The 72,089-nt window shown below is 36.4% G+C and overlaps 3 protein-coding genes across 3 annotated transcripts; all 3 read right to left on the bottom strand.

Moving 5' to 3' along the window:
• Positions 1–24,984: 24,984 nt before the first annotated feature.
• LOC145795635 (uncharacterized) lies at positions 24,985–55,378 on the bottom strand (the record flags this gene model as incomplete). Its single annotated transcript, XM_082880480.1, has 3 exons — positions 24,985–25,191; positions 53,982–54,288; positions 55,134–55,378. Coding segments are annotated over 2 exons (552 nt in total), but the record flags the coding sequence as incomplete, so codon positions are not given.
• On the bottom strand, positions 47,491–53,880 carry LOC114309702 (uncharacterized). Its single transcript, XM_082877539.1, has 3 exons — positions 53,582–53,880; positions 49,621–49,999; positions 47,491–48,348 (listed from the first exon to the last, which is right to left on the bottom strand). The coding sequence occupies exons 2-3, from the start codon at positions 49,711–49,713 to the stop codon at positions 47,716–47,718; spliced, it is 726 nt and encodes a 241-aa protein (XP_082733665.1). The 5' UTR covers positions 49,714–49,999; positions 53,582–53,880; the 3' UTR covers positions 47,491–47,715.
• A 3,242-nt stretch (positions 55,379–58,620) lies between the features above and the next one.
• LOC114281704 (uncharacterized) lies at positions 58,621–60,169 on the bottom strand. The gene is made up of 2 exons (XM_028224256.2): positions 59,780–60,169; positions 58,621–59,155 (listed from the first exon to the last, which is right to left on the bottom strand). The coding sequence occupies exons 1-2, from the start codon at positions 60,055–60,057 to the stop codon at positions 58,843–58,845; spliced, it is 591 nt and encodes a 196-aa protein (XP_028080057.2). The 5' UTR covers positions 60,058–60,169; the 3' UTR covers positions 58,621–58,842.
• Between the last annotated feature and the right edge of the window lie 11,920 nt (positions 60,170–72,089).

The following is a 72,089-nucleotide window of genomic DNA, read 5'->3' as shown; positions in this document are numbered from 1 at the left end:
ACATCCTGAAAAATATGAAATTCCCTTGGTTCCTTTCTGGTTTTGCTCTCATGCATAAATTCTTTTCATATTAGTTTTTTAGGAAACATTCAGAGAGTATAGAACATAGGTTCTAGGTCGTCGTACAGATTATTTGGAGTGCTACTACAATCTGTGTAAATCATTGTATCTTGGAAGATAGACGTTATTTCCATAAGTACCGAAACGGGGCGAATCTGTCTTAAGGACAGAGTGTCACACACTCGACTTGATCTTTTTGTACTTATTCGATTCGGGAAATAAATTCTGTAAGTAATTTTTTTATTTGATTTGATTTGATTTCAAGTTATTTATTTTACGCAGGAGATTGTTTTAACAAGTCGTCAGCGTCGAAGGGATCAAACGACCTCAGAGTGATTTTTGGAAATTCATTACCATGATCAACTTTTGATTTGGAGGCTGTTCCTTTCATTTTTTATTTTTTTTTTTGGTAGTGCTTTCGTTTTAGGCTTTGTTGGCAATAAAAACATGGGGATGAAAATTTATTAAAGAGTAAGTGTATATAGGAGGTGGATTTTCTCCGATTCATATGTTCAAGTTACATGGTCCGTTATAAAGCATAACATATATATTATTCACACATAAAATTATATCGATTCAATAATTGCATCGTATTCAATTTATCGCGTTTGTTATGAAAATAAATTATATTTTTAAAAATAAATTATTCATTTGTTATCACAAAAACGATAAATTAAATAGGGTACGATAATCAGTTCAAATTTAAATGATCAAAACAGAACCTATGGTAGGTTTTACAGTGTCCACCTCCTATACATAAACATAAAATTTATACATAATTTTTTATTCAGAATGAGATGGCTTGACATAAATGTTTATAATCAACAAGTTTGGTATATTTGTATTGTTCTCGGTTGCTACTAATTGTTGAAACAATCTTTTGTGTATAATAAAATAAATGAAACAAAATAAAAATAAATTACTTACCGAATTTATTTTACTGAACATAAATAAAATTTAAAAGATCAAGTTGAGTGTGTGACACTCTGTCCTTAAGATAGATTTGCCCCGCTACGGTGCTTTCGATTAAATGGCTTCTATCTCCTAAGATACAATGATCTTCACAAATTGTAGTAGTACTCCAAACAATTTGTACTGCAAACAAAAACCTGTGTTCTTACTCTCTGAATTTTTTCCCTAAACATAATATGAAGATTTTAACATGCAAGAGAGCAAAACTAGAAGGAAAAATGAAGAATTTCGGATTGGAAATCTGCTAGAATGGTCCAGGTATATATAGGGCCGAAAAGGTGTGAATTCAAACTTCAACAACTTTGAATTTTGAATGAACATGTGTTGTTACTATTCAAACAGATAACTGTTGGAATGTTTGATCTCTCCGAACTGTATGAAACTGTTTGAACTGGGCTGATTCAAATCTGTATAACTACAACAGTTTTGAGCAATTAATTTGTTAGATATTTCAGACTGAAAGAGGCAAAATATGAACAGAAAATTAAATTCAATTTTGGCACAAAATTTGAATTTAATTTCATTAAGAATTTCTGGAAAAAATTCAAATAAATTTTGTCCAAAAAATTCATATTAGAACTGACCTATAATCCATCACCGGGCACGACACTGCTCGGCCGGTCGGACAGCGGCGACGCATGCGCTTGTGTGGTGGTTTGAGCCAAGGTTTCATTTGTCTATAACTCTTCCCTTCTACAAACTTGGGGTGCCCCTTGGGGCCCAACCCAAGTGTTGCCACTTAGAACTTATACACACACATAAGTTCTCTTAAGTTACCAATATGGGATAACCATTTCAAGGAAACCCACATTTTACTTTTTTAAATGTCCATTCGACGAACCCGAAAACGATGTTAAGTTCCCATTCACTCATAAATGGTTTTGACGAACCGTCTTCACCATGTAACTTGCCATGTGACAAGGAGCACCTCACCTCTTCGGACCCACCCCAAAAGACGTTTGGGGCCCACTCAAAATTGGGCTTAAAGCTGGCCCAAAATAAGCCTATAAAAAACCAATATTTCAACAATCCCTTACATGAATGGAATTTAACGGAGAAAAATGCAACAACATGATCTAATTACAGAGAGTACAGAAATTGGAAATATTTTGCAAAGAATAAGTAGCTTTTGGCTTTGAACTTTCCCTTGTGAGACACTATCGGATTTACTAGCTAACTAGTGAACATGATGTCTTGAACTGTTCAGCCATTTGTGTAAACCAAGACAATAACACTCACATAGTATATCACCAGACACAGTTTAGTTCTCAACATCACGTTCATTTTGGCCCTGAACAACCTGTTCTTTCATGAGTGCTCTAGAGAATTGTAGCCCTTCACAAATCTCATAGAACCGGCCCAGTTCACACTCATATAGGTGATTCTTATGAAGAGTATCTTGCCATACTCCACTAGGTTTTCCTAGATATAAGAATCATTAAAAGTATTACTTAACCTAAACTGCTGCAGACATCACTATTTCATCATAGAAATGGGTAGGAGTTTGACTCCCAAGTGATCTTTCTGAGTCATACACAACTCGGTTGTCCCTTTGAACCTAGATCTTGGGATCTCCAGTCAACTAGGTTAGGTTGCCGTTGTAGTAACTCTTATTTAACAGGCTTAAGCCCCATTCCTCTCGATGAGTTTTCAACTAATTCTCTTACTAACCCTTTGGTTAGTGGATCTGCTATGTTGTCTTTAGACTTCACATATTCAATGGAAATAATTCCATTAGAGAGTAGTTGTCTTACGGTGTTATATTGCCGATGAATGTGTCACGACTTACCGTTATACATATGACTCTGTACTCTACCTATTGTTGATTGACTATCGCAACATATGCATATAGTAGGCACCGATTTTGGCCACATTGGAATATCTTCAAAGAAGTGGCAAAGCCATTCTGCTTCTTCCTTAGCTTTATCTAAAGCTATGAATTCTGATTCCATTGTAGACCTAGCAATGCAAGTCTGTTTAGAAGATTTTCAAGATACAGCCGCACCACCAAGAGTAAAGATATACCCACTGGTGGATTTTGAGTCTGGAGTACCCGATATCCAATTTGCATCACAGTATCCTTCAAGTACTGCTGGATATCTAGTATAATTAAGCCCAATGTTACGAGTAAATCTGAGGTATCTTAGAACCCGTATAATTGCTTTCCAGTGTTTTACTCCTGGATTACTAGTATATCTACTTAATTAACTTACTGCATAAGCTATGTCCGGTCGAGTGCAGTTCATCAAGTACATTAAGCTTCCAATAATTTGGGCATACTCTAATTGAGAAATACTTTCCTGTACATTCTTAGAAATAAACAAATTAACATCCACAGGTGTTCTAGTAAGATAATCATCATCTTTGCTGAGTTTGTAAAGTATTTTCTCAATGTAATGATATTGTGACAATGCATAACCTTCTGATGTTTTGGTAATTTTCATACCAAGAATTACATCAGCAATGCCCATGTTATTCATGTCAAAATGTTTATTCAACATTTTCTTGGTAGTTTTAATCATGTCATTATTACTACCTATGATGAGCATATCATTTACATAAAGACATACTATAACATAGCCGTTGTTTGTGTTTTTAATAGAAACACATTTGTCACATTCATTAATTTTGAATCCATTTGACATCATTGCTTTGTCAAATTTCTCATGCCATTGCTTTGGCGCTTGTTTTAAACCATACAATGATTTAACTAATTTACACACTTTCTTTTCTTTTCCTGGAACAAAAAATCCTTCTTGTCACACCCCAAACCTGCCCCTAGAAGTTTGGGCATGACCAACTCGCTAACAGTTGCCAAAACTCAATAATTATACAGTATGGGGCTTGAACGGAAGCAATCATCAACTTGAAATAATATCCATTGAGCTAACGTCTACATGCCAGGATCACAGAATAACTCATAACCTGAATCTATACATAATAAAGCACACTCATAAGTGATAGCTATATACATGCATATACATACAGTCCCAACCCCACAACTCGAGAATAATCAAGAGATTAATAGTGGAGGTTATACATACTCAACAATACTTGGCAAAAGTCCAGGCCAAAGCTAGGAGTCAGGATAGGGCTTCACAAAAATAAAGAAGTCTCATCTAGTTGCTTAGGCTCCACGGGTTGACAAAAGAAAATGTGCCAAAGCTGGACTAAAACTGGCCACCAGGTTTATTACCTACAAGGATAGACATAACACGGAGTGATCATGGCTCAGTGAATAATAATATGTAAGAAATTTCAAGTGAACCTTCATGAATTACAATGCACATAAACGTACAGATTACATATTTGATCTTGTTCTGTAAATATTTCCAAAACGGCCTTAGGCCCTATAGTTCAAAACGACCTTAGGCCCAATATCAAATAGAACGACCTTAGGCCCAACATATTATATAGAACGGCCTTGGGCCCACATATCAATAACTGTTTACATATCGGAGGGTAGGTAGGACATCGACATGTACACTACCTCCCTTGGCTGTAGGCCTTGAATCATAATCAATCCAAATCAGATTAGGGTTAGTGAGATATCAGCGTGTCATCACCTCCCTCAGTTCTAGAGTTGTCCACATTCAGTGGCTGATGAATGAATGGCCTCGGGCCCATCGTTAACAAAGCAGAATAATCTCAAGTTCTTAAGGATCTCATCGTTCAATATCGCACATAAATTTCCACTCGTTCGACATGAAACGACATAATTAACTTACAGAGAACAGAACGTTAATAAGAGCTATCAACAATAAATGAAGTGTGTCATTACAGTACTATTACTCACAGTGCTATGACGGAGCTACAGTCCTTTTCGATATGTGACTTACACATACATAAAATTCACCAATTAGCCCATTTTCCCTTTTTAATTCAAATTTGATTCGTTAACTCTTTGTAAATTAACAAGCATTTTAAAAGCTTCAAACACATATTTTAGCAGTGCAAGAGGGTGAAACAGAGGAAAGGAACACACAGGATTTTTCTCTATGGGCTTCACGTGCGGAGGCCCTTCGCCGCAAGTGTAGGAAGGTAGGCCTCAAGTGCGCCCCGCATGTCCATATTTAGCAGTAGCCAAACTTTGAATTCCCCTGTTTTCCGCACGTGCGGCTATGAGCCCCGCACGTGTGGTGGTGTTTTCCGCATGTGCGGTCATGACCCCTGCACGTGCGGTCGAAGCCCCTGTTTTGGGCAGTCCGAATCAAAGCACAAATTCAACAAAACAATCACATTAAAAAGTAGAAGAAGGGAGACATTAATGTAACTTTAGGATATAACAGCACCACAAACATGATTCATAAGCTCAATTAGGTTTTTAATCCCTTCAACCTCATAAACACAACTTAATTCCTTTGTGATCATGGTTATCATTGATATATAAACAACATATGCATAATCATGAGAAGTCAACATGAGAAATCAAAGAATGATATATAACCCTTCCATATAACTCCAAATGATTCCAAACAACCAAATGACAAGAACATCTCTCCAACTCAATAATTAACAGATACATATCCTCAATTACAAACCCAAATTCACAAGAATGCCAAGAAATTCCTACCCAAATCCAAGAAAGAAGTTATTCAAAGTAAATTATACATACCTTGGGTTCAAACCTCCTCAATCCTCTCCAATTCCCCAATCTTCTTCCTTGATGAGGTTATCTCTACCTTCTCTCCCCCTCTACACTCTCTTCTTCTCTCAGAAGATATTTCTAAGTGATACACAAGAGACCACTAAAATATTTAAAAGTGTTACCTAAGGGTTAGACACATATTAATCAATTTAATCATTCCGAATCGAATTTTGACAAAAAATCATATTACGATCTAAAAATCTTGCCGATCACAATTATAAGGTCAATTTCAGATTATTAAGCTTCTACGGCTTTCAATTACCGATCTAAACGTCACAATTGTAACAGATTTTTTCTCATAATTGACAGATATAAATCCATAACTATACAATTCACACAATTAAACAAATTTTCACATGGAATTTCGTATTAAGCCGGTAAGTGCACACAATAAGAGGCTGAAAGCATACCAGAAGACATGTAGGAGGATTGGGTTATTACACTTCTGGTTGTTCCATGTAAATTTCTTCATCTAACTCACCATTTAAGAAAGCGGTTTTCACATCCATTTGATGAATTTCTAGATTGTATAGAGAAGCAATGGCAATTAGCATTCTAATGGATGTTATTCTACTAACCGTTGAGTATGTATCAAAGTAATCAAGACCTTCTTTTTGTCTAAAAACCTTTGACCATAAGTCTTGCATTGTATTTGTCAATTGATCCATCCGCTTTCATTTTTCTTTTGAAAATCCACTTGTATGCAAGAGGTTTACAACCTGGTGGCAAATCCACCAATTTCCAAGTGTGATTTTGCAAGATGGATTCAACTTCGCTGTTTACAACTTCTTTCCGTAAAGAAGCCTCAGGACTGGACATAGCCTTTTTAAAAGTTAAAGGCTCATTTTCTAACAAAAATGTTAGGAAATCTAGACCAAAAGATTTTGAGGTTCTAGCACGTTTACTACGCCTAGGTTCCTCTTCATCAATTTGATCTATCTCTTACTCTTGTTCTTGATCTTGACTAGTAATAGTATCATAAGATTTTTTATTATTGCTAGTCTCTTGTCCTGTCTTATTTGGAACTACATGTTCAAAGAACGATGCAATTCGAGATTCAATATTAGTATTTATATGCATTTCGGAATGTTTTGATTTATGAATCAAAAACTGATATGCACTACTATTCTTGGCATAACCAATGAAAAAGCAATCAATGGTTTTAGGACCTATCTTAGTCTATTTAGGACTAGGAATAGCTAGTTTAGCCAAACACCCCTACACTTTTAAGTATTTGTAGGATGACACTCTCCCATGCCACATTTCATAAGGTGTTTGATTTACTTTCTTTCGAGGTACTTTATTAAGCATATAATTAGCAGAAAGTATTGCTTCCCCCCACAAGTTTTGAGGTAATCTAGAACTTATTAACATGTCATTCATCATTTCTTTTAAAGTCCTATTATTCCTTTCAGCAATTCCATTTTGCTGAGGTGAGTAATGAGCGGTGGTTTGATGAATTATTTCATGTTCTTTACAAAATTCACCAAAAGGTGATTCATATTCATCACCTCTATCATTTGTAAGTTTCTTAATTTTCTTACCAAGTTGATTTTCAACTTCATTCTTATATTGAATGAAAGTTTCTAAAGTTTCATTCTTGGTTCGAATTAAATAAACATAACTATATCTAGTAAAGTGATAAAATATTTTTTCCCATCTCTAGTTTGAATTGATTTAAAATCACAAATGTCACTATGAATTAATTCAAGTGGTTCCGCACTTTTTTCAATTGTATGAAAAAGAGTTTTGGATAATTTTGCCTCAACGCAAATTTCACATTTATGATTTAAATCAATGTCAAATTTAGGTAAACATTCCATATTAATTAATCTATGCAAAGATCCTTAATTAACATGTTCAAGTCTATCATGCCATAAATTTGAAGACTCAAGCAAGTAAGAAGAAGATAAATTTTTATTAATAACAGAAAGTACAATAGTCATTATATTCATTTTGAAAAGGCCATCAGACATGTAACCTTTTTGTACATACATCTCGTTTTTGGTAAGTACAAACTTGTCACTTTCAAAAACTATCCTAAACCCATTTTTACTCAATAAAGATCCAGAAACAAGATTCTTGCGAATGTCCAGTACATGCAGCACATTATTGAAAGTGAGTTCATTTCCATATGTCATCTTCAAAATAATATTTCCTTGTCCTTCAACTTTAGAAGTCGAAGAGTTGCCCATAAAAAGTTGTTCATCATTGTCCACTACTGAATAAGATGTAAACATCTTTTTGTCGACACAGATGTGGCGAGTAGGACCGGTGTCTACCCACCATTCTTTAGGATTTCTGACAAGGTTTGCCTCGGAAACAACTGCAGAAAGATTTATGACATCTACACCATTGAAAATTTTATTTACTTCGGTCATATTGGCTTGAGTAACTTTCTTGCTTGATCTTCCTTTGCCTTTATGTTTGTAACGGCAATCTTTGACCTGATGTCCCTCTTTGTCACAAATGTAACACTTGCAATTAAACTTGTACTTCTTAGTTTCCCCTCCTTTAGATAGCATTTTCTTTTTCCATCTTTCAAAATCAGTTCCTAAGAACTTCTCTGGTTTTTTCACCATGATTGACTGGTACAGTCACAACAGAAGGAAGGGTTGGCACAATTGCAGCCACCATATCAGTACTGGTTTGAACATTAATTTGACCAGTTTCTATAGTCATGAATTTTAAATTATAAAATAAAATTATAATTAGAATTTTATACTACACAGAAAATTAAACCATAAACACATAATTTTAAAATTTTTAAAAATAAAAGAAAGGGCATTATAACTTTTATTTCCAATAAATTTGAAAATAAAATAAAATTTTATTTAAACAAATTAATTCTACATAGAAAAATTAAACTAAAACCACATAATTAAATTCTGTAAAATAAAAGAAACATGAAATGTAACTTTTATTTTCAATTAATTTGAAAATAAAATAAAATTTTATTTAACCAAATTAATTTCACACAGAAAATTAAATTTCTGTAACACTTCAATAATTAAAATACCGAAACAGAATTTTAATTAAAGAACACTCAAAAAACAAAATTAAATTCTGTAAAAAATAAAAGAAACAAGAATTGTAACTTTTATTTTCAATTAATTTGAAAATAAAATAAATTTTATTTAAACAAATTAATTCTACACAGAAAATTAAATTTCTGTAACACTTCAATAATTAAAATATTGAAATAGAATTTTCATTAATGAACACTCAGAAATTATTTCTGTAAACCAAAATTAATTTCTGACAAACTTTACAGATAAATATTTTGAATTATTAATGACACTAGTATATTACTACTAGTTGCCAAAGAAAATAGACAATATATTACTACTATTTGTCAAACAGTATATAACTACTATTTGTTTTTCTAACCAGAATATTATTTTGTAAAACCACAGAAAATAATTTCTGTAAGAAGAAGAAAGAGAAAAGGAAACAAACAAAAAATTCTATATGAACATAATTATTCGAATTTGTCTTAAAATTGTTGGAACAATCTTCTGTGTATAATAAAATAAATGAAACAAATCAAACAAAATAAAAATAAATTACTTACCGAACCAAAGTAAAATTTAAAAGATCAAATCAAGTGTGTGACACTCTATCCTAAAGATAGATTCGCCCCACTACGGTGCTTATGGTTAAATGACGTTTATCTCTCAGGATATAAGGATCTTCACAAATTGTAGTAGCACTCCAAACAATTTGTAATGCGAACAAAAACCTGTGTTCTTACTCTCTAAATTTTTTCCCTAAAAATAATATGAAGATTATAACATGCAAGAGAGCAAAACTAGAAAGAAAAATGAAGAATTTCGGATTGGAAATCTGCTTGAATGGTCCAGGTATATATAGGGCCGAAAAAGTGTGAATTCAAACTTCAACAGGTCTGAATTTTGAATGAACAGGTGCTGTTACTATTCAAACAGATAATTGTTGGAATGTTTGATCTGTTCGAACTGTATGAAACTGTTTGAACTGGGCAGATTCAAATCTGTATAACTGCAGCAGTTAATCTGTTAGATATTTCGGTCTGAAAGAGGTAAAACATGGACAGAAAATTAAATTCAATTTTGGCACAAAATTTGAATTTAATTTCATTAAGAATTTCTAAAAAAAATTCAAATGAATTTTGTCCCAAAAATTAATATTAGAACCAACCCACGCTCGGCAAGGCTCAGCCGGTCGGACGGTGGCGTGCGCATGTGTGGTGGTTTGAGCCAAGGTTTCATTTGCCTATAACTCCTCTCTTCTATAAACTTGGGGTGTCCTTTGGGGCCCAACCTAAGTGTTGCCACTTAGAACTTAAATACATACCTATGTTCTCTTAAGTTTCTAATGTGGGATAACCATTTCAAGGAAATCCACATTTTACTTCTTTAAATGTCCATTCTACGAACCTGAAAACTGCGTCAAGTTCCCATTCACTCATAAATGGTTTTGACGAACCGTATTCATCGTATAACTTGCCATACGACAAGGAACATGCCACCTCTTTGGACCCACCCCAAAAGACGTTTGGGGCCCACTCAAAATTGGGTTCAAAATTGGCCCAAAATAAGCTTATAAAAAACTAATATTCCAACACTAATAACTAATATCATGTGACAAATTGGAAAAACAAATATTTATAAATATTTTATTTTAAAATAAAATACTTGTAAAAGGGAGTATATTTATGAAAATGGTATTATCATATTACTTTTATGTATTTTTTTTTTTGTATAAATAGAATTTTTTATACTTACAAAATACGATGTATCATTATTTAGGTCATACTTTTAGCAAATAGTAAAATGAGTCATCTTTGTCTCATTTACAAAACTTTTTTTCTCTATGCCTTCGTTAGAGAAACTTTTTTTTAGTTTGATTTTTCGGTTATTATAGTTTGACTAAAAAAATTTCATTTGGGATGTATTTTTATTTTTATTTTTATAATTTTATAAGTAAAATAATAAAATGATTATAATTTATATATAATATGTTATCTTATTAATTTTTTCACTCATTTTATTTTTTAATGAATTAATTTAAACCCAATTATTTTGTCAAGCGGAGCCCATATAATTGACCAAGAACAATGAAGGATGGTGGTGTGAAGCATCAAGCAACTGTTGTTTTTGTTGGCCATGTTGGGAGAAAACAAAACAAAAAACCAATTCGAAATATCCGAATCCGGCACAAAAATAGCGGAAGTAGTTTATTCTTCCTCTTTGTGTGAACCTATTAGGAAGTAATTTAATAGAGCACAATATATTCTGAAAATAATCTAAAAGCGATGATCCAACAATCACACAACAAGACGACAGCAAATTTTTAACGTGGAAAACCTTCCCGATGTGGAAAGGAAAAACCACGGGACCGTAGTCCACCAAATATCTCCACTATAAACAAATAATGGGTATACAAGAGTTCTCTCTAGATAGAACTAGAGGCAAACAATCAAGAACAACTTACAAATAAGCTTCCTTGGCAACCAAAGATCAAACTACAAAGTTTAGGAAAAATCTCACCAAAAACGGTACTGTTCACGGGCCAAAAACTAGCAGTAGAAAACTCCAAATCTGATCTCCACCGTCCAGAATTTAGAGTCTTGAGTTGTGAACTCGCCTACCAAATTTCAGCTCAATCAGACCACAGATTCTTGTTGATCGGATAGCTTGATCACTGCTGGACAGAATTTCTCCTCTCCTCTCTGTTTTGGTGGCAGCTTCTATATATCTCTTTTTGTGTACAAAGAAAAGGTTTGTAACCCTAAACTTATGGGCCAGATCTTTTCAAAAAACATAACCTCTCCATGTGGGCTTTGGAATTCACATGGGCTTACTAAATGTTTTGGGCCTTCCTCTACATAGGATGGAAACCCAACCCAACAAATCTCCCCCTTTCCGACTAGGTGAAGGGATTCTCCATCCCGGCAATTGAGCAACATGTCTCAAGCTTCTCCCTTACCAAAGCTTTTGTCAACATGTCAGCACCATTATCATCAGTATGAATTTTTCCAAGTTCTAACAACTTATGATTAAGAATTTCTCTTATCCAATGGTACCTCACGTCAATGTGCTTCGACCTCGAATGGAATGTAGAGTTCTTAGCCAAGTGAATAGCACTTTGGTTATCACAAAAAAACACATATTGTTGTTGTTTAAAACCAAGCTCCGTCAAGAACTTTTTCATCCATAGCAACTCTTTACAAGCTTCTGTTGCCGCAATAAACTCTGCCTCTGTTGTAGAGAGTGCAACACATTTTTGCAACCTTGCCTGCCAAGAAACAGCTCCACCTAAGAAAGTGATCACATAACCTGAAGTAGACTTACGGGTATCCACATCTCCTACCATATCTGCATCAGTGTAGCCAACTAAAATTTGTTGTCCATTTCCAAAACTGAGTGTCAACCTGGAAGTGCCTCTAAGATATCTCATTATCCACTTTACTGCATTCCAATGTTCTCTTCCTGGATTTGAAAGAAATCGGCTAACTACACCAACTGAATGAGCTATATCTGGCCTTGTGCAGACCATTGCATACATGAAGCTTCCCACAGCTGAGGCATATGGAACTCTTTCCATATCTTCCTTCTCTTTATTTGTAGAAGGGCTTTGATTAGTGCTTAACTTAAAATGAGTAGCAAGAGGTGAGCTAACCACTTTAGCATTGTTCATATTGAATCTTTCAAGCACTTTCTCAATGTACTGCTCTTGTGACATGTACAATTTCTTCTCTTTTCTGTTTCGATAGATTCGAATACCAAGAATTTGCTTTGTTGGCCCCAAGTCTTTCATGGCAAAGAACTTGCTTAGTTGCTTCTTCAATTTGCCAATTCTTGAAGGATTCCTGCCAACAATCAACATGTCATCAACATAGAGCAGTAAAATAATAAAATCATCATCAGAGAATTTCTGCACAAATACACAATGGTCAGAAGTAGTTTTCATGTAGCCTTGCTCCTCCATAACTGACTCAAACTTCTTATACCACTGCCTGGGTGCTTGCTTCAGACCATAAAGACTTTTCTTTAGCTGACACACATAATCCTCTTTTCCTTTCACCCTGAAACCCTCTGGTTGTTCCATGTAAATCTCTTCCTCCAAGTCACCATGAAGGAAGGCAGTTTTCACATCCATTTGCTCAATCTCTAAGTCTAGACTAGCGGCTAAGCTAAGAACCACACGAATAGAAGACATTTTTACAACTGGTGAGAAGATCTCATCAAAATCAATGCCTTTTCTCTGACTGAACCCTTTAACAACTAGTCTAGCTTTGTATCATGGTTGTGAAGTGAGTTCATCATGTTTCACCCTGTACACCCACTTGTTCTTTAAAGCTCTCTTGCCCTTAGGCAGTTTCACCAACTCAAAAGTGTGATTGTCATACAATGATTACATCTCATCTTGCATCGCATCAGCCCATTCCAGCTTATGATCATCTTCCATGGCTTCTGCATAACCCTTGGGCTCTCCCCTATCAGTCATTAACACATAGTCATCTGCAGAATACCAAGTAGAAGGATGTCGGTCTCTAGCTGACCTCCTGGTTGGAACATCTGGTGGTATCTCTGGTGTTACCAACTGCTCAAGAGTCTCATCACCTGTCTCGATCTGTAAGGGGTCATCAGCATCACCTAGACCTTGTTGGTCATTCTGAACATCATGTTCAACCTGTGTAGGCAAATCTGTCAGAGGAACAGGATCCAAGTTAACTAAACCATCACTATGCCAGGACATTGTGTTATCTGCTTTTTCAATATCTTGTATAGTTTGATCTTCAATAAATACAACATCTCGGTTTCTCACTAGTTTCTTATCAACTGGATCATATAACCTGTAGCCAAACTCATCTAGGCCATAGCCTAGAAAAATACACTGTCGGGTCTTCATATCAAGCTTAGACCTCTCATCTTTGGGAATATGAACAAATGCTTTACATCTAAAGACATGCAGGTGATCATAGGAAACATCCTTGTCAGTCCAAACTCTGTCTGGTACATCGAACTGAAGAGGAACACATGGTATGAGATTAAGAACATGTACAACTGTACTCAAAGCCTCACCCCAAAAGGATCTTGGCAACCGTGCCTGTGAAAGTAAGCATCCAACTCTTTCAACTAGTGTCCTGTTCATCCTTTCAGCTAAGCCATTCAACTGAGGAGTCTTCAGGGGTGTCTTTTGATGTCGAATACCCTGTTGTCTGCAATAATCATCAAAAGGACCGCAATACTCTCCCCCATTATCTGTTCTGATGCACCTGAGCTTCTTCCCAGCCTGTCTCTCAACTAAGGCTTGGAACTGCTTAAAAGTCTCCAACACTTGATCTTTGCTTTTTAAAGTGTAGACCCACAACTTTCTTGAATAATCATCTATGAAGGTCACAAAGTAACGGGAGCCACCAAGTGTTCTTGTCTTCATAGGACCACAAACATCTGAATATACCAAATCAAGTATATTTGGCTTTCTTGAAGGAGGGAAACTCTTGAAGGAAACTCTATTTTGCTTTCCTGCCAAACAGTGAGTACACCTTTTCAAAAGTGCATTCTTCATTCCAGACAGAAGATTCTTTTTAGCCAATGTTGCCAGGCCTTTCTCACTCATGTGAGCAAGCCTTTTATGCCACAATTCCACTATAGACTCATCATCCATTGGATTAATAGCTTCTTTGGGGAGCCTTGCTTGCATTACGTAGAAAGTAGAATGCTTCTTGCCTCGAGCCACAACCATAGCACCCCTAGTGAGCTTCCACTGACCATTACTGAAAGTGTTGCAATACCCTTCATCATCAAGTTTACCTGCAGAAATCACATTCATACGGATATCAGGAATATGCTTTACATCTCTAAGAACCAACCTCGTGCCATTATTCGTCTCCAAGTGCACGTCTCCAACACCAATAATTTTGGCCAAGCCATCATTACCCATCTTTACTGAACCAAAGTCACCAGGTATGTAGGATGTGAAGAAATCTTTTCGAGATGTAGCATGAATAGAGGCACCACTATTAATCACCCAGTTGGTCTCATGGCATGCTATGTTAATAACATCTTCATCATAAACAATGAGAAAGTCTTCGGAAGTAGCGGTGGCAACTTGATCATTATCCTTTCCATCATGCTCAATCCCTTTCTCCTTATTCTCTCTCTTCAATTTTCTGCACTGTTTCTTGATGTGCCCTTTCATGCCACAATGATAACACTCAGCATTAGCAAACTTGTTGGACTTGTTTCTACCTCTATCTCTGTTCTTCGGACCTCTGCTCTTGCTTCTCCCCCTCTTTTCTGTAACCAAAACCTCTGACTGTGAAGAAGATCCCTGTGATTTCTTCCTCATCTCTTCATTTAAAATACTGCTCTTAGCCAGATCCATATTGATTACACCATCTGGAGCCGAGTTAGATAATGACATTCTAAATGTCTACCAAGAGTCCGGCAATGTACCAAGCAAGCACAACCCCTGTACCTCATCGTCAAACTTGATACCCATTCCAGCCAACTGATTAATTACTCCTTGAAAAGTGTTCAAGTGATCTGTCAATGGGGTTCCATCTTGGTATCTCAAGGTCATCAATTGCTTTATTAGAAACATTTTATTGTTTCCAGTCTTCCGAGCATACAATTGTTCAAGTTTGTTCCAGAGTGTACGGGCATGTGTCTCTCCACTAATATGATTCAAAACATTATCATCCACCCATTGCCTAATGTAGCCACACACTTGTCGATGTAGTAATGTCCATTCTTCATCAGATTTATTTTCTGGTTTTTCAGTAGCAAACACCGGTAGATGAAATTGTTTCACATAAAGGAGGTCTTCTATTTTTCCTTTCCATGTGTGATAATTAGAACCATTCAAGGTAACCATTCTACTCAAATTTGCTTCCATTATCCAACACAAGATGCACAAAAATATGAACCAAGCTCTGATACCACTATGTTGGGAGAAAACAAAACAAAAAACCAATTCGAAATATTCGAATCCGGCACAAAAATAGCAGAAGTAGTTTATTCTCCCTCTTTGTGTGAACCTATTAGGAAGTAATTTAATAGAGCACAATATATTCTGAAAATAATCTGAAAGCGATGATCCAACAATCACACAACAAGACGACAGCAAATTTTTAACGTGGAAAACCTTCCCGATGTGAAAGGAAAAACCACGGGACCGTAGTCCACCAAATATCTCCACTATAAACAAATAATTGGTACACAAGAGTTCTCTCTAGATAGAACTAGAGGCAAACAATCAAGAACAACTTACAAATAAGCTTCCTTGGCAACCAAAGATCAAACTACAAAGTTTAGGAAAAATCTCACCAAAAACGGTACTGTTCACGGGCCAAAAACCAGCAGTAGAAAACTCCAAATCTGATCTCCACCGTCCAGAATTTAGAGTCTTGAGTTGTGAACTCGCCTACCAAATTTAAGCTCAATCGGACCAAAATTCTTGTTTATCGGATAGCTTGATCACTGCTGGACAGAATTTCTCCTCTTCTCCCTATTTTGGTGGCAGCTTCTATATATCTCTTTTTGTGTACAAAGAAAAGGTTTGTAACCCTAAACTTATGGGCCAGATCTTTTCAAAAAACATAACCTCTCCATGTGGATTTTGGAATTCACATGGGCTTACTAAATGTTTTGGGCCTTCCTCCACATAGGATGGAAACCCAACCCAACAGGCCATTCAGTAAACATTGGTTGGAAATAGGTGACGACAGGACCGTAACCAAAAGTGTTAGCAGGGGTGTCTAGTCACATCACTACTGTTGATTTTTTATTTTACTCTTTTTTTTACAAATTACACCAATAATCTTTATATTTTATTTGTTTTAATCTCTCCATTTTAATTGGTTTAATTTTAATTTTAAATTTTATACCAATTTAGTCCGATTGATAATGTGGTTAGTATTTTTGACGAAAACTAATCACTGAATTGGTTGAGTTTAACAAACTCAGTTTAGTAAATTTATAATTTTACCATAAAAAATATGATACATGCCACTTGTATGCATATTTTTCACCAAAAAAAAATAAATACTGAGTTATAATCAATTAGAGTAAATTGAAACAAAATCATAAATTCAAGATCAAAATTGAGCAAATTAAAATTATAAAGATTAAAATAATACAAAGACCAAAGTACATAAACTACTGTCATAATTTATTATATTTTTATTATATATAAATTTTAAAAAAATATTTTGAGTTATTACAAATTGAACTCAGTGAAATTAAGAAATATAAAAGTAAATTTATTACTTTTACAAAATGACTCCGATGAATAAATAAATAATAAAAAAACGCGTAAAAGAAAATTTTGTATCTTATAAATTGGTTTTCGCAAATTGAATATCTTATACATTTCGAAACATAATTAATTTAATCAACAGTTAATATTTATTGATGGCATATATGTAGTCAAATTTGTCATATATTGATATTTGAAAGAATCATTTACATTTTGCTTGGAGCTTTTTGGAGTTATTTATTTTATTTATTTATTATTTTTGATTACATATATATCAAAAGAAGAAATGTTTGATAACATAAATAATGAGATTATCAATTTTTCGAAAATAAAAACTTGCTAAGAACAATGTGAAATGTGTAGATTTTGCTTTATTTTTGTTAAAACAATAGTATTTATGCCTTAGTTTTTGTTTTTACACGTGATATGACAATTTTTATTTTTATTTTTATTTATTATTTATTATTTTTTTTTTGTGGATTTGGTTGAACATAGGGTTGTCAAAGTTAGCTTTTGACTTTTTATCAAGTTTTTTGACTTTTTTGGAAGTGATTTGAAAAGTTGATAAAAAGCTAGCTTTTTGGTTTTTAGTTTAATATTTATTTATGATGTTAAATCAAATTAAAATAACCAAAATATCCTTACCTAACATAAGAGATTTTGTTTTTTTATTTTTTTTTCATAGGCCCTGATTTGTAATTTTAGGGCTGCGTTTTTGGCACTTCTCAAAGGGATTTTGTTGTGTTTTTGACAATCACGTTTTTAGACATTTTGTCCAAAAATGTGGCTTTTTATTATGTTTCCAAAATGGCACATAATATTATGTGAAGTTGATTTTGATAGATCATGTATACTTAGGGGTGTTTTGAGAAGATAGTTAAAAATTAATTTTTTTAAAATTATTTTTTTGATTTTTTTATGTGAAAAATGATATAACTAATTAAAAATTGAGTTTTAAATTTTTTTTAGAATATTCGCAAATGGCCCCCTTAAAAGTTTTACGTCATGATATTAATGATAACTTGTGTAATGAACCCTCAAGGCAAAACTCATGTCTACGTCATTGGGTAGTAGTCAAATAATTTATGTGGTATTTTTAACGTCTCAATCAAATTAACTAAACTATCATTTCTCTTTTTCACTTAAAAAATGACTGGTCTGTATTAACTCACTCGTAAATCTTCTATAAGTGGTGTTTTCGAGAGATTGTAAAAAGTTATTTTTTTTTATTTTTAAAATTTTTTTTATATAAAAAAATAGAGATAATGCGACAAAAAAGTAAAAAATTAAATAAAACTAAAAGCTAACCTTTTCAAATTGCCCCTAAATTAACATTGGTTGGAACTTGGAAGCACTATGGACTTGATTATTTTGCCGATGTAGTCCTCTGGTCTGATTTTGAGGTGACGTTTTTTGACGTGGTGGTGGTGGGACGAAAATAGGGGGAGGTGGTGATATGGTAGTGGTGATGGATGGCAACGAAGGTCGTAGTGATATTAGGATTCATTTGGGATGTGAGTTGATTTTTTAACTTTTTGATTTTTGGTAATTTTAATTTGGGATTAAAAAGTCTCGTTTGTAATGAATTTTTAACTTTTTGATTTTTGTGTGAGAAAAAAATGAAATAATTATGATTTGAATATGACATTTTGTTTTATAAATTTTTTAATATATTTTGTCTTTTTGTGGCTATTGTAGCCCTGTAGCCTTGTGCCAAACAAGTGCTTAATGGTGGAAATAGTGTAGTGACATTAATAGAAGATTTTAGTTTGGAAAATATTTTTCACCTTTTTAAAAATAAGAAATATTTTTTATTGCATAAAAAAATATTTTATGTTGACTTTTCTTTTCTATTATACTAAACGCTAGAAAATATGAAAAATATTTTTCATCCAAACAAACAGAGTGTGATAGTCCATCTGTATATAATATCTCGACATGGTAGACTATAAAATCCCATGACGGGGTGGAATAAAAAAGAACGAGGTGGAATAAAAAAGAAATACTAAAGTTTAGACTAATTAATTAACTTATGAAATTGGTAGGATTTTATCAATTCCTCTTTATTGTTCTAGGTAAATCCAAATATGATATGACCTCAATAATCAACAGGGATTGGTATTAAACTTAGGTATGTTAATCTCATCTAATCCAATCGTACTAAATAAATGTAGCCTACATAAACAATGTAAAATGATAATCTGAAACTACTAAATAAGTATTTATTATTTCCGACACAAGAAGGGTTGAGATATTATGGGTAAATTAACCTGTTAGAATTCCTCCAATAAAATTACAGAAATAATAAATTAATAAAAAGTAAATTATAATGATTATTTTTTAAATTAAATAAAAATATAATAAATTTGATAAATTTGACACAATTATACTAATTTATTTTTAGACACGTGAATTAAACGTAAAATATATATTTTAGTGTAAAAAAAATGATAATATTATTTTTCTAATAAAAATGGGACAAACAATTATGTGAATTAAAATCCTAATAGACTATAGTACAACTATGCTAAACTTGTGGAATTTGGAATATTTTTTTTTCAAATCTAAAAAACATTTGTCATATATTCCTGTTAGCACCATAAATCTGCAATTTTTATTATTATTTATTATTTATATAATTGCAGGACACGTGGCATCCTCTTATTCATTTGGAAGTTAAAAGAAGTTATAGAGATAATGGAGAATATGAAGGACAAAGTGGATGAGTGGGAAGACAAAGTGGATGAGTGGAAGGACACATGGCAAGACAAGAATGAAGATGGAAGAAATGGGTAGTTATTAAGTAGTTATTGCTGTATTTTTTCTTCTATAAATAGCCATTAATGGCTACATTGTAAAAGATCCAGAACTAAAATCAAAGACACTTGATTTCAATATTTCTTGTCATTTTCCTTATCTTAGAAGTAGTTTAACATAGATTTATATTTCGAAGCATTTTATGCACTTTCTTTTCGAAGCATAGGAGTAGAGGTAAGTAATTATTACTTCGATTGTTCACTCAATCATCTTTCTCCGCCCCTTTTTCTTCTTTTACTTTTTCTTTTCTCTACACTTGGCAAATTTGAAGTCCTCTTCGTTGAGGCAAAAGAACCGTCAACACAATCGCTTGATAATTGGCTTGAATTTAATCTGTAAGGATTTTTCAATCCTTGCTGGCACGCTCGCATTTATGATATTTTCCTTCGTAGGAAAAATAAGCCAACATTTTTTGGCACGCCCAGTGGGACGTCAAGTGTAATAAATGGAAAATGAATTGGATTTGTCCATTTCAAATAGTCTAGATGAAATTTATTGGCGTAAACAAGAAATTTTGGATCTTCAAGAAGAGATCCATTTTCTTGATGAAATAAATTTTCATCCCTTACAATATTATTTGGTGGAAGAAAAAAGACACCATTTAATTGGAGAAATTCATCAACTTGATATGGAAATTCGCCAATGGAATGATGAGTTATCAACTCTCGCTACCAAGTCTTTAATTGAGGCCTTAATGGCCGGAATTGGTGAATTTTTTCAGAATTTTTCCATGGTTAAAAATAGTAAAAGCAAAGAGTTGATTTCATCAATGGCTCGGGGGGTTCAAGAATCCGTTTTTAAAGAGCCAAATTATGAAATTAACACAACGAAAGAGCATGTTCTTGAGCCAAATTTGGCTAAGAATAATGTTCCATGTATGACTCGAGGGGTCCAAAAACCAAATTTTAGAGAGTCAAGTCATGAAAATAATATATCTATGGGTGATTTTCACAAGCCATTAATGGCTAACATGGAAAAACAACCCACTTTGCCAAATAATTATGAAAACCTATTCGGCAAAAGTCATGTTTTTAAAAAAAACATGGTCAAAAATAATGAACAAGCCACTGTTCATGAATTCAAAATTTTTGATATTTTTCAAAATGTCAAAAAGTATAAATTTTCATGGTCACACTATACCATGACTTTTGGTGTTCAAAATCCTTTTTGGATTTGTGGTTCACATCAAAATATAATTATGATGATATGGCTAATAAAATTAACAAATTGTTCTTATGAGTTCGAAGCACTAAGAACAAGGGATGACCATTTAAAATGCATGAACTTGGCTAGAAAAAGCCTGTGCATTTAAATAAATGGTTGAGAATGGCTTATCTTTTCAAATTGATGGCCAGTTGTTTGTATGTACACAATCAAAGCATCGAAGATACATTCGAAGCATCAAGAGTTGTTTCGAAGGTTGATTACTTCACATTCGAAGCTGTATAAAGCTTTGAAGATACATTCGAAACATCAAGAGTTGTTTCGAAGGTTGATTACTTCACCTTCGAAACTGTATAAAACTTTGAAAACTTTCGAAATGTGTACATCTCTTCAAATATATGTAAAATGACAATTAATTAGTTGTCGAATAATGCCTGTTTTTGGCATCATAAGTTGGCTCGAAGAACAACAGTTTTGGTGTCTTCGAAGAATTAATAATTGGTTCGAAACACAAAATTAATATTTCCATTAATTATGTGTGAACCAGAACATATAAGTTTTGAATAAACCACAATGGTTGGCCAAAAACAGCTTCGAAAGCCGTTTTGCCATAATTTTGTAAGCTTCGAAGCTCTCTATCTTGCATCAACAACAGCTTCGAAGAAATAATAATGGTGGTTGTGAACCTTCGAAGCTTTGTCGAGTATTTTTGAGGATGTAATTCGTCTTTTGTCGGTTCCATCGACATTCGAAGAATGATTTTGGTCCTTTATATCACTTTCGAAGCTTGTTACTAGTAATAATTCGAGTCATCTAGTCATAATTTCATACTCATTCGAAGCACTTTATTGGTGTTGTTACATCATTCGAAGCACTTTGCTGCTTAGGTTAGTCATGTGCTTGGTTCGGCCCTTCAAAAATTCAAATAAATATCATTTTTAAGGGCCGCGGGGGGTAATGTTAGCACCATAAATCTGCAATTTTTATTATTATTATTTATTATTTATATAATTGCAGGACACGTGGCATCCTCTTATTCATTTGGAAGTTAAAAGAAGTTATAGAGATAATGGAGAATATGAAGGACAAAGTGGATGAGTGGGAAGACAAAGTGGATGAGTGGAAGGACACATGGCAAGACAAGAATGAAGATGGAAGAAATGGGTAGTTACTAAGTAGTTATTGCTGTATTTTTTCTTCTATAAATAGCCATTAATGGCTACATTGTAAAAGATCCAGAACTAAAATCAAAGACACTTGATTTCAATATTTCTTGTCATTTTCCTTATCTTAGAAGTAGTTTAACATAGATTTATATTTCGAAGCATTTTATGCACTTTCTTTTCGAAGCATAGGAGTAGAGGTAAGTAATTATTACTTCGATTGTTCACTCAATCATCTTTCTCCGCCCCTTTTTCTTCTTTTACTTTTTCTTTTCTCTACACTTGGCAAATTTGAAGTCCTCTTCGTTGAGGCAAAAGAACCGTCAACACAATCGCTTGATAATTGGCTTGAATTTAATCTGTAAGGATTTTTCAATCCTTGTTGGCACGCTCGCATTTATGATATTTTCCTTCGTAGGAAAAATAAGCCAACAATTCCATACATCACACTATATATATATATATATATATATCATATTCAATGAATATGATTTACTTTCAAGATGCTTGGTGAAATGGTAGATAGACACGCGAGACTCAAAATCTCGTGCTAAAGAATGTGAAGGTTTGAGTCCTCTTCAAGACAAAATCTCATGAGAATGTTCATTGATATTGATTCAATCCGAGCTCTTGAAATTGTAATAAATTTGTTAGCAAATCACGAAACCCTGATAATCTTCTCTATCTAATGAATGGGGAGTCTGCTTTAAAATCATCCACCCTACACCTACCCCCAAGTATATGCTTCAACACGAATCAAACAAAATCTTGGTGATCTTCTCTATCTAATGAATGGCGAGTCTATTTTAAAACCTCCGCTCTACACCCACTCCGAGTATATATTTTAATAATAATCACACAAAGGTAGATTAGTGATTAGTATAATTTAAATAGTAACTATTTGAGTTTAAAACATATAAAATAATATAGTAAATTGTCCAATGTTCATGCCCATTGGCCTATTTTGCGAAACAGGTTAAAAGTCACTTCTCAACTTTTAACCCATTTTCCTTTCTTATGTCACTTTATTTTTGGTTCAATTTGCTATTTCCACTCTAGTGAATTGAACATTATTTATTTATTTTCTTTTTTAAAACAATTGATCTTTGAACTAATTACATTTTAAAAAATTAATTTCATCAAATAACACATAAATAAATTACATTTTTTTTTAAATGGACAGTAATTGTGAGTTTAAACTTAAACTTTTTATTCTATAAAACAAAAAGTGATTTGTTTATATATTCATCGATATTTGACAAAGATGATTTTTTGCACAGACCAACAATGCTAAAGATCCACATTGGGGGTGTTTGTTGCAGTTTTTCAAAGCTAACTTATGGCTTTTAGTTTTGAAAAAGTTATTTTGAACTGTTTGGTTAAACTTATTTCAAACAACTTCAGATTCTAACAGCTTATTTTAACTTAAAAAAGCTGATTCTGAGAAGCTGCTCACCCCTTACTTTTGATTATCAGCTTCTGCTATGGACATGTTAATTTATGGTTATACTCTTAGATTTTTTTTATTTTTTATTTTTTTTTAAAATAGAAAAATACCCAAATGGACTATAGATTATTATTATTATTTATGAAAAATGTAGACAAACAAAAAATAAAAATTAATTAAAAAAACTATTTCACAGCTTATTTAACAAACACTACTAAGCAACTTAAATTTATAATCCAACAATTACACCAAACAGATTAACAACTTCTTATTAAAGTCATAATTTATAATCTGTTAAGTTATAATCTATAAACTGTATTAACAGCTACACCAAATGGAGCCATTTTATATCCACAAATGCACGGATGTATTTGCAATGATGTGGCAAGAATTGTGGATCTCATATTATTAAATGTGTAATCAATTAAAAATTGATACTTGTCAAATCATATCATTATAAATTGAATTATGTTAACACTTATAAGAGTCCCAAACATTTTCTAAAAATAAAATACGGAGGATAAGAGCATCTCCCTCCTACAATGCCTTATTATTAAAGAGTAATATCACGGAGGTGTCAACCTGGCAACCACCAAACTACTTTGTGTTAGAAATTGACAATTTAAATCTTTTAATTTAGGAGTTGTTTGGAATGTTCTAAATAAGGCCTCGTTTGGGAATAAGCTAATTTAGTAATTTTTTGACTATTTGGCTAAAAAGGTAGGTAAAAAAAACTTGTATGTTTGGGATGACTTTTTGGCTAATAACGAAAAGATGTGCAAAAAGTAGATAGAAAAGAGAATCTTTGAATTTTTGGTATGAGTTGTTGTCTTTTTGGTTAATTTAGTAACTTTTTGACTAATTAGCTAAAAAAGTAAGTCCCCAAACGGGGGCCTAAGTGTACTTTTTGACTTTTTATGAAATATGAGTTAGGTTTGAAGTGATGTAGTAGAGAGGTGATGTGACTTAGGCCAAGTTTGGCATCTTCCAAAAAATTTAAAAAGTCAAAAAGTCACTATCCTATTTAAGTCACATCATCTCATTTAAGTCACATAACCTCTCTAACACATCACTTCAAACCCAACCCAAATCCAACCCATATTTCATAAAAAGTCAAAAAATGCACTTATTTAGTCTTCCCAAACTTGGCCTTATATAAGATGATGTGACTTAAATAGGATAGTGACTTTTTGACTTTTTTTTAACATCCCAAACTTAGCCTACTGATAAAGGTGCAATAAAAAAATTACATATTATTGAATTTGTAACAAATTATCATTTTCAAATTGTTCTTGTTTGTGATTGGGGGAAAAAAATGCAATATATACATTCATGTATACAATTTTTTAAATTACATTTGGATCATGATCTTAGATAAAAAAAAAAAAAAAAAAAATTAAAAAAAATAAGATAAGAAAAATAAAGAATAATTTAATTTATATTTCGTTCACATTCTCTTTCAATTTAAAAAATTATGTAAATTTTTACTTAAATCCATAATATAAACACATCTGAATAGAATTTGCAACAATGCTTCTTACATGACATCATCATTTAATGATTGAAGCCCAAACTATGTGCTTAATTTCCATGAAACCACTTCCTATTCTCAACCAAACACTTCTAGAAACATTAGTCCAAAATCCACATACAAATCAATGAAAACCCTACTAAGGCCTCGTTTGGGAACAGGCTATTTTAGTAATTTTTTGATTTTTTAACTAAAATGTAAAGAAAAAAAAACCTAGTTGTTTGGAATAAACTTTTTGACTTTTTACGAAAATATGTGAAATAAAATAAGATAAATAATGAAAAAGAGGGTAAAATGACCGAAATGGCCTTATAGCATGTCAGACTACCTGTGAATGTGTCACTGACCTCTGCAAAGTGTTGGATGTGAAGTTGCTTTCTTGGACAACGCAATAGGAGGGTTGTGTGCTGTGTAAATAATACAATGCATTTCTTTTTAGAGCTGTGATTAGGACCCTCTTATATTCTCACTCCCACCACCCCACACACACGTGGGGTTGGTAAGTGGGAGAGAAGAAAAAAAAAAAAAAAAACAAAAACAATTTCAACCAATCAAAAGGCAAAGGGGGTCGTGGGGGTCCCTTGGAAAGGGGGTCTCACTATTTTTTGTTCTTTTTATCATACAACAACGGTCAAAATTTATTTCTTTTTCAGTATTCTACACGTGTCACGTAATATTATGTAAATAATATTTACGTTCATATACATAACTATTTTATGTATATGGGATATGGATGGTACTTTTGTGTATTGTAATAATTTGTTATGAAACATCACATTTTATGTTAAAAATAAAAAAATTTAAATTTTTTTTTTAAAAAAAATCCAACAAATTATGGGAGTGTTTGGGAACTTGGCTTTTCAGTTTTTTTATTTTTTTATTTTTTCAGTACAACAAAAATGTCTTTCAAAACCCAACAAAACAAATCCCTCACAAAAATATCATATCAAATTCCATACTATTTCAATTTTTTTGTCATAAATATCATCACAAAAAAATTCCAACTATCACAAAGGGTCTGTTTGGTGTGCCGTCTTGTAACACATACGTTTTCAATTTTCTAATTATATTTACAAAATGTAAACAACTGAAATATAAACTTGTTTGGTAAATTTCAATTACATAAATCAATGGTCTCTGTTTATAAATTTGGCCACAAAATGTAAACTTAAAAAATGTGTATCCGTTTTGAGTTTTGAATTTTTCTTTTTTTAATCACCCAACACTAGCCACCACCCGCCACCATTTTCCACCACCGTCTTCTGCCACCACCACCCAACCCCCACCACCATCTTCCGCCACCACCACTCACCACCCACCCACCCGCCACCACCACCCACCACCCGCCACCCACCTGCTACCACCGCCCACCACCCGCCACCACCACTCACCTGCCACCCCCTGGCCACCACCACCCACCCTTCGCCACCACCAACACCCACCTACCACCCACCCGTCACCATGTGCCACTACCGTCCACCGCCCGCCAACGCCACTACCATCTACCACCCGCCACCACCACCACCACTACCCACCACCACCCACTTGCTACCACCCACCACCTGCCACCACCACCCACCACCACCACCACCACCATCACCCACTACCCACGTACCACCCATCTGCCACCAGTACCCACCACCACCACCATTACCCACTACCCACGTACCACACATCTGCCACCAGTACCCACCACCACCACCCACTTGCTATCACCCGCCATCGTCACCCACCTATCCACCCACCCGCCACCACTCGCCACCACCTGCCACCGTCACCCACCCACCCAGCATCACCACCCGCCACCACCACCACCACCATCACCCAGCACCCACGTGCCACCCACCTGCCACCACCACCCAATCACCACCTGTTACCCACCAACCATCGTAAACAGACATCCATTCCGTTTTCAATTTATATTTAAAAAAAATTAACAAATTGTAATAAAAATTTGTTTGGCAATTTTTTTGGTTGAAAATGAGTTTAAAAATTTGACAAAAAAATCAAAAAAATGAGGAAACGTTTTCAGTTATCAATTTTTTTCAATTAATTTTTTTATCAAATGTAATTTATTTTCAAAATTTGTTTTCAAGTAATTTTTTCCTCAAATAAATTTATTTTCAATTAATTTTTTTTTCCCAATTAACCTTTTCGATCAAATATTTTTTTCCCAACTAATATTTTTAAATTAATTTTTTAATAATTTCCATTTCTTTTTCAAAGTTTTTCGAATTAGTTTTTTACCCAATTATTTTTGTCCAATTACATTTTTCATTCAATTATTTTTTTAATTAATTTTTGGTCATTTACAATGTGTGTGATTCCATTGTCATAAATAACGAAATTATGTAAAAAAGATTTGAAATAAAATAGTTGCAATTCTGATTACTACAAGGCACAGTACTCCCCAAGAATTCAACAAAATTGAAAATCATTTTCTATGTCCTACACATAAATCAATCATTTTTTTCTCTCCACTTTCTTTGTAAATAGCACATGTCTGTCAGACACATCCACTCAAGTACAGACTAATATACAATCTTTTTAAGTTCCCACACTGGGAAACTATTTCCAAAATATACAACCAAGCAAACCAAAAAATTTGTCAATGCTTTCCCCAATTCTTTTTTTCTTTTTTTTATAAATTTATCTCCCAAAACCAAACCACACACACCCATACTTTCAAAAATTCACAATTTTGTAAACTTGGTAAATTTTCAATTTGTTTTTTTTTTATAAATTTGACATAGGTGTCCGGTCCACAGACATGGTAATTTCTTTGATGTCCAGAAAATTTTAGAAAACAAATTTCGTAATGAATAACATTGACACTTTCGTTGGTAATGTTTGTGGTGTTATAGATGAAACTTGGAAAATAAAATTTTAATTATTGTCAATTTGCAATATTGAAAGTAGTTTATTTGAAATCGTGATCAAATACATTATTTTTTTTATTGCATTTCTTAAATACTGATTTTTATTTTAGTTGGTTGAAGACAATTTTGTGCCATGTTTTTTACGTGATGTAATTGGGCACAATTATAGACTTTACAGTTATTGCATGTAATATGTGTGACGAACTTCGTTATGACAATCTGTGAAATAGGGATTTTGCATTAACCATACACGCATGCAAAGTACGACGATTTCGAAAGTTTTTTTTTAAACATTCGTACATCTTCAAATATCTAAACAGTTTTGTACGTTATGCATACAAAAGTATAAAACAAGACAGGGATGACAGTTTTCACAAAACACATATACTACGGAAAACATTTAAAAGCAGTCATGGTAAACAACACTGTCCGACTACCTACCATTGCGCCGAATTTCGTATAACTCAGCCCTTATCCGATGACGCACCTCCGCCATTTCAACGTCCTCGTCCGTAGCCACCACGGCTTCGTCTAGGGCAGCCAAATCTGCGCGATCGGGAATATCGGCATACGTGTACTCCGCCGCATTTCTGACAGCAGCAATGGTCGCATCATCCTCGCAGTTTCTACGTATGAAATTGTGTAATGCCATAGATGCAGCCACCAACGGCACCTGGACTCTATGAAAGTCAAACCGAGGCATATTGTGCAAGAATCTCCACCGCGACTTCCAAGCGCCAAATGTTCGCTCAATCACACTCCGCAATGAAGAGTGGGCACGGTTGAACAACTCATCACGATTTCTCGGCTTGTGACGTTGAAAGTGTGGTTGGTGATAGTGGCTACCCTTATATGGTGCGAGAAATCCCTTCTTATTACTGTATCCGCTATCTACTAGATAATAGCGACCTGTAAATGTGTACATATTAATACATTTTTGTTTCACGTGTGGGCAAACAAATTTAACAAGTTATGGCATTGAACAAATAAACTGTGCGTACGTACCATCCACTGCAGTTGGAAAATTATATAGCGGATCCTCGGTCACAATGTTTAAAATCCGGCTGTCATGCATGCTACCCTCCCAACCACATGACACAAAGACGAAACACATATTGAAATCACACACTGCCAAAATATTTTGAGTGTGGCAACCATTTCGGCTAAAATACGGGGCTGCTTCGGACTCCTTTATGCACGCTGGCACGTGTGTCCCATCCAATGCACCTAAACAATCCTACACAATTCGAACAAGTAGGCAACGTATTAGTACCATGATGACATGCATTATAGCCGCGCAATTTTTGGAAGTCACATCTTTGTAGAATTTGCGGAAACAAAACCTCGAATTGTTGCATTTATTTCGCACCTTAAACGGCAAATACTGTGATTGGCTCTGCAGGTGGGGATCCCTCCTATTTTGGAAATCTGTGGGCGGCCGACAGTGCGCGACGGTAAACTTTTTCATTGCTTTCAGAACATTATGAAAATGACGTGATATTGTTTCACCGGAGTGTTGAAATCTTTCTTGAAGCTCGCGGTTAGGCAAGTTTTTTAGGACGTGAATGAAGATTGCAACACTCTCCTCAACGTGCAAGCCGTGGTCCCGCTCAGGTACATGCAACCCGAAGTCGTTCACTAGTGTGCCACATAAACGGGTAAAAACGACTTTGGGCATGCATAGTTCATAGGGAAATCTGCCACTATGTCCATTATACAATTCCAAAATCCATGCCCTCCCCGTCAAGATGGACGTCCGACATGGAACTTTAAGCACGTGTGTAACAAGCCCGCGGGGGACCTCGCTACAGCTCGGACTCGACTTTTCGTAGTCACGGTTCTAAATCTGAACCAAAGAGTCCAAATCCGGCAAATCGTTTTTGAGAAAAACAGATTTTTGAAAGAAGTGCCAAACATGGACTGCTTTGCCAGATACAGAGTCGCCACCTAAATATTTTATTTTGGGAAATTTAGGAAACCCTGACTCGGTGCCAAAAGGCCACGTGTCCGTCATCACCAAAGTTGCCTCGGCTCGGGAACTTGGGTACGATTGGGGAAGGTCACTTCGTGAGCACCCCCGCTCGCCCGGTCGTAGACCGGCCTCTACTAACCATGATATCAATTTTTGAAAACATTGTGAGTTCTTATTCCGGTTTATTAGCCTAGGTTACTATGTGATGCGCACAGCATACAAATATAGACCGGGTCGCCTGAATTGGAACGAAACATTTCATGTTTGCTTTTTTGAAAATGATTTGCTACCCGCAGATAGGCTTGAAACATTTGATGATTTATTCCAATTTAAGTAACCCAACCTTCACCCACAGGTATTCAGGCAGTTATATCATATAAGCACATAGCCTCATAGTAAGCATGCTATTCATGGCAGTCACTCACACGCATGCAAGGATGCTAAAGCATAAAACTCACCGAGTACTCCAAGCCAAAATAGACACTTATTAGAAATCATGCATGAATCCTAAGTATACAGAAATGTCTAATGCAACACATGCAAAATGCAACTATAGCAGGCTCGGCTATTCTAAGATGGCATATGAAATGCTACAACTATCATGTATTCAATTTGGAATTGAAAGTACAATGCAGTTAGTATGATGCGCCGAGCCCGGTGCATGCAAAACAGATGAATGATGCAAACATGCTGTCATACTGTATGCTAATTTAAACATGCCCTAATCTAACCATCATAAGCGGATAAATAAAAGGGAGAAAGACGTGGGGTTGGAAGACATACAACACACACTCACGCACACTTATTACAGTTGTGCCCTCACTCGGAGGGTCCGAATAAATATACAGTCCAAATATTACAGTCCCGAATAAAAGAATATTACAGTCCAAATATTACAAAATCTTAATTAATTAACAAATTAACTAAGAAAGCAAATAAAGCTGGCGTGCAAGCCAGGGACTGCCTTGCTTCTGATGGATGATGCATGTCCGGGTTGTCTTGCACGGAAATCCACCGGAATGCCCCAATTAGCCTCTGTTTACACTTGTTATTCTTGGAATGCGTGCCAAGTCCCGAAAAGTTACTGATTCCTCGTTTTGCTGCAACAGAGAGCAGGAAAGGGGCATAGCAATGTATTTGCACAGATGTATGCATGTCTCGATCCTCGTGCCATCAATCACGCATACCGAGGCATGATGGCCGAGGAATCGAAATGCACAACTCAATATAGGATGAATGCACATGAAACTACAGCTAAAACCTAACTCCATCATGGATTATCCGGAGTGTTGGTGACTGGGAAATTGAGACACATTCCGTCACTCGGAGTACGAAATGTACCTCGTTTCCCGTGCCCGGGCTAACTCCTATTCCGGACACGATGCAATATGCATGACATGCATGAAATGCAATTAAGATACAATCCTAACATACAGAATGCTATGAAAATGAGATGCCTCGAAGTACGTGCACACAGGCACGCAAACCGAGGCGATGACAGATGCAATGAAAATGAGATGCCTCGAAATACGTGCACACGGGCACGCAAACCAAGGCGATGATATGTGTCTCGAAGTACGTGCACGCGGGCACGCAAACCGAGAAAATGATATGTGTCTCAAAGTACGTGCACGCGGGCACGCAAACCAAGGCGATGATATGTGTCTCGAAGTACGTGCATGCAGGCACGCAAACCGAGGCGATGATATGTGTCTCGAAGTACGTACACGCGGGCACGCAAACCGAGGCGATGATATGTGTCTCGAAATGCGTGCACGCGGGCACGTAAACCGAGAAAATGATATGTGTCTCGAAGTACGTGCACGCGGGCACGCAAACTGAGAAAATGATATGTGTCTCGAAGTACGTGCACACGGGCACGCAAACCGAGGCGATGATATGTGTCTCGAAACGCGTGCACGCGTGCACGCAAACCGAGGTGATGGTATGTGTCTCGAAATGCGTGCACGCGGGCACGCAAACTGAGGCGATGATATGTGTCTCGAAGTACGTGCACGCAGGCACGCAAACCGAGGCGATGATATGATATGATGAAATGATATGGGAATGACAAATGGGCTTATACCAACATGAGTGAGCCTCAGCTACACTCACATGGGATGCCGTCGGATAAAAATGAAGTGCCTCGAAATGCGTGCACACTGGCACGCAAACCGAGGCGATGCGAAAGCGATGCGAATTTCATGAAAAATGCAACATGGACTTATACTAACATGAGAGAGCCTCAGCCACACTCACATAAGATGCCGGTGGCAGAAAAATGAAGTGCCTTGAAATGCGTGCACACGGGCACGCAAACCGAGGCGATGACAGAATGATATGAAAATGACATGAAAATGACAAATGGGCTCATACCAACATGAGAGCCTCAGCCACACTCACATCGGATGCCGGTGGCAGAAAATGAAGTGCCTTGAAATGCGTGCACACGGGCACGCAAACCGAGACGATGCTAAAACGATGCGAATGACACATGGCAAAAATGATATGCAAGCATACTAATGGAATTTCAGCATTAAAATATGGGGGAAAACAGTCCCGAAATGAAGCGAAATGACATGAAATGCAAGGAAATGTCCCGAAATGCGAATTTAGGCACCCGAAATGGCCTATAGCTATGCCAAACATGTACAATATGGACATGCAATGCAAAGACAGAAGCTAGACAGTCCCAAAAGATGTACTTCTACAGATATAAACATGGCCAAACAGCAAGTATAAGTAAGGGAAAAATAGCACGCAAGAATAGGGGCCAAAAGAGGGGTAATGAGGCAAGTGGTATAAGAAAAACTCAAACTGAAATATTTCCTTCTACAAAACTGAAGAGGGACCAAAAATATGAATATTTACAGTATATGGCAGCCTCAAAATCAGTATACAAACATGCTAAAAATGTGATGCAAAACAAGGCTCAAAAGGTGCTATAACATGAAGTATATAAAATATTCACCAAACAGGAAAAAAGTGTGAATGAAACATGAAGTATAGGCCAAAATAAGGCCACTTTCAGTTCGGACCAAGGTCCAAAAACAGAAGCAAAAAGGGTTACCAATTTATGCAAAAATGGGGCCAAATAAGGGATTGAACTACAAGTGGCACATGGAGACACCAAACAAGGTTGAGCCCTTCCTCAATGTTGAAGAGGGGCTCAAAATAAGCCTTATATCAGTTTATAACATGCTCAAAAACAGATTGCTCATGGGCCAAAGATAGCATGCGAAATCATGACATACAAGATGATCAATGAAGCAAGTATATTATGGAGGGCTCAAACAAGGTTGAGCCCTTAATAAGAAGTGAAGATGAGCTCAAAATATGACCCTTTTCAGTTAGGGTCGAAGCTTGAAACCAAAAAGAAGTGGGGCTTAGAAATAGATCAAGAAAAAGGTTCAAAAGGTTAAAAGTGTAACTTACCCTTGAAGATTCAAGCTTTTGTTGCTTCTTGGATGGATTTGCAGCTTCTTTTGCCTTCTAGAAACCTTCCTTGCTGCTGGAGGTGAGGTGGTGATGGTAGAGCTTGGTGGTGTAGAAGGAATGAAGGTTAGGGACTTAGGGTTTTTTGAAGAATTGAGAGGGAAGAAGATGGAGTTGGCTATGGAGCTTTGAAGAATAATTTTTCTAACCCTTATGAAGAAGACCACCAGCTGGTTATAAGGATCAAGAATGGGGTGTAAAGGTGGGGGAGAAGGAGGGCAAAACTCCCCCACAAAATATCCCCCGGATACAGAAAATATCTGGGGGATATTGCCCCACAGCTGGAAAGGGTACAGTGCAAGGAAGCAGGCCGGCCTCATACTTTTGCTGGAGGTGGCCGGCCGGCCACACCCCCTAGCCGGCCGGCTAGGGGTCAAAAGGGTCAAGTTGATTTTCTGGCCGGTCAGATACTGGGGAGGTACCCCTATGTGTGTACAACACAACCATGTAGTTGAAATTCCAAGAAAGTGGGCCAAAGGGGTTCAACAATGGCTCGGAAAGAGGGGGTCAAAAGGGTCAAGTTGACTTACTGGCCGGCCATGAACTTTTAGGGGCCTCTCATGTGTGTACATCACAGATATGTGGTTCAAAGTTCAAGAAAAAAGGTCCAAGGGGTTCAACATTAGCCCGGAAGAAAGGGGTCAAAAGGGTCAGGTGACCTTAATGGCCGGCCATGAACTTTTAGGGGCCTCTCAGATGTGTAGATCACAGATATGTGGTTGAAAGTTGGCAACACTAGCTCCAAGGTATTCAACATTAGCTCGGAAGTGCGAAAAACGGGCGCCGGGAGGCTCCGGAAGAGAGATAACTAGTTGCTGTAACAATTGCTGACCTCCCACCCTTCAGTGACCTTCCTTGTGATAAAACAGAGGTACCTGCCAAAAATGAACGAAAACCGTTGCAAAACGAACGTTCCGGGGCCAAAACACGCAGTTCGGGATCCCGAAAATGGGCTGTTAAGCACCGAAAGTGGCGTTCGGCCACGAAGTGGGTTTCTCAGCCCCCAGTGTCCCTCAACAGGGAGAAAATAGGAAGTATGCCAAAAAAACAGAGCAATAGGAGATGGTTAAGTGGTCCCGAACCGAGGCACACGGCCTGACGGCTCCGAAAACCGGGAACCGGGCTCCGAAATGGGTAAAATGGCCTACGGCCACCAAATGTAGCCTACGGACATTGAGAGATGGTCTACGGGACCTCTCCCTCCCCTCAGGAAAAGAAACAGAGAAAACCGAGTCTGGTTCGCAAACCGAGACAAGGCACAGAAGAGGGTTCGGAAGTCTGGAGGCGGGGCTCACGGCCGCGACTCTGAGACTTCTGAACAAGCACGATACGCAATATCACCAAGCGCTCAATTGGTGACGTCTGAGTCTTAAGGTCGGTCAAAAATGGGGTGTCTACAGTTGCCCCTCTTTGACAGAACTCGGAAGTCACAAGTGACGGGAGTGAATGTCAAAGCCTAGAGACGACCCATTTTTGACAAGGCCGAAGACTTAGACAAACATACAAGATAAAAAGGGATGTGCTCGCAGGCATGCCCGCAGGCAGGGGGCAAAATGCAAAATGATATGCAAGAAGCCGAATATAACTTATGATATACAGAGAAACACAGAGACGTATCTCGGTGTTTAGGGACGTATCCCGAGCTTTTTGGGGACGCATCCTAGAGGTTAGAAAAGAAGGAAAAACATGAGGACGTATCCCGGTGTTCAGCGAGGAATGAGAAACATAGGGACGTATCCCGACGTTTCAGAATGGTGTGAGCATTGGAACGTATTCCGAACGCTTTTAACCGAGAGGGAGAAACATAGGGACGTATCCCGGTGTTTCAGAATGGTGTGAGCATTGGAACGTATTCCAAATACTTTTAACCGAAAGGGAGAAACATAGGGACGTATCCCGACGTTTCAGAATGGTGTGAGCATTGGAACGTATTCCGAACACTTTTAACCGAAAGGGAGAAACATAGGGACGTATCCCGACGTTTCAGAATGGTGTGAGCATTGGAACGTATTCCGAACACTTTTAACCGAGAGGGAGAAACATAGGGACGTATCCCGCTGTTTCAGAATGGTGTGAGCATTGGAACGTATTCCAAATACTTTTAACCGAAAGGGAGAAACATAGGGACGTATCCCGACGTTTCAGAATGGTGTGAGCATTGGAACGTATTCCGAACACTTTTAACCGAAAGGGAGAAACATAGGGACGTATCCCGACGTTTCAGAATGGTGTGAGCATTGGAACGTATTCCGAACACTTTTAACCGAGAGGGAGAAACATAGGGACGTATCCCGGTGTTTCAGAATGGTGTGAGCATTGGAACGTATTCCGAACACTTTTAACCGAGAGGGTCTAACCCGTCGCACGCGCGAGGAGAAAGAAAGATAATTGCAAGTGAACTGATGCATAAAAATGCAAGTAATTGAGCATAACAATGCGAGATAGATGCGCATAATCAATGCAATGGATATAAGATTGCTAGATAGATGTGCATAACAATGCAACATTGAGCATAACAATGCTGGATAAATGTGCATAACAATGGAATGGATATAAGAATGCTAGATAGATGTGCATAACAATGCAACATTGAGCATAACAATGCTGGATAAATGTGCATAACAATGCAAGCAATGAGTATAAGACCAAACTCCAAACGCAACCTCCGATTTACCTCTCGGAGGGGTCACGATACATTCCGAAAAGGATACACCTCGTGCATGCCGACTGACGATGAGCTACACATCGAAGACATGAGTTGAAAATCCCGCATAAACATTTTGAGCTGAAAAGAGTGGGTTCCTCTTGCACTTTCTTGATTATACTTCCAAACCGCAGTTACTACCTTTTATTTTCTGGCTACGTTCACAACTTTCCCTATTCTCCAACGGGGTGACAGACTAGGTTGGTTCAGTATCCAGAATTGAGGTGCATACACGCTATCTCAACTTATGGGGCTTCCATACAGATTTCAAGCCGAGGACACGCCTCTGGGTATTTAAACCAGACTTTAGTCTCGGAAATCCTGAACCTTTACGTTCTAGGCATCAGCCATTCGAACTCTAGTTTCCACCGTCGCAGTTGGTCTCCTAGGAACTCATTGCGGACACAGCCAAGATGCCTCTGGCAGGAAAGGTACTCAGGGAGAGCACTTTTGATCGCCATTCTGGCTTGAAGCAGACTTGATCTTGAGCTTGAGGTAGAGGCACACTCATACTTCGGAGCATTGGCAAGACCTGAAGGGATACACACGGAATGTAGTCTTGGAACTTACTGAAGTTGAAACAAACTCAGACGCCCGACATTTCCTCTTTTGCTTTGCTTTGTAGTCTGGAACCCATATAGCTTCAAATAGGTCCTAGTTTTGCTGCTCTGACATGACCCGGGTTGAACCCTGTGGTTTTATGGAAGAACGAATCTTGTTTTGCACAGATGTGGAGAACGGCATGGCACTCGGAACACAAAACGATTTTATTTTTGAAATTCAGAGATGAGCTTTTGACCGGGTATCGAGCCTACGACTGAACACAGCAAAACGACTCAACAAGGAAATAAAAGGCACACAACCTAGACACATCGAGTAACACCCGAAACGACTCAAAATGAAAAACGAGATAAAACAAAAGGACATGACACTCAGACGTGCACAGGGAGCCTGTTTCACCGGGTAGTGTTTCCCACCCTTTCTCATTTGTGGTTCTCACATCACTCGGCCCTCAAGCTCTATTTTTCTGAAAAAGCCCTTTTCTCACTTTTCCTCTCATCGCACATCTCTCTATTCTTCAATCTCTCATTTTTATCCCTCCCCTGGGTGGTTGATGAATAAACAGCAAATTATGGGCTCGTGCCCCTAGCATTCTGCTAGATTCTCTTTCTTCCACTCACAGCTAGTGAATTCTTCCCACGGAAAGGTTGCGCTACAACTGGGTGTGTAGCAAGTCTGCAGCTAACATTAGTTGATGATGCTTTGCTGGGGAGTTTGGACGTGATAAGATCTGTCCAGATGATGGAGTGGAATATCTTGCCCCATTCTGGTTCGTGCTTCGCACTCGGCTTGATACCTCGTTGCTTGGAGGATGTGAGAGCTTTCAGCCCTTTGTTGTTAACTTCAGTTGTGCCCTATTCTGGTAGGTAGAGTGCCCTTCTTGGCAAGTATGTTGACAATGGGAAAGACAGGAGGCCTGACTCAACTGTGCCCTTAGTTCATCATTTTGACCATTTTTTTTTTGTTTTAGTTTTCTCCTAAAAAAAATTTGACCAAAACGAGAGCTAGATTAATATGCTTGTTCAATTTTCTGATTTAAGATCATGCAAGTTAGGCTGTGAGCACTGAAAATTTTCCTTTTTTGGGTCCAAGAAATGGTCCAGTTTTGAAAAATGGAGTATTTTTCGAGAAGATTCGTCAACCTCAGTAAAAATTCTCAAAAACTATTTTTGCAAACGACCACTGCTTAACGAGCATGGAACCTACTCTTGAGATGCACAATTTCGGATTCGAAGGAAAATTGCCCCTTGCTCGAGGGGAGCTACATGGCAACGAAAAGTTGCCCCTTGTTTGAATGGCGTCGCGGCGCATTGAATGGCAACGGAAAGTTGCCCCTTGTTTGGACAGCACCGCAGCGCATTGAATGGCAACGGAAAATTGCCCCTTGTGTGGATGGCACCGCAGCGCATTGTAGGCAGTCCTTAGAGCGACGAATACAACCAAATTCTCAGATACAGAGAAATCGAAGATGATCAAAACCATTACATGGGCACAGTCAATTTGAAGTATTTTACGGCTGGACTTCAGAATGAAGTTGCCTACGTATCCCAAAGATTGGAATCAAGCCTCACGTAGTTCGGGGTCAAGGTACACTCGGGTATTAACCTCTCCTTTTTAGGCTCTAACTTTTGCCAAGGCGCCCGTTGCGGGTTTTCGACCTTGCGAGCTTTGTTCTTCTTTTCTTTTCAATTCTTTCCATTTCTTTTCTTTTCATTTTCTTTTCTGTTCTTTTCTTTGCATATTTCTTTTTTGTTCTCTTTTTTTTCTTTTTGCATTTTGTTGCTTCTTCTTTTTTGTATTTTTCTCTTGCTCTAACTTTTGCCTGGGTCGCCCTTCCGGGTTTTCGGCCCAGCGAGCCTCTCAAGGGTAAAAGTATAACAAGTCCATGCCAAATGGTTTTGAGGTCCTGGAGTCATCTGAATCCAGGAGAATGGCTGCTGCTTTGCTTTGTAAGCTTCTTCTGATGAGATCTGATCTTCATGACCTGACTTTGGTGCCTCTTGTTCGAGGGCTGCTTCAAATCTAGCCACACAGGCCTCACATCGTAGTTGACCATCGAACCTTCTGATTTCAAGTTCAAGGTTTAGAAGCGGAGGGGTTAAGTCTCGAGGCTGAGAGCGATCCTAGGCTGCACAATCTCAAGAGCGATTCCACACAGGTCTTCGCAAGACCGCGCAAAACTTTTTGTTTTTGAAAGTTTTTAAGAAAGCGACAAATCGCCCGCGCTGAAGGTAGTGTGAAACCAGTCTGGATCAAGCCAGGGTCCTTCTCAGTACTCACGCTAACAAGCATGATTTCATTCATTAAGGGCTTAGCATGCCTCTCTTTCTCTCAAATGATCAAAGTTTTGCAAATCCCAAGGAATTCCTTCCTCTTCGTTTTTACTGCAATGTTCAAAAAGAGTTTTGAAAAACTTAGGTCGATGCAATGATTTTGGGGTGCAGAAGAGTAGGCGAAAAGTACTGCCGTTTCATTCAAATTCTGGCACAATTGGCACAAAGTAGAAGCAAGCACAAAGCATGAAGAATCACTGCTGTTTCATTCAAAATCTGTTGGTGTTACCGGCTCCTTGACAGAAACAGACTCAAAACAAAACGAAAAAGACAGACACAAAATAAAATGGTGATGCCCGAGGTAACACCCCCCGGAATCACCCGACTTCTATACAATAGGACTGACTCGATACAACAAGACGGACCCAAAACAAAAGAGATTGACTCCCTACAGGGCAACAAGACTGACTCAATACCCAGTTCAGAAAGCACAAAAGCTAGCATTCGCAAATGCTCAAAACAGTGCATGCCATTCCCACGTTTGGAGTAAACTGAGCGCTACCCGCAGGTGGTTCATCCCTTGATCACATTATCCCCCACACAAATTCACTGATCAAGTGCCGATAGACTTTGCAGGGCCTGGTGCGGGGATGACCCCGTTGTCAATCAAATTTTGTATCTCGTGGCGGAGACGGACGCAATAGTCGGTAGTATGGCCAGTTTGTTGATGGTACGCGCAGTACTTAGTCAGGTCATGCTTTGCAGGGAGAGGATCAGGTAGAGGCCGTTGTTCTAATGGTTTCAGATGTCCTTTCCTGAGTAGGACCCCCAGGGCTTTAGACAAAGACATATAGAGTGGGGCGAAAACCCTCTTGCCTTGGGGCGGATAGTCTGAAGTTCGGGGGTTTGAAGTAGACGCACCAACAAAGGGGGTGGCTGCTCTTGGTGCGGTGGTGGCGACCACGCCCACTTCAGAAGATCTTGCAGCTGCATCACCACTGGTGGTCGCATTCGAACTGCGGTTAAACGCCCTCCTGGGCTGCTCCTTATCTTGGTCAAACAGACCTTGCCTCATTGCATCTTCGATTTGTACCCCCATATCGTGTAAATCTGAGAAAGTGGGAAAGGGGATTACAATCATTCTCTGCATTAGCTTAGGCTGGAGATTGCGCACAATCATCCGGATTTGATCCTTATTAGTAGGCCTTAGAGTCATCATCGAGGCCGTCGCCCTCCATCGGATCACAAAGTCCGAGAAAGATTCCTTGGGCTCCTGCCTTGTCGTTTCAAGATCACGGGTTGTGATCTCGATCTGAGTGTTGTATGAATATTGCGTGACAAAGGCCTCAGCCATCTCATCCCAATTCTTCTTCACTTCATCTTGTAATCTTGCGTACCAATGGGAGGCCACACCCGACAGGGTTCGGCCGAATAATGAGAGCTTTTGTGGTCATGTTAGGCCCATTGGCCGTAAGACGTCTGCAAACAGTCGAATATGGACCATGGGGTCACCTGTCCCGTCAAAGCGGTCGATTTGTGGCATTTTGAACCTATCGGGGAGTGTTACGGCCTCCTCGGTATATCCGGCCCCGATATCCGGCATAGCCTTGGCCCCTTGGGATTTTTTGAAGAGATTCTCCAGTTTGCTCAATTTCAGAGCTGTATTATCAACCTCGACCTCGAATGGAGAGTCCGGGTGATTGGGTGTATGGACTTTGGACAGTTGTGGTGGAAGCGGGGGCGGAGCCGGCCCCGTTGGGAGGTTTGTGTCCTCTTGCTGGTTTTGGATCGTCGGCACAGTATTCTGGATATTTGGAGGAGCGTTCTGAACAGCAGGTGTCTGCTCAGGTAATGGAGCCCCTGCCGGTGGAGGAATTTGTTGTGAAGCAGATGCCTCATTCTGCTGTTGCAGTCTAGTAATCAGTTCGGCCTGTTGGGTCATGATTGCGGCCTGTTGTTTGGCAAATTCCTCCTGACGGGCAGCGTCCCGCTGCATGAGTTTCATACTTTCTTGCATCTGGCGCATCATGGCCTCTATCCCTGATGTGTTCTGCTGTTCCATCTGACTGATTGGTATCTATCCCTTGTCTCTGGTGAAGGAACACTGATTGCCCTTGATCTGAATCTCTGACCTAGCAAAGTCTATCAGCACAAGTTCGATGAACTTCGGGGGATATCGGAGCCTTCTAAAGCTATGGTTCCCAGACTACCTTGCAAAAGAGAAAACAGACAGCATCTCAGCCTGATTCCATCTGAACAGATACGAGCATAGTTGAATGAGTGTGCCCTCTACTGAATTCTGCCCCAAAATTCGGCTTCAAAATTTGAGTCTGATACCCACAGGTAAAGCTGACTCCCAAATACCGATAATAATGCCCGCAGGCCTGATGCCCAAATTCGCAAACTGGTGCCCGCAGGCCTGACGCCCAAACTCATACACTGATACATGCATTCCTGTAGAGACGCACTCTAAAGCACATAACAGATAAGTGAGAGCCAAAACACCCCTATGAAGGGGTAAGGTTTCCCTGTCCTATTTTGTCAGGAACTAGGGTTTCACTACGCATGCAGCGGTTTCAAACAACCTATAAACGGGTAAGCAACCTGTCCTAGTATGGAATGGTCACTATGGATTCCGAATATGCAATAGGTCGAATGGTCAAAGAGGGTGCCCCGGTAAAACCGGGGTTTGTGTTCCCATACTGGTAGAGCCCACAACCGGTCAGCCTTATGGTCATGCCTTGACAAGACAAGCCTCCGGCAAACCGTTCAGGAATAGCAGATGGCAAACACAGTGTCCTAGGCGCACCAATGCAAATGCAATGCAAAGAAACACACAAGTGTAGTAAAAAACAGATATCATGAGTTCGAGTCAAGTTCTCTAAATCCCCAGCAGAGTTGCCAGAAACTGTAACAAGCCCGCGGGGGACCTCGCTACAGCTCGGACTCGACTTTTCGTAGTCACGGTTCTAAATCTGAACCAAAGAGTCCAAATCCGGCAAATCGTTTTTGAGAAAAACAGATTTTTGAAAGAAGTGCCAAACATGGACTGCTTTGCCAGATACAGAGTCGCCACCTAAATATTTTATTTTGGGAAATTTAGGAAACCCTGACTCGGTGCCAAAAGGCCACGTGTCCGTCATCACCAAAGTTGCCTCGGCTCAGGAACTTGGGTACGATTGGGGAAGGTCACTTCGTGAGCACCCCCGCTCGCCCGGTCGTAGACCGGCCTCTACTAACCATGATATCAATTTTTGAAAACATTGTGAGTTCTTATTCCGGTTTATTAGCCTAGGTTACTATGTGATGCGCACAGCATACAAATATAGACCGGGTCGCCTGAATTGGAACGAAACATTTCATGTTTGCTTTTTTGAAAATGATTTGCTACCCGCAGATAGGCTTAAAACATTTGATGATTTATTCCAATTTAAGTAACCCAACCTTCACCCACAGGTATTCAGGCAGTTATATCATATAAGCACATAGCCTCATAGTAAGCATGCTATTCATGGCAGTCACTCACACGCATGCAAGGATGCTAAAGCATAAAACTCACCGAGTACTCCAAGCCAAAATAGACACTTATTAGAAATCATGCATGAATCCTAAGTATACAGAAATGTCTAATGCAACACATGCAAAATGCAACTATAGCAGGCTCGGCTATTCTAAGATGGCATATGAAATGCTACAACTATCATGTATTCAATTTGGAATTGAAAGTACAATGCAGTTAGTATGATGCGCCGAGCCCGGTGCATGCAAAACAGATGAATGATGCAAACATGCTGTCATACTGTATGCTAATTTAAACATGCCCTAATCTAACCATCATAAGCGGATAAATAAAAGGGAGAAAGACGTGGGGTTGGAAGACATACAACACACACTCACGCACACTTATTACAGTTGTGCCCTCACTCGGAGGGTCCGAATAAATATACAGTCCAAATATTACAGTCCCGAATAAAAGAATATTACAGTCCAAATATTACAAAATCCTAATTAATTAACAAATTAACTAAGAAAGCAAATAAAGCTGGCGTGCAAGCCAGGGACTGCCTTGCTTCTGATGGATGATGCATGTCCGGGTTGTCTTGCGCGGAAATCCACCGGAATGCCCCAATTAGCCTCTGTTTACACTTGTTATTCTTGGAATGCGTGCCAAGTCCCGAAAAGTTGCTGATTCCTCGTTTTGCTGCAACAGAGAGCAGGAAAGGGGCATAGCAATGTATTTGCACAGATGTATGCATGTCTCGATCCTCGTGCCATCAATCACGCATACCGAGGCATGATGGCCGAGGAATCGAAATGCACAACTCAATATAGGATGAATGCACATGAAACTACAGCTAAAACCTAACTCCATCATGGATTATCCGGAGTGTTGGTGACTGGGAAATTGAGACACATTCCGTCACTCGGAGTACGAAATGTACCTCGTTTCCCGTGCCCGGGCTAACTCCTATTCCGGACACGATGCAATATGCATGACATGCATGAAATGCAACTAAGATACAATCCTAACATACAGAATGCTATGAAAATGAGATGCCTCGAAGTACGTACACACAGGCACGCAAACCGAGGCGATGACAGATGTAATGAAAATGAGATGCCTCGAAATACGTGCACACGGGCACGCAAACCAAGGCGATGATATGTGTCTCGAAGTACGTGCACGCGGGCACACAAACCGAGAAAATGATATGTGTCTCGAAGTACGTGCACGCGGGCACGCAAACCAAGGCGATGATATGTGTCTCGAAGTACGTGCATGCAGGCACGCAAACCGAGGCGATGATATGTGTCTCGAAACGCGTACACGCGGGCACGCAAACCGAGGTGATGGTATGTGTCTCGAAATGCGTGCACGCGGGCACGCAAACCGAGGCGATGATATGTGTCTCGAAGTACGTGCACGCGGGCACGCAAACCGAGGCGATGATATGATATGATGAAATGATATGGGAATGACAAATGGGCTTATACCAACATGAGTGAGCCTCAGCCACACTCACATGGGATGCCGTCGGATAAAAATGAAGTGCCTCGAAATGCGTGCACACTAGCACGCAAACCGAGGCGATGCGAAAGCGATGCGAATTTCATGAAAAATGCAACATGGACTTATACTAACATGAGAGAGCCTCAGCCACACTCACATAAGATGCCGGTGGCAGAAAATGAAGTGCCTTGAAATGCGTGCACACGGGTACGCAAACCGAGGCGATGACAGAATGATATGAAAATGACATGAAAATGACAAATGGGCTCATACCAACATGAGAGCCTCAGCCACACTCACATCGGATGCCGGTGGCAGAAAATGAAGTGCCTTGAAATGCGTGCACACGGGCACGCAAACCGAGACGATGCTAAAACGATGCGAATGACACATGGAAAAAATGATATGCAAGCATACTAATGGAATTTCAGCATTAAAATATGGGGGAAAACAGTCCCGAAATGAAGCGAAATGACATGAAATGCAAGGAAATGTCCCGAAATGCGAATTTAGGCACCCGAAATGGCCTATAGCTATGCCAAACATGTACAATATGGACATGCAATGCAAAGACAGAAGCTAGACAGTCCCAAAAGATGTACTTCTACAGATATAAACATGGCCAAACAGCAAGTATAAGTAAGGGAAAAATAGCACGCAAGAATAGGGGCCAAAAGAGGGGTAATGAGGCAAGTGGTATAAGAAAAACTCAAACTGAAATATTTCCTTCTACAACACTGAAGAGGGACCAAAAATATGAATATTTACAGTATATGGCAGCCTCAAAATCAGTATACAAACATGCTAAAAATGTGATGCAAAACAAGGCTCAAAAGGTGCTATAACATGAAGTATATAAAATATTCACCAAACAGGAAAAAAGTGTGAATGAAACATGAAGTATAGGCCAAAATAAGGCCACTTTCAGTTCGGACCAAGGTCCAAAAACAGAAGCAAAAAGGGTTACCAATTTATGCAAAAATGGGGCCAAATAAGGGATTGAACTACAAGTGGCACATGGAGACACCAAACAAGGTTGAGCCCTTCCTCAATGTTGAAGAGGGGCTCAAAATAAGCCTTATATCAGTTTATAACATGCTCAAAAACAGATTTCTCATGGGCCAAAGATAGCATGCGAAATCATGACATACAAGATGATCAATGAAGCAAGTATATTATGGAGGGCTCAAACAAGGTTGAGCCCTTAATAAGAAGTGAAGATGAGCTCAAAATATGACCCTTTTCAGTTAGGGTCGAAGCTTGAAACCAAAAAGAAGTGGGGCTTAGAAATAGATCAAGAAAAAGGTTCAAAAGGTTAAAAGTGTAACTTACCCTTGAAGATTCAAGCTTTTGTTGCTTCTTGGATGGATTTGCAGCTTCTTTTGCCTTCTAGAAACCTTCCTTGCTGCTGGAGGTGAGGTGGTGATGGTAGAGCTTGGTGGTGTAGAAGGAATGAAGGTTAGGGACTTAGGGTTTTTTGAAGAATTGAGAGGGAAGAAGATGGAGTTGGCTATGGAGCTTTGAAGAATAATTTTTCTAACCCTTATGAAGAAGACCACCAGCTGGTTATAAGGATCAAGAATGGGGTGTAAAGGTGGGGGAGAAGGAGGGCAAAACTCCCCCACAAAATATCCCCCGGATACAGAAAATATCTGGGGGATATTGCCCCACAGCTGGAAAGGGTACAGTGCAAGGAAGCAGGCCGGCCTCATACTTTTGCTGGAGGTGGCCGGCCGGCCACACCCCCTAGCCGGCCGGCTAGGGGTCAAAAGGGTCAAGTTGATTTTCTGGCCGGTCAGATACTGGGGAGGTACCCCTATGTGTGTACAACACAACCATGTAGTTGAAATTCCAAGAAAGTGGGCCAAAGGGGTTCAACAATGGCTCGGAAAGAGGGGGTCAAAAGGGTCAAGTTGACTTACTGGCCGGCCATGAACTTTTAGGGGCCTCTCATGTGTGTACATCACAGATATGTGGTTCAAAGTTCAAGAAAAAAGGTCCAAGGGGTTCAACATTAGCCCGGAAGAAAGGGGTCAAAAGGGTCAGGTGACCTTAATGGCCGGCCATGAACTTTTAGGGGCCTCTCAGATGTGTAGATCACAGATATGTGGTTGAAAGTTGGCAACACTAGCTCCAAGGTATTCAACATTAGCTCGGAAGTGCGAAAAACGGGCGCCGGGAGGCTCCGGAAGAGAGATAACTAGTTGCTGTAACAATTGCTGACCTCCCACCCTTCAGTGACCTTCCTTGTGATAAAACAGAGGTACCTGCCAAAAATGAACGAAAACCGTTGCAAAACGAACGTTCCGGGGCCAAAACACGCAGTTCGGGATCTCGAAAATGGGCTGTTAAGCACCGAAAGTGGCGTTCGGCCACGAAGTGGGTTTCTCAGCCCCCAGTGTCCCTCAACAGGGAGAAAATAGGAAGTATGCCAAAAAAACAGAGCAATAGGAGATGGTTAAGTGGTCCCGAACCGAGGCACACGGCCTGACGGCTCCGAAAACCGGGAACCGGGCTCCGAAATGGGTAAAATGGCCTACGGCCACCAAATGTAGCCTACGGACATTGAGAGATGGTCTACGGGACCTCTCCCTCCCCTCAGGAAAAGAAACAGAGAAAACCGAGTCTGGTTCGCAAACCGAGACAAGACACAGAAGAGGGTTCGGAAGTCTGGAGGCGGGGCTCACGGCCGCGACTCTGAGACTTCTGAACAAGCACGATACGCAATATCACCAAGCGCTCAATTGGTGACGTCTGAGTCTTAAGGTCGGTCAAAAATGGGGTGTCTACAACGTGCGCCCTGTAGTAGTCAGAGGCAATTCTGTACGCTTCAACATAATTATTATTCATTCCAGTATGCCACACGATTGCGAGCGCCGCGACATCATCACACATTTCCTGCATCCGTGCATCGGTGTCATCGTCGCTTTCCATGCCTAAATCACATAACTTCAAATAAAATCAGAAGCATAACATGACAGACTACTACTCTGCCAAAATTAAACATGCAAAAATTAATTTTTGTAAAAAAAACTGTTAAGGCTGTCAATAACAGGAGTATTATGCATAAATAATCAATTTATTTCATTTGCATAAGTTCTTCTGAGACCTTCTATTGTATTAAAGTAGTTCTGTTGGCACGGTTGAAATCGTGAAGTCATTTACTTGATGTATAAATAAGCAAATTTTTTTTCCCTTTTATGACTAATAAGCAATACAGAAATTGCAATGAGATATACAAAAACACAATGTTAAATTAAAATATACAAAAATAATAACTTAAATTATTTTGCTTGTTTAGTACCTTACAACGGGTCTAACTTCCAATTTTTAAGTTGAAGGCTTCAGTAAATTGGACATGTCTCTCTGCAAGTAGCAACGCTTTTGTTGAAATGGTCCAGTACAGCTGATTTATAACAACCACTGTTTACATAACTATGAAGCTGCAAATTGGAAGAGTGTAATCAGATTCATGGTTTATTGAAATTTTAAAATTGTAAAATCCATAGCCAATACCCAACCAATGCACATCCATAAAAACTAGGCAAAGAAAAGGAATAGCATAACCATCTCCCTACCAATTGTCCTTACAAAGCATAGTTGAAAACATCATGTCATTAGCAAATACATAACAAACAAGTTCGAAAAGACGTCCAACACAAAGCATTTCATTAAAACGCAGCCCTTTAGCAAATATAAGCGAAGTCCAACGCATAAGCGAAAAGAAGTCCAACACGTAATCCATAACAAGTCCAACACACAGCATAGTTAGAAACGAAGTCCTTGACTGCACAATATGCTTGCAAGAGTTGGAGCTGCTGTCGTCCTCTCTTTGTCTTGTTGCTTCACCTGGAGCCAGTCGATAATGCCTTCATCGGAAGGAATACTCATAACCATCTCCCTATTATTGGGCACCTCCATAAGGGAAATACCAAAATGGAGCAGTGGATTAGTTTGTTCAAGTCCTTGAATTTCATAAAGACGTCGGATAGCTTCGGCCATAGCGACACTTTGTCCACCGACAACATGGTTAACAGTGAGTTCCTTACTTTGTGTCTTCACCGAATTCACCAAATCATCCATGCTTGTTGCCAATGCTTCTGCCCCGGTGATTCGTTTCTTCTGCACGGCTGTGACAGATGAGTGCCTCCTTTTGCTACCACTACCGGATGCGGTAATGTTTGCAGATTTCATCAAGTTTGCAGTTTCAGAGGCACCCAATTCGTTGCTGTCCGTAGAGAAGTCTGCACTATCGGACTCCCCTTCCACCTCCAGCTGGTTCCGCATCTCACCAGGCGTCCAAGCATTTTTTCCTGTTGCCGCAGCCCCCGTGAAAACACGACGCATTAATTCCTCGTGTTCCAACCTCTTTGTTCTAAACTTGTAACACTCTTTGTCAACCTGTAATACAATACAATGGGAGTACACCATTACCAAAATGAATAACTTATGAATCACAGAAAATTTTAAACTACCAACATTCAGCAAGTATTAATCAGCCATTATAATAACAAATTTGTCTTGATAGTCCTTACAAAACAGATCTGTCCAACTGTCTGGGCAATTCCATGATTACACATTGCTAACAGGTAATATATTAATCAAATCTGATACAATCTGTTATAATCTGTCCAGCCAGGGATTATGTCCACACAGGGATAATCTGTCCAGACATATTTTTTGATATAATCTGTCCAGGAATATAATCTGTCCAGTATATTTTTGCAATAATCTGTCCAGGAACAATGTTGAACACAGCAATGTAAAAATAATATTCATAATAGGGCATACCTAATGGAAGATCTAATCCGCAGAAATGATCAAAATTGCATGTACGCAATCCGACAAAGTGACAAATAGTTTAAAACCTAGCTGTTTCAACTCCCAAAAACTAACAAATTAATAAAACCCATAATTAAAAGTGCCAAAACCAGCAATACTATTTTGAATTCTCAGATAACCCATTTACCAAATCCAGAAATGAGACAAACCAAGATGAGACAAGGCTTAAACCCCTCCCCCCCGAAGAAGAACCAATAATACCAACAAAGGTTTTTTTAAGAGGGTTCTAGTGGACAGATAAGGGTTCATGTAATCTGTCCAGGAAAATGTTACTGGACAGCTTATTGTAACATATTATTACTATTTTGGACAGATTATTATATGATAGCCAAGTGATAGGCATTTATTGTAACAGATTATTACTATTTTGGACAGCTTATTGTAACAGATTATTACTATTTTGGACAGCTTATTGTAACAGATTATATTTTGGACAGCTTATTGTAACAGCTTATTGTAATTCCCAGGATCTTACAGTATAGGCTTTTAAAAATATAAGCATATGTTGTCGTCATTCATTAGACATTGTTGGAGTTCATTACATCAATAACAGAAAATGGGGAAAACAGTGAAACAGAAAAACACAACATGATAGATCCAATTGTGAAAGAAAAATTAAGGTAGAAATTTGAGACGGACTACGCAACCACAAAGTAAAAAGTGAAATCAACTCGTGACAATTATACATTTCAACATTACTGAGATGCTGGGGGAAGTTTTCAAGAAGATCAAACAAAGGTTTTACAAAAAACACATGACATGTCATGCCAAAACTAGTGTAACCACGAAGTGAGCATCACAAAATTATGAAACATGAGTTCAAGTCGTTACCTTCTCCATTGTAGCCCACCATTCATCTGACGCATTGATGAGGCCAGTCTCTTGGTCGAACCCAATTCCAGTGGGACCTTTGCGGCTATCCATTAGTTTCGACCATGCACGTCACTCTGCCTTTAGTTGGTTGTACTTACTTTTCAGTTGTTTCATGCTATGTGTCAACCCAGTCGCTGCCTCAAAAGTCTTTGCCAAGAACCGGTACCCATTCGGATTTATTGACATGTGCGGCCTGTTACCTGCATCTATTTCCTTGACAACAAGTTCCAAGTAGATACGTGTGTTCTCCCAGTCCCAAATGGCTTTGTGATAAGGTTTTGGGCCCTTCCCTTTCCCGGAAGGGGTACGAGAGCCGGATCGAGTTGAAGCCATGCGACTATAGAACATTATAATTTGCATTACTTATTTGTTTGTTGTGTGCATTACTTGTAGTTGTGTTAACCATATGTTATTATGTTTGTCCAACACATATGCAATAGTAAAATGACACGGATAAGTAACATATTACATAAGGAAAGCATAGTACGGTAACAAGCAACACGCGGATACATATCACATACGGAAACCATAATACAGTAACCATCTACACCCTATTACATATATTACATACGGAACAACAAGATAGCGACGATGATGGACAAAAAACATGTGACAACTTTAAGTACACGCAGACTCTGTTCAATGTCAATCAAACGCGCCTCAAAACGACGACCATTGTCTCTGTCATTCTCAGCAGCCGTTTGTCGGCCATATTCGTCACACCACCCAATCCAATTGGCACATGGCCGGGGTTAAAAAAAGTTTTGAAATTATTAGTGACAATCTGACAAGGTAATAATCCCAAAGAAGGTGAAGGTGCTTGTACTCACCACTCCACGAGGGCATTGGTAGTACGCACGTCCTGGATTTTTGGCGAACCGAGAAATCTTGACCACACAATACCCGTACCCACAAGCACACATAGGGCCTGGTTGGGTTGATGTCGCAGTAGACATAAACGAGGCCATGAACTCTGTGAATGTGTGATTCGATGACATGACAGGCACAACAAAACAGGTAAACGGGTGTGACACTTATGGTAGGGGATAAGTGTATTGTGTAAACAAAACACAACATTATATTTACAAAAGGGAACATATATTCTTCCATTTTGAATAGGTTTGCTTCCCTAGTCATTTATGTGCAAGTGGTTGAATGCTAAGAAGCGCAGAGGCAAAGACGGGAATTTAGTAAAAAACTAGGATACCGACAAGACAAGACAGAAATACAGCAACAGAAATCTTTTGGTTTTTTTTTTTAAGATTTCCAGGTTCATGTATATAAATATTAATTTACGAGACACTGATATAAAAGGCATTAATGTATGTAGGTGTATTTTGACGTTCTTAGTTTCCTGTCTTTGTTTTTATATATTTTAGTTTGATCTTAATGCATCTTCTAAATCATATAAAAAAGATCACAAATATGATTTCAGGCATGTTTAAACATAGGACACATGTATATGTGAACTGTGTAGTTAAAAAAAACAAATAAGTCATTCCACCTGACGTGTCCAACACAGAGATGTATCCCTAGCATGTTGGTGCCCCATACATTGACACAAACACATCTATTTTGAAGTGTCAGTACTTCAAGTGTCTCAGACTTTTCCTTGCCTTTCATAATGTGAACATAATTTACACTTGTGCTTTGTTATGACAGATTAAAATCGAGGAATTAAAATATTAATCATGATTGACCATACAACAAGCAAAGAGCTTGAAAATAAAAGTTAAGGCAAACCAATAATACCAAAATAGCACATGACACACATCAGAAGAAACCTCTTTGATAGCCATGCACACATACTGATGCAATTAACATCTTTGAAATGGGAGAAATGAAAAATCCTCAATCAATTACCATGCTGAAAGACAACCATTCATCACGCCGGAATGACCATGCAGACATACTGATGCAAGTAATCTATCACTTTAGGAAACATTGTGCTGAGGTGTCTATTTGGGCAACATTAAAATTTGTAGTCTCAAAAAACTAGGTAGGTATGAAGGCAACATAATAACGTAAGATCCCACCACAACATTAACCATATATTGATAGCATTAAAAGTCAAAGTCATCCTTGGATTAGCAGTTTTATTGTATTTAGGACAATGTTAATTAAGGCATAAGGACAATAAGCCAACTGATATTTGTCAGGATATACAGTAGGTAAGCAAAGCCAACGCGATTTTCAGGTCAATATATTAAGGCAACTATGTACCAAGCAGCACAATGGTTTGCATCAACCAACATGGCGATTACTAAAGACTGAACCAACTCAACGGAATGTCAAACTCATTCATGGATTTTTTTGAAACTACAAACTTGCGTATTAGATTAGAAAGAAATAGAATGTTATGTCATGTTAAAATATATGGACATTTACATATATATGTATGTACATGTGTATTAGATTAGAAAGAAATAGACTATATTCATGCATATGTATATGCATAAAGATCTACAAAAAGTACTTGAATAGATGTTACACAAACATCCTGATCATGGAAATCATGCTCACCAACTTCACAGTTATACAGCTACTAAATTCATGTCTATGTTCCATCTATTTAGCACTTTTTAACAATCGTATCACATTTCCATGAACACTATGAGGCAAGCGTGAAGCAGAAAAATGAAAAATAAGAAAGCGTCAAGCAGAAAAATGAAGACCTTTATACTATTTTGTGAATTTAAAATACAGCTCCATGACCTTACCTTAAACAGATAACCTTAAACAGATTAAAAATCTTAAACGCATGCAAACATATTACAAAATTTTAAGCAGATTAAAAACCTTAAACAGATTACCTAAGAATATAGCGCCATCAAATGCATACATTACCTTACCTTAAGCAGATGACCTTAAACAGAAATCTTAAACAGTTTAAAAATTTGAAACAAATTAAACATTTGTGAAAATTGTAAACACATAAAAGTCAACATTACCTTGAACAGATTAAAAATCTTTTACTGAAGTACATTATTTAAACACTGAGACATATGGAAGATGAGTTTGTTGTGGAAATTCGTATGATTCGTTGTTTTCTAGTGACAAATTTTCTTTTTTTCTCCCCCCTCCTTTTTCATTATAGGGATTGAATCCACCTTACTCAAAAGATTAACAGGGACAACCAGACTGCCACATAAACAAAAAGAAAATGACCAATTATTCACCAACGTTATTGTGATGTGTTCGTAGGAATCACAATGGTGGCATTCGTAGCTAATTTCACCAAATTTATAGGAATAGTATAAATGAAAATTTCACGTCAACGTATTGCACAATTATAACCACAGAGACAGACAGAATACTTCGAACTTGTTCTGTTAATACAGACTACGTCGTCCTATTTAGGGGGCTTTCTTGTTAGGGGAAAATTAATCATAATACTTCATCGTATTAGGGGACTTTGTTATCCCCCCAAAAAAAGCGTTGTAATTTTTTGTTACTGCGTAAGAAATAGGCAACGGTTGATACACACACAGCGACAAAGACAAACAGAGAGCGAGAGGGAGAGAGGGCAGACTGTGCACATATACAAAAACCAGAGCAGAGAAGTCATGGTTATGAGATCCACACCCCCCCACCAACGGACAACCCGCAATATTGCCTATTTCCGGTACGTGAAAGAAACCCTAAAACCCCCAACATAATAGGCCAGTTTCTGGAAAAATTTACCCAACTAGAATGTTGAAGACAAATTGGAAAACGACAATGGTCAGACAGAGCGACAGACACATACACACAGACAGAGAGGGCGAGAGAGAGAGAGAGAGAGAGAGAGAGTTCATACGTACATACAAACCAAACAGATCATATTCCACGATTGGGAAGCCATAGCGAAATGGAAATAAGAGAGGCTGAAGAGAGAGAGACAGAGAGCGAGAGAGAGAGAGAGCGAACGAGAGCATACCTGCAGTTGGGGGGATCGTCGGAGGAGGGACTGCTTTTCCGTTTGCCTTGGCGGAGTATCGTCGTCTCTTGGTTCCTCTTTCTCTTCAGATCAAAGCTGCTACTATGATCCAACCTTGAACGAAGGGTCATCTTCATCTTCACCGTTTGATGTAGCTGCACAGCCGTAGCTACTACACCCTGTGGGAGAGTAGGTCTGCTGACATCCCCATCAATGTTTGACATAAAGGCAAGGGTGAATACGAGATAAACAAAATGAAAGAGGGGCAAAACGGTCATTTTACACAATAGATGGCAGCCTTCACGTGTAGCTAGATGTATATAGGTTTTTAGGGTGACTTTTTGGCTTTTTTGATAACTTTTTGGCTTTTTGGCTAAAACAGAAGCATCCCAAACGAGGCCTAACTATACATGAAGGAATTTACTAGTGGATCAGTAGAAAGCAAACTAAACATCACCACATCCCTAGCTCTCCCCTTCTGAAAATAATACTTTCTTAGAATAGCTTCTCTCTGAAACCCAGTCTTCTCCAACACTCTCTGTGATCCCTTGTTCTCAACATGCACTAGAGCTTCAAGCCTCTCCAAATGTGGCCACTCAACAAACACACTACGAGCTGTCATTTTCACCGCCTGCGTGACGATTCCTCTTCCCCAATAGTTGGAGCCCAAGACGTACCCGATCGCTGCTCTACAACTGTCATTTCCCCTGTTTGCAGGGACGTAGTTAGAAATTTTATGGGCAAATTACAAACACCCTCTCGAGATTTGGTGAAAATACAGATTATTCTCTAAGGTTTTGAGAAATTACATCCCGCCCCTGAGGTTTATATTTTCATAACAAATTCCTCCATGAGATTTTTATTTTCATACAGATTTCCCCATAATTTCCCTTAATTTGTTATGAAAATTTGACCCTCAGGGAGTAATTTGTAATTTATCAAACCTCAGGGGAGAATCCGTATTTTTACTAAATCTTGTCCAAATTTTATTTAGCGGGGTCAATTCAACAAGTCATTGTCAATTATCTAGTTTTATAAAATTTCTCCAAATAAATTTTTCTATGATACATTGGGCTTTTGGGAAGAGTTAAAAAAAAAAGGGGGGTTAAAAGTCAACTTTTAATTCATTTTGAATCATATCATCCCTCACATTTTTTACATATTTTTTTTAAAAAAATTCAAAAAAAAATTAAAAGTTCAACTTTTAACTCTCTTCTCAAAATAGGCCATTGTAATTTCATATATTATGTGTTCTATTTATTTTTTAGTTCTAAAATTGTTAAACAAATCAAGTTACTCAAATTCGAGTTCATTAGAAAGTCGTTTAAGATTGACTCATTACGAAAATAAGTCAAACTTGAATACAATTTTAAATTATTTGATTTTCAATTGAAATGAACAAATAACTACTTGATTCAATAAACTTATAAAAAAAAATCAAATTGTTCATACTCAACTCATGGTCGACTTGTTAAAAGTTTGTCCATGAAAATTTTGAAGGCACATTATTCAATTACAAAACAGGACACAACATACATGGCTATGTCCGTACCTGTTTGGTGAGACAGAAATTTCCGCGATGGGCCGACCGTCGAGGCAAATTGCTCTGTACCATGGGTGAGGGATGACAACATTAGCAATATAGTTCATGGCAGCTTCTTTGGATATGCAAGTGTCTGTACCCCATGAGCAAAATTGGATGACTTTGTCATCTGTAGCCCACACCATGAAGTCGTCGACGTCAGAGAAATCGAGCAGCCGGAGGCTGATGTTGGAAAGCTCATCTTCTTCTTCTATTTTTCAACTAATTTGGTTGGAACGTTCTCCATTTTCTGGGACTTTTTTGGTTTGAGATGAAGATAAGAGGAATGTTTTTGGGTTTTGTAAAGCAGAAGACTTGGAAAAAAGTGCTTGGAAATGAAGTGGAATTTGGTGACCAATAAATAGGCTCGACGGGGTTTGGTGTTCAGACTCAAATTTTGAATTTTATATTATATATATATACATATATGTTTGGACCGTGCTAGGGAGCTCGAAAACGAGCTCCCCTGAATCCCCCTAATTTCTATTTTTTTTTTAGGAGAAGAGAAGGAGAAGAGAAGAGAAGGAGGAGGAGGAGGAGGAGGAGGAGTGGACTGGAGGGGGCCATAACAGTGGGCCTGAGGAGACGGCGGACCTGCTGTTGCGACGATCGGACCTGGGCGACGGGCTGGGCGACGATCTCTTCCCCTCTTCTTCTCTCTTTCTCTCCCTCTCATTCTTCTGCGTTGCAGGTCGAAAATGGAAGAAGGAAAAAAAAAAAAAAAAAAAAGGCCAAAACGACGTCGTTTTGTCCATTAGGGGGATTCAGGGGGAAGAATTTCAGGGGACAAATCATTTTCCTATATGTTTAACATTTTTTTTAAATTTTTTTTTAGGTTAGATGTATTTAAAAAATAACATATTTGTGAAGGAATCTAAAACAATTCACTAAATAAAAAATACAAAACTCAGTACATATTTTTATTTATTTGTATTTAGTATTTTTTTTTTTATAGATTTATTCATAAATATTTTACCTTCTAAGTATATTAGATTAGTTACATTTAAAAAGTAAAAAAATGATTAAAATATAAATAAAAAAATTTCTAAACCAAAAAAGCATGAAAAATATTTTTAAAAAACATTCAAAAATATTTTTCACAAACTAAACCAAACAAACTGAATGACAAGTTCAAAAATAAATGTCAATTGCATGGAAATTTTTTATAAATTTGGCTTTTAATGTAATAAAATCATTTATTAATTTGTAAATGTTTTCCCTAACTTTATACTCAAATGATATTTTCCCTTTTTTTTTCAAGTTGAGATTTTGAATTTTATTTGCTTTTATTTTTAATTTTTTATAGACATTTTATATGATTAAAATATATTTTTCCATTAGTTTACTTAGGCTACGTTTATTTGGCTCCATAGGATAGAGTACGGTGAGATTAGATAAGGGCGTGTTTGATTCGCCGGATTAGGGGGGAGGACTATCCACTATTTGGATTGTCATCCAAATAATGCTCCTTATCCGCCGTTTGATTTTTTTTAGTTTGCCGGACTCCATGTCCGGTCGGACTCCTTATCCTCCATATGGGGGACTATTGTGTCCTAAGGGGGGTATGGGATAGTTTTTGGGGGACTATCCACTATTGGGATTAGGTGGTCAAAATGACCATTTTGACCCTCTATTATTTAATTATGTATTATATTGAATAAAATTCAATAAAATTTAAATATCTAAATTTAAAAATAAAATAATTTTATTTAACTTTTTATTGATGTTTTATTTATTTAATTTTTTAAAATAATTTTTTATAGATATTTTATTGATGTTTTATTTTAAAATTTTGTTTATATTTTATTTAATTTCATTATTTAAATTTAATAGATGTTTTATTTAATTTCATTGTTTGATTATTATTATTTTTAAAAACAAATTTATTTAAAATTTTAATTAAAAAAATAATATATATTTTTATTGATATTTTATTTATTTATTTATTTATTTTTTAAAAAATAAATTTATTTAATTGTGTAAAAAATAAAATAAAATAAATTTTTATTTAATCTAGATAAAAATAATTAAAATATTAAAAATATGTTTAATATTGTTATTACTTAGTAAACAATTGAAAAATGGTAAAATAGTCTTTTGTTCATTTATCCTATTCAGTCCATCCAACCAAACATTGGATTCACTAAAAATAGTCCTTTCCAGACATCTAATCCTATGAAAAAACAAACACAAGATACATATTCAATCCAATCAAATAGTCCGGGGGATTCACAGTCCCAAGACTCAAGTCCGATGGATTCTAATCCCCCTTATCCAGTCCGTCCAATCAAACACACCTGAAAATTATTAGCGTAGTGGTATTAGATTAGAGATGTAAAATAAATAATTTTTGTTTGTACACCACCAAATTAATAATGCTATAAATAATATTAATATATAAAATTAATATTTTATAATTTTTAGTATTTTTTAATATTATAATTATTTTTGTATTCCAAAAAAATATAAATTTTGCTTATAAATTATTTAAAAATTCACTAATTCCTTCACTAAATTTTTAATCCCAACCCTCACATGGGAGGATGAGTGGTTACTGTTGGCACAACAGTAACTATTGTGCCTCAATTTGAGATTTATTATGAGCTTATTTTTATGATTCAAACTGTTCATTTTGTAGGATTTGTTAAGTACTTCATGCCTATTAAAAATCATATTAATGAGGGGATTGCTAGTCCAAGGGGATAGTTTAATCTCCTAATTCATGTCTCCAATCAAACAATCGTTAAGTAGATCCCATGGATTATTAGTCTAATCCCCATTTTCAAAGAGCCAAACAAACATGACTGCATTGAAAATAGATAAATAGTTTAGATTAAAAACAAATCAAAAGATTAGGTTTAATTGATAAAAATAAAAAATTTAGGATTATTTTATTTTATAATTTCTTCTCTTAAATATTTTCTTCTTCCATGGTTTTTTTATATTTAAAAGTTGATTTAAATTTTCAGAATCATCTAGTTCAAAAATAAATCGTTAAAAATCTGACTTTTATAATTTTTGCAAAATTAAGTCATTTGAATAGTGTAATTACATTTAAATAGTGAAATTCACTATCTTACTCTTATATCTTACTCTTATAGAAGGAATGGCTCTTTCACTATACTCTTATCTTTCATACTTTTTCATATTCTATTTTTTAGATTCTATTCTGCGCTCATATAAAAAATTAATTTCATCAGATATTACTAGATACATAAATAAATTGCATCCTATTTTTTTTAAAAAAAATGGACATTAATTGTGAGTTTAAACTAAAACTTTTTATTCTATAAAACAAAAGTGATTCGTTTATGTATTCATGAATATTCGATGAAACTGATTTTTTGCACAAACCAACAATGCTAGAGACACATATTTTACACCCACAAATGCACAAATGCATTCACAATGACGTGGCAAGGGTTGTGGATCCCATATCCTTGAGTATGAAACTAATTAAAAACTGACATTTATCAGATCATATCATTATAAGTTGAATTATGTAAGACTTATGAGAGTCACAAATATTTTCTAAAAATAAAATAGGAAGGATAAGAGCATGCCCCTTGTACAATGCTTTAGAGCATCTCCAACCCAATCCTCTCACCAAGAAGATGAAAATAAAATTTTTTATTCAAAAAATAAATATAGAGTATGTTACTATTCATTCAAACTCCAATCACAAATAACTATACATCAAGGAATTTACTAGTGGATCAGTAGAAAGCAAACTAAATATCACCGTATCCCTAACTTTCCCCTTCAGAAGATAATACTTTCTTAGAACACCTTCCCTCTGAAACCCAGACTTCTCCAACACTCTCTGTGACCCCTTGTTCTCAACGTCCACTAGAGCTTCAAGCCTCTCCAAGTGTGGCCACTCAACAAACACACTACGAGCTGCCATTTTCACCGCCTGCGTGACGATTCCTCTTCCCCAATAGTTGGAGCCCAAGACGTACCCCATCTCTGCTCTACAACTGTCATTTCCCCTGTTTGCAGGGACGTAGTTAGAAATTTTGTTTAGTGGCGTCAATTCAACAAGTCATCGTCAATTATCTAGTTTTATATAATTTCTCCAAATAAATTTTTATATGATACATTAGGCTTTTTGGAAAGAGTAAAAAAAAAGAACAGTTAAAAGTCAATTTTTAATTTATTTTGGATCATATCTTTCACACTTTTTTTAATATATTTTTCCAAAAAAAAAAAAGTGAAAAAAACTAACTTTTTAACAATCTTCCCAAAATAAACCATTGTAATTTCATATATTATGTGTTCTGTTTATTTTTTCTTCAAAAAAAAAAAAAAAAGTTTTAAGACTGTTAAACGAATCAAGCTACTCGAATTCGAGTTCATTAGAAACTTGTTCAAGATCGACTTATTATAAAAATAAATCAAACTTAAACACAATTTTAAACTTATTAAGTTTTTAGTTCGGCATAACAAATAACTACTTGGCTTGATAAGCTTACATACTTATAAAAAAAATCAAATTACTCATGCTCAACTCATGTTCGACTTGTTAAAACTACAACAATTTTCTCTATAAAAAATTTTAAATGCACATAATTCAATTACAAAACAGGACACAACATACGTGTCTATGTCCGTACCTGTTTGGTGAGACAGAAATAGCCCCGATGGGCCGGCCGTCGAGGCAAATTGCTCTGAACCATGGGTGAGGGATCACAACATCAGCAATATAGTTCATGGCAGCTTCTTTGGATGCGTAAGTGTCTGTACCCCATGAGCAAAATTGGACGACTTTGTCATCTGTAGCCCACACCATGAAGTCGTCGACGTCAGAGAAATCGAGCAGCCGGAGGCTGATGTTGGAAAGCTCATCTTCTTCTTCTGTTTTTTCAATTAATTTGGGTGGAACGTTCTCCATTTTTGGGGACTTTTTTGGTTTGAGATGAAGATAAGAGGAATGTTTTTGGGTTTTATAAAGCAGAAGACTTGGAAGAAAGTGCTTGGAAATGCAGTGGAAACAAAGTATGAAGATGACTAAAAAGCTTTTCAACGACCAAAAAGCTTTTCAACTTTATATGACTTGGTGACCAACGAATAGAATTGGGATCCTCCCCTTGAGCCCCCTCCTTAATTCCCTCCTTGCAGGGGTCTTCGGATCCACTTTGAGACCCAGTTTTGATAATCCGAACCGTTAATATTTTTAGATTTATTCAGTATATCATACCTGTAAAAAATCAAATTGATCGAATATCATAAAGTATGTGTTCGGAAAATTGTTTATTAAAAAATAGTTTGTAGTCCCAATTTTCTGAACGCATACTTTCTGATATCCGATCAACTTGATTTTTTACAGGTATAATATACTGAATAAATCTAAAAATATGAACAGTTCGGATTATCAAAACTGGGCCTCAAAGTAGACCCGAAGGCCCCTGCAAGGAGGGAATTAAGGAGGGGCCTCAAGGAGGGAATCTGGACTCCAAGGAATAGGCTTGATTTGGTGTTCAGAGTCAAATTTTGAATTTTGAATTATATATATATATATATATATATATATATATTTATCATTTTTTTTAAAAAAATTTAGGTTCACTTATGTTGTGTTTGGTTAAGAGATTTGGGGAGAAATTTAGAAAGGGAAAAGGAAAAGGTGCATGAAACTATGTGAAATATAGGTATGTTTTTTTTACATTTTACCTATCTTTTCCATTTTCCTTTCCAAATCTCTCCTCAAATCCCTCAACCAAACACAGTATTAATCTAGATGTATTTAAAAAATAGGGTAAATTATATTGACACCTCTTGAGGTTTGGTCTAATTACTACCCACCCCCTGACGTTTTGGAAATCATATTCACATCCATGTGGTTAATAGTCTTATTTCACAAACTCCCCTGCTTATATAAAAAGAAACAACTTCTAATAGAAAAACATAGGAAATTACATTAAAAATAAATAAATAAAGGAAAGGGAAAAAAAAGAAGAAGAGAAAGTAAAGCAAAGCAAAAAAAGAGAGAGTACATGAGTTCTATGTCTTCGTTCTGTCTAAATAATTACAATGACAGGGGGATTAGTGTAATTTTCCAAACGTCAGAAGGTGATATGTATTAAACCCAAATCTCAAGGGGTGTAAGTGTAATTTACCCTAAAAAATAATATATTTGTGAACAGGGGCGGAGACAGCGTATACTTAGGGGGGGCACATGCCCCTCTCAAGTTTTGATAATTATATTTGTACCCCTATATGTATATAGATTATATCATATATATATATATATATATATAAAATTATAATAATATCATTTCTTCAAATTAGAATTGTCCCTTTATTATAATTATTTTTTCCTAATTACAATGAATCTACTAAAATAAGTCATTCTATTATACACATTCCAAAAGGAATGTACCATATACCAGTTATTATTTTATGATATTGATATTATAAATTTTCATAACCAAATTATTTTCATTCATAACTGACATGACTACTATATAAATTATAACCAAATAACACATCTTCAATTAAAAAAAAAAAATTACAATAAGTCATAATTAATATCAGAATGAGTCATTAGAGCATCTCCAATGGTTCACCAAACATTTCATCAAATATGAGTAAAAATACGACCAATTCCTTTATCTGATATCAAACACTCCAACGGTGACTACTATAGCTTTCATCAAACCATAGGACGTCCGGGGGGTCGACATCTTCAGTTTGGTGAAATTTTTGGGGCGTTTTCACTTTGATACCATTTTGCTGAAACCGTTGGACCACAAAAAGTTGGTGTTTGGAAAGTGAGTTTTTTTGTAGGTTTTTTTAGTTGTAGGATATTATTGGAGAATTTTTTATTTTTTTTTGTATTTGGGAAGATAGTTGAGTTTTTTTATGGTTGGATGTGATGTTTGTGAGAGAAAAAGTGAAATGATTATGGAGTTTGATGTGATATTTTGTTTGGATTTATTTTTTTTAGTTTTGTAAAACATTTGTCTTGTAGTGAAAAAAAAAACAAAAAAAACTCAAAAATCAAGTTTCCAAACACCCTCAAAGTATCTCTTTTTCACCAAATTTAAATTTGATGATGGATTTGGTGAATAGTTGGAGATGGTCTTACAAATCATTACTTGATGTATAATCAAACACCTCTTTAATCATAACCAAAATAACAACCACAAGAAATTATAACTAAGTTATATCTAACATAATAATGTGTCATAAATAAAGACCACAGAGATCATAATTGCGACATATGATAGACATTTTTTTTGCAGTGTGTTTTATAGAATTTTTCTACTAAAATATATCATTTCTATCTCAATTTATCTTCTTTTTGAAATTTTCAATCCACCTAAAATAGTTACTCTACAATATTTATATAAAATTTAATCTCAAATCCTTTAATTTAAAATTCACATCCATCCAAATAAACTGCTAATATTTACGTTTAGTAATATCTCATTATTGTTTATTATAAGGAAAAAAAATCAATATCATCATTAATTTGTGCCCTTCTTCACTAAATTCTTAGCTCCGCTACTGTTTGTGAAGGAATCTAAAACAATTCACTAAATAAAAAAATACAAAAAATAGTATTTATTTATTTATATTTAGTATTTTTTTAAAGATTTATTTATAAATATTTTACTTTCTAAGTATATTCAAATTAGTTAAATCTAAAAAGTAAAAAAAAAATGATCAAAATATTAAAAAAAAATTACTAAAACCAAAATAGCATTCAAAATAATAATTAAAAAAAAACTCAAAGATATTTTTCACAAACTAAACCAAATAAACTGAATGTTATTTCCGATAGTATAAGGAACAGAGCTGGTCCCTGCCTTGGACAAATGGTGCTCAGATGAGGCTCCAATTTTTTTTTGAAGATCTTAAACTTTTATCTTTCATATATTTGAAAATGCTTCATAAAAAATTAAAATTTTTTTTTTATTGATTAATACATTATTTTCCTTAATCAACAAGTCTCATCTATAATAGATATGCAAGGAAAATGAATGATAAATAATATATATATATATATAAACATAAAATTTCAAGTAAAGTCCTAAAAAGCGTTGGACCGATCATGTCAGTCAGGACACTTACAAATGTACTAACAAACACTCTAACAAAACAATGAAATCTTAGCCACCCATCATACCAAACATGGATTTGTTAGTCAATCTTTATTGTATTTGAAGAATGGATTTAAGAGAAAAGAGAGATTATTTGATTATAAAAATTAAAACAATATATAAAAATAAATAAATAGCAAATAGATTTTTATTTTGTTACAAAAACAAAATCAAAATCAAAATCTGGAACAAAAAAAAAAAATTAAACAGAAAAGTAATCAAGGCACTTACGTTATTATTTTCTTGAACAATTTTTTTTATGAAGTCTAATGTTTAACACTCCTTAAGACAGATTCGTCCTCTCCACGGTACTTTCAGATTGTGGACGTCTATCTCCCAAGATAAAATGATCAACAGTGAATAGTAGTAGCACTACAAACTATTCACACAACGAACACACTTAGGGGTTGTTTGGAATGACCTAAATAAGTGTATTTTTTATCTTTTTACGAAAAGATGTGCAGAAAAGTAGAGAGGTGATGTGATGAAAAAAAGATAAAAAGATAAAAAGATAGATTATTTTGGTGTTGCCAAACTTGGCCTTAGTATTTACACTCTTTCTCACAAGGAAAATAATGCAACAAGAATGCACAGAGCAATAGCAGATTAAGGATGAAATTTCTGAATAAAAAATCAATTGAGGGATTGCCTATTTATAGATGAAAATAATGGCTGTTCGGTTTGAATCCAACAGGTATGTTACCTGTTTAGACAGATACAGGTTTGAATTTCAAACAGATAAGGAACTGTTTTGGGTTTGAATCTGAACAAACTTGGGGTGCCCCTTGGGGCCCTCCCCAAGTTGCAAACTCAAGCCTTATAAACCCACAAAAGTTTGCCCACCAAACCAATGTGGGACAAACCTTTAGTTCAAACCTTTAAGGAAACTTTACCAATATACCATTTTCATAGAGCTCTCTTTGGCTTCAATTTTTCATTCACCCAATAATGGTTTTGAGCAACCAAATACACTACGTGAATCACAACGCGGCATAGAACGCGTTACCACTTAGACCTGCAAACTTTCGCGCATAGGTCCCACCTAAAAATTAGATCAAACTTACGGAAAAATCTGATTTTTCAAAAACCATTTCTAACAATCTCCCATATGAAGAAAATTTGATGACAACGGAAATGCAACAATATGCAAAGTATAAATCGAAAATATCTTGCATCAGGATAGGTAGCTTTCGGCCTTGAACCTTCCCTAGTGAGAACCTATCGGATTTACTAGCTAACTAATGGATGCGATGCCTTGAATTGTTCAGCCGTTTGTGTAAGCCAAGACAACAGATTTTACACAAAATATCTTCTGACACATCTTGGTTCTCAAGGTTGTGTTCACTTTGGCCTTAAACGCTCTTGGTTGTTCATGAGTGTTTCTAGAGAATTTAACATTTTCATTCTCATAGGACCGACCCCAGTTTGACACTCATATTGGTGATTCTTATTGTGAGTATCTCTTATACTCGTCTTGATTTTTATGCCTAAATCAAGATATAAATAATCACTAAAAGCAAAACTTATCTTTAAACCCTTGCATATAATACATGTTGCAGATATCACTTTCATCATAGGAATGGGTAGGGAATTTTAATCCCTTGGTGATTTCTAGCGAGCCACACATAACTTAGTTGTCTCTTTGAACTTAGTTCTTGGGATCTTTAGTCATTTAAGTAGGGTTGCCATTTTGATGACTCTTATGTAATAGGCTTTAATCTCATTCCCTTCAATGAACTATACACTTGCTTTTTTGTCAAACCTTTTGTTAACGGATCTACAATATTCTCTTTAGATTTTATATAATCTATTGAGATTATTCCATTTGAGAGTAATTGCCTTATGATATTATGTCGACGATGAATATGTCGTGACTTACCTATATACATATGATTCGGTGCCCTGCATATTGCAGATTGACTATCATAATGAATGCAAATAGTTGGCACAGGTTTTGGCATCATAATGTCTTCTAAAAAGTGGCGAAGCCATTCTGCTTCTTCACTTGCTTTGTCTAAAGTGATGAACTCAGATTCCATTGTGGATCATGCGATGTATGTTTATTTTGTGGATTTCCAAGAAACAGCAGTGCCTCTCAGAGTAAAGATATATTCACTACGGGATTTTGAATCTTTAGTATCTGATATCCAATTGGCATCACAATAACCTTCTAGTACTGCAGGATATCGAGTCAAATTCAAACCATGATCACGGGTAAATCTTAGATATCTAAGAACCCAAATGATCGCTTTCCAATGGTCTTCTCCGGGGTCACTACTGTACCTATTCAATTTACTGACAGCATAAGCTATATCAGGACGAGTGCAATTCATTAGGTACATTAAGCTTCCAATGATTTAGGAGTATTTTAGCTAAGACACCGTACCATCTTTATTTTTTAATAAATAAAGACAGATGTCTACAGGTGTTCTTGCTACATTCATATCATCCTTGATATATTTACCAAGAATTTTCTTAATATAATGAGATTGAGATAATGCATACCCATCAGATGTTTTAGTAATTTTTATTCCTAATATAACATCTGTGACTCCCATATCTTTCATATCAAATCTTTTGTTTAGCATTTGCTTAGTTGATTTGATTATGTTTTGATTGCTTTCAATGATAAGCATGTCATCCACATAAAGACAAATGATGATATAACCTTTGTCAGTATTTTTAACATAGACGTACTTGTCACATTCGTTTATCTTAAACCCATTAGTAAGCCTAGCATAATCAAATTTTTCATGTTGTTGCTTAGGCGCTTGTTTTAATCCATAAAGAGATTTTACAAGCCGACAAACTTTCTTTTTTTGCCCTGGCATTACAACCCCTTCGGGTTGCTCTATATAGATTTTTTTATTTAGATCACCATTTAAGAAAGTTGTCTTAACATCCATTTGATATATCTCTAGATTATACAACGTTGCTATAGCAATACGCATGCGGATAAATGTTATTCTTGTCACGGGAGAATATGTGTCAAAATAGTCTAGACCTTTCTTTTGTCTGTAACCTTTTACTACAAATCTCGCTTTACACTTGTCTATTGAACCATCTGCTTTTATTTTTCTTTTGAATATCCATTTATATTCAAGAGGTTTAGAACCAGGTGGAAGATCTACCAATTCCCAAGTATGATTTTGTATAATGGATTCAATTTTATTATTAACAACCTCTTTCCACAAAGGTGCTTTAGGACCTGTTATTGCTTCCTTAAAGCTTTAAGGTTCATTTTCTAACAAGTATGTCAGAAAATCTAGACCAAAGGATTTTGATGTTCTCGCTCTCTTACTTCGTCTTGGTTCATCATCAGTTAAATTCTGTTGGTCGAGACCATTACTAGCCTCTTGTGTTTGATTGTCATTAGTCTCTTGACTTTGTATACAATTGTAAGTTCTTTTCTGTGACTTTATCTCCTGTCCTTTCATGTAAGGAAAAACATGTTCAACAAACACAGCATTCCTTGACTCTATAATAGTGTTCACATATATATATCAGGTATTTCTGATTTATAAGTCAGAAACCAATATGCACTATTATTCTGAGCATAACCAATAAACACACAATCCATTGTATTTGGTCCTATTTAGTCTTTTTAGAAACAAGAACTTCTACCTTTGCCAAACACTCTTACACTTTTAAGTATTTGTAGGAAGGTAGTCGACCTTTTCACAATTCATAAGGAGTGCTGTTAGTTTTCTTGTGGGGTATTCTGTTAAGAACATAATTAGGAGACAATATTGCTTCCCCCCACAAGTTCTGCGATAAGCTTGAACTTAGTAACATGACATTCATCATTTCTTTAAGGGTTCTATTCTTCCTTTCAGTAATTCCATTTTGCTGTGGAGAATAGCGTGCTGTAAGTTCATGAATAATGCCATGTTATGCACAAAATTCATTTAAAGGTGTATCATATTCTCCACTCCTATTACTTCTAACCATCTTAATGGTTTTACCAAGTTGATTTTCAACTTCAGTTTTGTAGAGTTTAAACATTTTCAAGACTTCATCTTTACTTCTAAGTAAATATACACAATATCTTGTGCAATCATCGATAAATGTTATGAAATACTTTTTGCCTCCTCTAGTTTGAACAAATTTAAGATTAGATACATCAGCATAAATTAATTCTAGAGGTTCGGTTTTTCTTTCAACCGATTTAAATGGAGCCTTAGTTAGTTTCACTTCTACACAAATCTCACATTTGTGATTAGGATCAATTTCAAACTTTGGTATATAATCCAAACCAATTAGTCTACACAAAGCATCAAAATTTACATGGCCTATTCTACCATGCCATAAATTTGACTCAAAAATATAAGTAAAAGACGTTTTATTCTTATTAATAGCAAGTTTTGGTACAACCGTCATTACATTTAACTTAAAGAGACCATCGTTCATGTATCCCTTACTAACATACATACCACTCTTTGTTAATACAAATTTATCAGACTAAAAAACAAGCCTAAAACCATTCTTACTTAACAAAGAACCATAAACTAAATTCTTTCGGATGTCTGGTACATGTAGCACATTGTTGAGGGTCAGTTTCTTCCTCGATGTCATCTTTAAGACTACTTTCCCTTATCCGGCTACAGCAGACGTAGATGAATTTTCCATGAATAGTTGCTCACCATTTGCAGACTCATTATAAGTAGTGAACATCTTCTTGTCTGCGCAAATATGTCGAGTTGCCCCAGTGTCAACCCACAATTCCTTGGGATTTCCAACAAAATTAGCCTCAGACACAACAACAGAGAGATTGATGTCATTTACGCCGGCAGAGATGTAATTAAGTTCTGTCACATTGGCTTGATTGGTAGTCTTATTGCTTGTACTTCCGCGATCCTTCTTTGGGCGGCGGCAATCAGAAGCACGATGTCCAGTCTTGCCACAGTTATAGTATTTTCCTTTGAACTTCTTATTTCCATTGTTGTCCCCTTGTTTAGGACCATCTCTAGCAAACTTCCTCTTTTTGTTATGTGGCTTGGGTACATGTTCAACCACATTAGCCTTGGATTCAATAGGATTTTTACCATTCCTCTTTTCTGCCTTCCGGTTGTCTTCCTCAATTCTTAGTCTTACAATAAGTTCATCCATGATCATCTTTTTGCGTTTATGTTTTAAATAATTTTTGAAATCTTTTCAAGCCGGTGGTAATTTTTCCACTAACGCAGCGACTTGGAAAGATTCCCTAAGAGACATACCTTCAGCATGAATATCATACAAAATTAATTGAAAACTTTGAACTTGAGAAATTACCGTTTGAGAGTCTACCGTAACGAAGTCTAGAAATTTACCGACAACAAATTTCTTTGTGCCGGCATCCTCTGTCTTGTATTTTTTCTCCAAAGAATCCCATAATTCTTTTGCTGTTTTCAGAGGGCTGTAAACATTATACAACATGTTGTAAAGGCCATTGATGATGTAGTTTCTGTACAGAAAATCAAAATATTTCCAAGCGTCTACAGCGGCAATAAACTGCCGATCACTTTCATCCTCTTTAAGTAATGGAATCTCTTCACGGAGAAACCGAGCCAGATTTAGAGTTATGAAATAGAACAGTATTTTCTGCTGCCATCTCTTAAACTCAGTGCGATTAATTTTTTTCGATTTTTCTCCATGATTTATTGGAACTTGAACATGGTTCTGGATAGAGACCGGAGTCGTTGTAACAATTGGAGTACCACTTTTAGTTGCAGTAGCCATAATATCTGATTACAAAAATCAGAAAAAATCAAAGCACAAATTAATTTTCTACTTACTCAAACCAGAAAATAAGTTATAACACAAAATAATATTATTTTTCTAGTTACTAAAACCAAAAAAATAAATACTACACAATAATTTTCCATATCACTGTTACACAAATTAATATTCTGAAATTGTTAATGATATCAGTATATTACTACTAGTTGTTAAAGAAAATAAACAGTATATTACTACTATTTGTATTTTCCAACCAGAATATCACTTTGTGAAAGCACAGAAAAATAAATACAATGAAGACACCAAAATTAATCTGTCTTAAGATTGTTGGCCCAATTTCATTGTCTTCGAAAAATGGATTAAAGAAAGAAGAGAAACTGTTTGATTACAAAAATCAAAACAGTATATAAAAATAAATAAATTGCAAACAGATTTTTATTTTGTTACAAAAACAAAATCAAAATCTGGAACAGAAAAAAAAAATTAAACAACAAAATAATCAAGGCACTTACGTTATTATTTTCTCGAACAAATTTTCGATCAAGTCCAATGTTTAACACTGTATCCTTAAGACAGATTCGTCCTCTACACGGTACTTTTAGATTGTGGACGTCTATTTTCCAAAATAAAATGACCAACAGTAAATAGTAGGAGCACTACAAACTATTTACACAACGAACACACTTAGTGTTTACACTCTTTCTTACAAGGAAAATAATGCAGTAAGAATGCAGAGAGCAATAGAAGATTTAGGATGAAATTTCTAAATGAAAAGTCAATTGAGGGACTGCCTATTTATAGATGAAAATAGTGGTTGTTCGGTTTGAATCCAACAAGTATGGTACCTATTCGGACAGATACATGTTTGAATTTCAAACAGATAAGGAACTGTTTTGAGTTTGAATTTGAACAGATTTGTATCTGTTTGGACAGATATGGAACCTGTACAGAAATTCTAAAGAGGTGCAAACCAAAATTTGAATTTTATTTCCAACTAGAATTTGAAATAAAAACGGAAACAAAAAATAAAAATAAAAATAAAATTCAAATGTAATGTTTTTTGTCCAAAAAGATAAGTATTGGGCTAAACAAGCCCAACCCAACCCAACTTCACACCACGCACCCGCGCCCAAGCCCAGCCGACTGGACGGCGGCGGCGCACGCGCGTGTGTTTTATTTTTGGGTCCAATGGGTCTACCCCACTTTACCCATAACCTCTCCCTTTTACAAACTTGGTGCCTCTTGGGACGCTCCCCAAGTTATAAACTCAAGTTTTATAAACCCACAAAAGTTTGTCCCACCAAACCAATGTGGGACAAACTTTTAGTTCAAACTTTTAAGGAAACTTTACCAATATACCATTTCCATAGAGCTCTCTTTGGCTTCAATTTTTCATTCACCCGATAATACTTTTGAGCAATCAAATATACTACGTGAATTACAACGCGGCATAGAACGCGTTACCACTTAGACTTGCCAAATTTGACGCATAGTTCTTACCTAAAAATTAAACTAAAGTTGTGAAAAAATTTAATTTTTCCAAAACGATTTCCAACTGGATTTAGATAAGAAGCTTAACTCTTAAGAAACAAGAAGACTCACTTTTTCATCTTTGGCCCACACCATGAAATCATCTCCACCTCTTTTCCATCTATTTGCTGTTTGGGTTATTTTAGAAAGATGGTTAAAAATCATCTTCTAACTTTTAATTTATTTTGGGTCATATTATTTTTCACATTTTTTATACAATTTTTTTAAAAAAAGTCAAAAAAATTAAAAAGTTAACTTTAAACTTTCTTTCCAAAATAACTTCATTTGCATGGAAAAATTTGAGGTATCAACATCAAGCAATTACCTAAATTTTCGTCTTTCCTTTCACTTAAGAAAGACCGGTCTGTATTAACTCACTTATAAATCTTTTTACTATATTATTATTGGTTGGAAGAGGAGAAAACTACTTTCGTTTGGGGAATACTACTACATACATTCCTAGTCTCATGACACTCTGTTTGTTTGGTTTAGAATTTTTTAAAATAATTTTTTGAATTTTGAATTCGTATTTTTATATTTTTAGTAATTTTTAAAATATTTTAATCAGTTATTTTTATTTTTTAAATCTACTTAATCTTGAAACACTTAAAAAGTATAAAATTTATACAAAAAATTGTAAAAAAAAAATTCAATGAATACAACAAAATACAATAATATATTGAATTTTCATTTTTTTTATTCTTTGTATTTGGTAAATCTTTTTTTTTTAAAAAATTCACAAATATTATACTTTTAAGTTCGGATGGAAGTGCTAAAGGGGCAATCATGCATTTTGTTGTTTGGATTCCTCTCCCACTAGTTTTTGACTTGAGGCCATAACTTGTCTCCAGATTGTCTTAATTTGACTTGTGGCTGATTCCCATATTTTGTTCTCGAAAATGTTTATTTAGCGGATATAGTCTTAGGATTGGTATGTTTATTTTGGAATGGATAGCGATGTTTGAAATTGTAGAGTTTATCACAGATTTTGTTTTGATAATCTGAATCGTTTATTTTGTCAGACACTTCATGTATTTTGTTTAAAAAAAAAAATTAATTCGATCCGATAATTGTAACTTGTTCAATTTATAATGTTTGTCATTACAAAAAAATATAGTTTATTTTTAAAAACACAATTATTGTTTATTTTTTTAATGAAAAATTAAATAAGTTACAATTATCGAATCGATCTAATTTTTTGTGTGAATGAAATACACGAAATACTTGATAAAATGAACAGTTGAGATCATTAAAACGAGACTTATAATAAATCTAACGGAAAAATGCTTGAGAGCACTAGAAATAGAGCACTAGAAGGAGCACTACTGATGTGGCAGTGGGCCCCGCCCACTTTCTATGCCTTGTTTCTTTTTTTTTCTTTTTTTTTTATCATTCCCAATGCATTAATACTATTAGTGGTGTATTTTTTAGTGATCAAAATCATTGTTGAAATCTAACGTATCTAAGCAATACCTTCCAATCCAAAATCTAGACTGGAGAGATCCTTCTTCCTTAAACAAATAGTGCGTCTTCTTCAACTAGTCAAGATAGGCTGCTGGCATTTTTAACT

Source organism: Camellia sinensis, chromosome 7, assembly GCF_055761805.1.
Source record: "Camellia sinensis isolate YWXY chromosome 7, ASM5576180v1, whole genome shotgun sequence".
NCBI lineage: Eukaryota > Viridiplantae > Streptophyta > Magnoliopsida > Ericales > Theaceae > Camellia > Camellia sinensis.
The sequence above is the reverse complement of the archived record's forward strand: the minus strand, read 5'-3'. Positions and strand labels throughout refer to the sequence as shown.

What these genes read in the sequence shown, in the direction of transcription:
- LOC114281704 (XM_028224256.2), bottom strand. Translation starts at nt 60,057, where the DNA reads ATGGAGAACGTTCCACCCAAATTAATTGAAAAAACAGAAGAAGAAGAT. An exon ending in ATTTCTGTCTCACCAAACAG is followed by an intron (nt 59,156 to 59,779) that starts GTACGGACATAG and finishes CCCTGCAAACAG; the next exon opens with GGGAAATGACAGTTGTAGAG.
- LOC114309702 (XM_082877539.1), bottom strand. Translation starts at nt 49,713, where the DNA reads ATGGATAGCCGCAAAGGTCCCACTGGAATTGGGTTCGACCAAGAGACT. An exon ending in GGTGGGCTACAATGGAGAAG is followed by an intron (nt 48,349 to 49,620) that starts GTAACGACTTGA and finishes ATTGTATTACAG; the next exon opens with GTTGACAAAGAGTGTTACAA.